General features: G+C 59.4%; 8 protein-coding genes across 13 annotated transcripts; 4 read left to right on the top strand and 4 right to left on the bottom strand.

Annotated features, from left to right (window-relative positions):
- Nucleotides 1-27021: 27021 nt before the first annotated feature.
- LOC118701289 (ferritin heavy chain A-like) lies at nucleotides 27022-29085 on the bottom strand. Its single transcript, XM_036405923.2, has 4 exons — nucleotides 28237-29085; nucleotides 27936-28082; nucleotides 27737-27862; nucleotides 27022-27312 (listed from the first exon to the last, which is right to left on the bottom strand). The coding sequence occupies exons 1-4, from the start codon at nucleotides 28336-28338 to the stop codon at nucleotides 27148-27150; spliced, it is 540 nt and encodes a 179-aa protein (XP_036261816.1). The 5' UTR covers nucleotides 28339-29085; the 3' UTR covers nucleotides 27022-27147.
- A 619-nt stretch (nucleotides 29086-29704) lies between these two features.
- On the bottom strand, nucleotides 29705-32929 carry BAX (BCL2 associated X, apoptosis regulator). The gene is made up of 6 exons (XM_036405924.2): nucleotides 32763-32929; nucleotides 32601-32649; nucleotides 31411-31572; nucleotides 31051-31186; nucleotides 30850-30954; nucleotides 29705-30567 (listed from the first exon to the last, which is right to left on the bottom strand). Exons 1-6 carry the CDS (start codon nucleotides 32887-32889, stop codon nucleotides 30466-30468), a joined length of 681 nt encoding a protein of 226 aa, XP_036261817.1. The 5' UTR covers nucleotides 32890-32929; the 3' UTR covers nucleotides 29705-30465.
- Nucleotides 32930-33138: 209 nt separating this feature from the next.
- Nucleotides 33139-35283, top strand: CD37 (CD37 molecule). The gene is made up of 8 exons (XM_036405925.2): nucleotides 33139-33484; nucleotides 33609-33681; nucleotides 33763-33887; nucleotides 34137-34211; nucleotides 34309-34413; nucleotides 34489-34674; nucleotides 34749-34832; nucleotides 35148-35283. Exons 1-8 carry the CDS (start codon nucleotides 33419-33421, stop codon nucleotides 35223-35225), a joined length of 792 nt encoding a protein of 263 aa, XP_036261818.1. The 5' UTR covers nucleotides 33139-33418; the 3' UTR covers nucleotides 35226-35283.
- Nucleotides 35284-35513: 230 nt separating this feature from the next.
- Nucleotides 35514-37966, top strand: KASH5 (KASH domain containing 5). Its single transcript, XM_036405921.2, has 13 exons — nucleotides 35514-35714; nucleotides 35794-35974; nucleotides 36059-36108; nucleotides 36256-36322; nucleotides 36405-36545; nucleotides 36626-36743; nucleotides 36827-36877; nucleotides 36952-37029; nucleotides 37109-37165; nucleotides 37264-37323; nucleotides 37459-37523; nucleotides 37602-37659; nucleotides 37729-37966. Exons 1-13 carry the CDS (start codon nucleotides 35519-35521, stop codon nucleotides 37963-37965), a joined length of 1359 nt encoding a protein of 452 aa, XP_036261814.1. The 5' UTR covers nucleotides 35514-35518; the 3' UTR covers nucleotide 37966.
- A 106-nt stretch (nucleotides 37967-38072) lies between these two features.
- Nucleotides 38073-40299, bottom strand: FLT3LG (fms related receptor tyrosine kinase 3 ligand). Of its 5 annotated transcripts, XM_036405917.1 has the most exons (6): nucleotides 39906-40299; nucleotides 39713-39817; nucleotides 39475-39528; nucleotides 39220-39363; nucleotides 38773-38905; nucleotides 38073-38700 (listed from the first exon to the last, which is right to left on the bottom strand). In XM_036405917.1, the coding sequence occupies exons 1-6, from the start codon at nucleotides 39933-39935 to the stop codon at nucleotides 38318-38320; spliced, it is 849 nt and encodes a 282-aa protein (XP_036261810.1). In that variant the 5' UTR covers nucleotides 39936-40299; the 3' UTR covers nucleotides 38073-38317. The 5 variants fall into 5 exon arrangements, with proteins under 5 accessions (XP_036261810.1, XP_036261809.1, XP_036261808.1 ...); XM_036405916.1 differs by having other exon boundaries at nucleotides 38073-38905; nucleotides 39220-39309; XM_036405915.1 differs by having other exon boundaries at nucleotides 38073-38905.
- An 88-nt stretch (nucleotides 40300-40387) lies between these two features.
- ALDH16A1 (aldehyde dehydrogenase 16 family member A1) lies at nucleotides 40388-47520 on the bottom strand. The gene is given in 18 exon segments (XM_036405912.2): nucleotides 40388-40646; nucleotides 40865-40987; nucleotides 41376-41552; nucleotides 41649-41823; nucleotides 41968-42045; nucleotides 42326-42387; nucleotides 42579-42654; nucleotides 42763-42821; nucleotides 42823-42900; nucleotides 42988-43092; nucleotides 43427-43618; nucleotides 44327-44461; nucleotides 44758-44948; nucleotides 45270-45347; nucleotides 45653-45813; nucleotides 45885-46011; nucleotides 46445-46547; nucleotides 47058-47520. Coding segments are annotated over 18 exon segments (2178 nt in total). The 5' UTR covers nucleotides 47154-47520; the 3' UTR covers nucleotides 40388-40484.
- A 2948-nt stretch (nucleotides 47521-50468) lies between these two features.
- PIH1D1 (PIH1 domain containing 1) lies at nucleotides 50469-55766 on the top strand. 2 transcript variants are annotated; one of them, XM_036405913.2, is made up of 10 exons: nucleotides 50469-52945; nucleotides 53070-53154; nucleotides 53243-53306; nucleotides 53545-53739; nucleotides 53819-53880; nucleotides 54242-54326; nucleotides 54410-54503; nucleotides 54774-54906; nucleotides 55134-55334; nucleotides 55444-55766. In XM_036405913.2, the coding sequence occupies exons 2-10, from the start codon at nucleotides 53074-53076 to the stop codon at nucleotides 55477-55479; spliced, it is 951 nt and encodes a 316-aa protein (XP_036261806.1). In that variant the 5' UTR covers nucleotides 50469-52945; nucleotides 53070-53073; the 3' UTR covers nucleotides 55480-55766. The 2 variants fall into 2 exon arrangements, with proteins under 2 accessions (XP_036261806.1, XP_036261807.1); XM_036405914.2 differs by having other exon boundaries at nucleotides 50469-52911.
- Nucleotides 55767-55837: 71 nt separating this feature from the next.
- SLC17A7 (solute carrier family 17 member 7) lies at nucleotides 55838-60695 on the top strand (the record flags this gene model as incomplete). Its single annotated transcript, XM_036405922.2, has 8 exons — nucleotides 55838-56094; nucleotides 56967-57198; nucleotides 57639-57757; nucleotides 57842-57956; nucleotides 58664-58751; nucleotides 59019-59105; nucleotides 59709-59848; nucleotides 60549-60695. Coding segments are annotated over exons 1-8 (990 nt in total), but the record flags the coding sequence as incomplete, so codon positions are not given.
- Nucleotides 60696-61207: the final 512 nt, after the last annotated feature.

Below are 61207 nucleotides of genomic sequence, written 5' to 3' on the forward strand. Positions count from 1 at the left end.
AAATCCGTAAAGTGCTGTAAAGTACCTTAAAAGTTCCATAAAAGGTAGTGTCGTAAAGCGCGACTGTTGAAAAACCGCACCTTTTACGACAGTCGCGCTTTACGGCACTTTTACGACAGTCGCGCTTTACGGCACCTTTTACGACAGTTTTACGACAGTCGCGCTTTACGGCACCTTTTACGACAGTCGCGCTTTACGGCACCTTTTACGACAGTCGCGCTTTACGGCACCTTTTACGACAGTTTTACGACAGTCGCGCTTTACGGCACCTTTTACGACAGTCGCGCTTTACGGCACCTTTTACGACAGTCGCGCTTTACGGCACCTTTTACGACAGTTTTACGACAGTCGCGCTTTACGGCACCTTTTACGACAGTTTTGCGACAGTCGCGCTTTACGGCACCTTTTACGCCAGTTTTACGACAGTCGCGCTTTACGGCACCTTTTACGACAGTTTTACGACAGTCGCGCTTTACGGCACCTTTTACGACAGTTTTACGACAGTCGCGCTTTACGGCACCTTTTACGACAGTCGCGCTTTACGGCACCTTTTACGACAGTTTTACGACAGTCGCGCTTTACGGCACCTTTTACGACAGTCGCGCTTTACGGCACCTTTTACGACAGTTTTACGACAGTCGCGCTTTACGGCACCTTTTACGACAGTCGCGCTTTACGGCACCTTTTACGACAGTTTTACGACAGTCGCGCTTTACGGCACCTTTTACGACAGTCGCGCTTTACGACAGTTTTACGACAGTCGCGCTTTACGGCACCTTTTACGACAGTCGCGCTTTACGGCACCTTTTACGACAGTTTTACGACAGTCGCGCTTTACGGCACCTTTTACGACAGTCGCGCTTTACGGCACCTTTTACGACAGTTTTACGACAGTCGCGCTTTACGGCACCTTTTACGACAGTCGCGCTTTACGGCACCTTTTACGACAGTTTTACGACAGTCGCGCTTTACGGCACCTTTTACGACAGTCGCGCTTTACGGCACCTTTTACGACAGTTTTACGACAGTCGCGCTTTACGGCACCTTTTACGACAGTCGCGCTTTACGGCACCTTTTACGACAGTTTTACGACAGTCGCGCTTTACGGCACCTTTTACGACAGTCGCGCTTTACGGCACCTTTTACGACAGTTTTACGACAGTCGCGCTTTACGGCACCTTTTACGACAGTCGCGCTTTACGGCACCTTTTACGACAGTTTTACGACAGTCGCGCTTTACGGCACCTTTTACGACAGTCGCGCTTTACGGCACCTTTTACGACAGTCGCGCTTTACGGCACCTTTTACGACAGTTTTACGACAGTCGCGCTTTACGGCACCTTTTACGACAGTCGCGCTTTACGGCACCTTTTACGACAGTTTTACGACAGTCGCGCTTTACGGCACCTTTTACGACAGTCGCGCTTTACGGCACCTTTTACGACAGTTTTACGACAGTCGCGCTTTACGGCACCTTTTACGACAGTCGCGCTTTACGGCACCTTTTACGACAGTTTTACGACAGTCGCGCTTTACGGCACCTTTTACGACAGTTTTACGACAGTCGCGCTTTACGGCACCTTTTACGACAGTCGCGCTTTACGGCACCTTTTACGACAGTCGCGCTTTACGGCACCTTTTACGACAGTTTTACGACAGTCGCGCTTTACGGCACCTTTTACGACAGTCGCGCTTTACGGCACCTTTTACGACAGTTTTACGACAGTCGCGCTTTACGGCACCTTTTACGACAGTCGCGCTTTACGGCACCTTTTACGACAGTTTTACGACAGTCGCGCTTTACGGCACCTTTTACGACAGTCGCGCTTTACGGCACCTTTTACGACAGTTTTACGACAGTCGCGCTTTACGACACCTTTTACGACAGTCGCGCTTTACGGCACCTTTTACGACAGTTTTACTACAGTCGCGCTTTACGGCACCTTTTACGACAGTCGCGCTTTACGGCACGTTTTACGACAGTCGCGCTTTACGGCACCTTTTACGACAGTCGCGCTTTACGGCACCTTTTACGACAGTTTTACGACAGTCGCGCTTTACGGCACCTTTTACGACAGTCGCGCTTTACGGCACCTTTTACGACAGTCGCGCTTTACGGCACCTTTTACGACAGTTTTACGACAGTCGCGCTTTACGGCACCTTTTACGACAGTCGCGCTTTACGGCACCTTTTACGACAGTTTTACGACAGTCGCGCTTTACGGCACCTTTTACGACAGTTTTACGACAGTCGCGCTTTACGGCACCTTTTACGACAGTCGCGCTTTACGGCACCTTTTACGACAGTTTTACGACAGTCGCGCTTTACGGCACCTTTTACGACAGTCACGCTTTACGGCACCTTTTACGACAGTTTTACGACAGTCGCGCTTTACGGCACCTTTTACGACAGTCGCGCTTTACGGCACCTTTTACGACAGTTTTACGACAGTCGCGCTTTACGGCACCTTTTACGACAGTCGCGCTTTACGGCACCTTTTACGACAGTCGCGCTTTACGGCACCTTTTACGACAGTTTTACGACAGTCGCGCTTTACGGCAGTTTTACGACGTTTTATGGAAATTTTACGGCACTTTACAGCACTTTAGAGGTTTTATTTTGTTTTTCATGTATTTTTAATTAATTTTATTTTATTAATTTTGGGGGTTTTTTTAATTTTTCTATTTTTAAAGCTTTTTATTTTATTTTTTAATTAATTTTATTTGTTTTTATTTTTAATTTTCCTATTTTTAAAGCTTTTTATTTTATTTTTTAAATATTTTTAAATTTAAGTTTTAAATTTATTTTTTCTTTTTTTAAAGCATTTATTTTTTTAATTTTGTTTTTTTTTTTTAATTTTTATTTTTCTATTTTTGAAACTTTGTATTTTTTTAATTTTTTTTTTTTTTTTTATTTTTAAACCTTTTTTTTTAAATTTTTTTTATTTTTTTATTTTTAAAGCATTTATTTTATTTTTTAAATATTTATGTTTATTTTTAATTTTTCTATTATTAAAGGTTTTTATTTTTTAAATTTTATTTTTAATTTTTTTAATTTTTCTCTTTTTAAACTATTTTTAAAATTTTTTTTATTTTTATATTTAATTTTTCTATTTTTAAAGCTTTTTATTTTTTTAATTTTTATTTAATTTTTCTATTTCATTTTTTTATTTTTAAAGCATTTATTATATTTTTAAATTTTGTTTTTTATTGTTTGTTTATTTTTCTATTTTTAAAGCATTTTTTTGATTTGTAAATTTTTTTTTTAATTTTTAATTTTTCTATTTTTAAAGCCTTTTTAAAATTTTTTAAATTCGTTTTTATTTTTAATTTTTCTATTTTCAAAGCTTTTTATTTTTTAATTTTTTTTTTAAATTTTTTTTTTAAGTTTTCTATTTTTAAAGCATTTATTTTTTTAATTTTGTTTTTTATTTTTCTATTATTAATTTTTGTATTATTAAAGCATTTATTTTTTAATTTTGTTTTTTTCTAATTTTTATATTTATTTTTCTATTTTTAAAGCTTTCTTTTTGTTTTTTATTTAATTTTTATTTTTTAAATTTTCTATTTTCAAAGTTTTTGAATTTTTAAATTTTATTTTTTATTTATTTTTATTCTTAATTTTTTTATTTTTCAGTTTTCTTCTTTTAAAGCATTTATTTTTTTAATTTTGTTTTTTATTTATTTTTCTATTTTTAATTTTTGTATTATTAAAGCATTTATTTTTTAATTTTGTTTTTTTCCTAATTTTTATATTTATTTTTTCTATTTTTAAAGCATTCATTTTTTAATTTTGTTTTTTATTTAATTTTTATTTTTTAAATTTTTTATTTTCAAAGTTTTTGAATTTTTAAATTTTATTTTTTATTTATTTTTATTCTTAATTTTTTTATTTTTAAAGCATTTATTTTTTTTAATTTTATTTTTTATTTAATTTTTATTTTTAATTTTTCTATTTTCAAAGCTTTTTTATTGGTTTTTTTTAATTTTTATTTTTAATTTTATATTTTGAAACCTTTTTTTAATTTTTTAATTTAATTTTTTATTTCTATTTTTAATTTTTCTATTTTTAAACCTTTTAATTTTATTAATTTTTAATTTAATTTTTATATTTTATTTTTCTATTTTTAAAGCATTTATTATATTTTTGTAATTTTGTTTTGTATTAAATTTTTATTTTTAATTTTTCTATTTTTAAAGCATTTATTTTATTTATTTAATTTTATTTTTATTTAATTGTTATTTTTAATTTTTCTATTTTTAAAGCATTTTTTAAGTTTTATTTTTTATTTAATTTTTATTTTTAATTTTTCTCTTTTTAAAGCATTTTATTTTTTTAATTTTCTTTTTATTTTTTAGTTCTCATTTTTCTATTTTTAAAGCATTTATTTTTTTAATTTTGTTTTTTATTTAATTTTTTTTTAATTTTTCTATTTTTAAAGCTATTTATTTTATTTTATTTGGTGCTGCTCAGACCAATTTAAGCTGGTGATTGTGCTGGTGTTTGAGGGTCTTGCATTACAGCACTACATTTTATGGAACTCTTACAGCACTTTACAGCACTTTACAGTTTGGGGTTTTTTTTATTATTTATTTTTAATTACTTTTGTTATTTTATTTATTTTTATTTTTAATTTTTCTATTTTTAAAGCATTTTATTACATTTTATTTGGTGCTGCCCAAACCTGCTGGAGTGCATTTTTATACTTTGTAATACTTTGAAGTAATTTTGTTTTGTATCCTCATATTTTTCCCAAATGGTTTATCCCAAACTGTACCCCCCTCCCTTTACCTGTGTTATCGCTCTCCTGGGATGAGATCATCCCCAAACCCCCACCCAGGCTCTCTGTCAATCACTCAGCCTCCCATTCCCTCCATCCAGAAGTTTCGGTCCAAGTCCTCGAGTGATTAGCCAGAGGCTCGGGGTCAGCCCCCAAGCCTTGCCCCATACGCTGTCCTATATGTCTATCCCCCAGCATCCATCCCTTAGGGTCACTTAATGGTTGGTAGGATGTTATCTACTTTTGGTTTCCACCTCCCTTAAAATGTAACCTTGGCACATCTCCCGGGGCTCTGGGCAGGAGCCCCCTGAGGTGCAGGAGCTCCTATGGGACTCCTAATAAAACCTTGCATTAACCCCTGCTAAGAGTCGGCCCTTTATCTTCTACCGCTGTCTCTGGTGTCTCTTCTGCTGCAAAGGCGACCAGGCCAGGTGCCCTCAGTACCCTCGGGGCACAGAGAGTGTCTCCCCGCTGTCGGCCGTGTCGGGGCTGCCCCCCCCCCGGTGTCTGCCAACTCGGGACCGGCCGAGGGTTCCTGAGAGGCTCGCACAAACCCGCTCGGCCGCTGATTGTGGTGGTGTTTGAGGGTCCTCCAGGACAAGGGAGGAGATGAGAATCTTGACTCCCCCTTTCAGAAGGCTGAAATATTATTTTATGATCTCTATTATATTAAAAGAAAATGAGATATTAGAACTACACTAAAAGAGCAAGGAGACATCAGAAAGCTGGAAAGGAATGAATAATAAAAACCTGGGACTGCTCACAGCCCCGACACCGCTGGACCATGATTGGTCATCAAGTAGAAACAATGCACAGGACACCAACCCAAGATGCCCCTGTTGCTAAACCATCTCCAGCCCACACTCCACAGCCAGCAGATTGTTATTGGTTCCATTTCTGTTCTGAGGCGTCTCGGGAGAAAAAACCCAGCAAAAGGATTTTCATCAAACACATCAGTGCCAGGTGATGGCACAGGCAGCATCAGCTGCCAGAGGTCACTGTGTCATCCCTGCCAGCCCAGGTGTCACAGCAAGGAGGAGAGAGTTCACCCTGTGCTCACCCTGCAATACAGAGCAATACAACACAACACACATATTAACACAAGATTATAACCTTTTTCTATTTTCATTACTTGTGGAGTTATTGTTACAGGACACCCAAAACAACAAAAGCACACAAAAAACAGTACTCATCTACCATTAACACCCCCTTCAAATGACACACAAACTCACCATCCCTCTCACCACAACTGCTAAATTACACCCCAGCAATCATTGGTCCTCAGGAACGTGGTTCCCTGGAGCCTCCAAAAATTCCTCCTGCCTGAAGAAATACCCGGTCCCTGGAGGGTCTGTGCCCAAACTTTGGTGATGAACGTCGCCTCGCTGACCGACCGGGACCGGGGAAAAAAAACCCAGCCGGGGGGAAAAAAAAAAGAAAAAAAAAACAGCCGGGGGGGTGGGGGGGTAAACCCGGCTGGGGATTTTTTACTCTAAATTTACAAATGAGTTGAAAAACCTGACAAGCAAAAGTCACACACACAAGGTTAAATCCCGTCAGCATGTGCTCACACACGCAGAGACGAGTAGACGCAGACAGACACAGGCACGTGCTCTCACACACGCTCACGCACTCCTCCCATTTAAACGTTCCCTGCGGCTCTTCCTCGAGACGCTGAAGAACGCGCTTCCACGCTTCTTCTGGCTGCCGCTCCTCGACATCAAATGGTAGATTCTGGGGAAATCAGTAGCCTCAGGGACCTGTGAGACGACAGGAAGCGGTCAACGAGTGGCTGACAGCTAGGACTTGTCCCCGCTCTGACCGATAAATTTTCTACCCTAAACCCCACTAAAGACAGATGACCAGTAAAGTTTTTATAACTCTGCTACCTAACTGTGACTACATGCCCGGGCAGGGCAGCTCCAACCATAAGTGGTACAACATGAGCACACACAATAAAAGCAGACGCATACAGACGCAGTGCAAGTGTACATGGAGTGTAAGTCCATACAATATAAGCCAGCATAGGTACACACAATGTAAGTACATACAGTGTAAGCCAACATAGGTAAACGCAATGTAAGTACATACAGTATAAGTACATACAGTATAAGCCAGCATAGGCACAAACAATGTAAGTACATACAGTATAAGCCAGGACTTGAGATAGCTCTCTGGAAGATTAATTCTTGAGCCCTATACCCCTTGGGAGGATGGAACCTATAGAACTCCTGCAGTCACGTGAGGAGGGTGTAAGACGCTTCCTCCAGAAGTCCAAGAGAATGGCGTGGAAAAAAAGGCACTACCAAAGCCGGTAGTGAAAAGGAAGACGGATGAGAACATCTTGTCCCTTTGAGACATTCCTGTCCCAAAGAGTAAAAATGTAAAGATGCCGGAATAAGGGATATCCGGAAAGGAACGTGAGTAGAATATGGCCTACGTGGCACGGAATAGTGCCGATAAAGCGTTGAGACGTAACAAAGGCCTGTGACACGTAAGACGATGGACACGGACTACATAACACAGACACGGACAACATAACACGGACACGGACGACATAACACAGACACGGACGACATAACACAGACACGGACGACATAACACAGAGACGAGTGGCAACTGCCTGGCACTGTCCCAATAGGGACCCGAGATTCCTAACGCAAGATGAGCCAGAGGCTGATGATGCCAAAGGAAAGGAAGCCCTATGACGATGGCACGTGATGATGAAATGTAACTCAACAAAAGAAGTTAGTGCCGAAGCAGTTAAGAGGATGCTCGAGAGGGGCGGCGAGCCTAGAGAAGGAAGCAGACTGCCGGGTGACCGTGGCCGGAGCTCCGGACGTGAAGGCGAGCTCCTCGGGGGAAAGATCCGTGACGACGTCGAGTCGAGGGAGGCGGACGACGCAAAGTTCCCGAAAATGTGGAGATGGGTCGGAACTGCCCTGCCCGGCAAAGGCTCTGGCGAGGCTGAGGGGAAACCCTCTCCCTTTACTTCCAGAGAGCCCACCCCGCTACAGACCTGTCCCCTAAGCTGACATCTGATTGCCTCCTGTGATAGTAAAGGCTATTCCCCTTCTCCCAACCGCTGGCCCCGACACTTAGCTTTTGGAAGATGAGAGGACAAAATCCATCCTCGGTCAGACGTGGACGTTGAGATGCTCTCCGTGTGTGCTTCGGTGCTGCCGTTTCCAAGCTTGGGCTACGAGCCTCCTCAGGGTACCTAAGACAAAACAGAAAACCTGACTATTGCCCTCAAAAACAGTAATCCCCGGGACTCCTCTGCACCACTGCCCCGGCTCACCTCAAATCTTGATTTGACTCCAGAGGGTGCCCGGAAGATACCTGCAAAGAGAAAAGGGACACGCTTAGCATGCTGCTGTGTAACGCTCACCTCGGAATCAGCCTGCCTGAACTCCAACTCACCTGCCCTCCTCTGATCCAGGGCGTGCCTAGGGCAGCGACAGCACCTGCAAAGAAACAAAGCAGAAAAGCATGGTGACATACTGTGAAAACACAACCTCCCAAATCTGACAAGGATGCCACACCGATACCTTAAGCTCTCACCCACCTGGCATAGGCGTGCTCGGCCAGGAGAGATGGCAAGTGGACCACCTAAAATAAAAAAACAAGAGGAGATGCTTAGAGCTGAACCAAAACTGAGACATCAGCAATAACAACTGCTTCTGTACGCTATTCAATGCTCACCTCGCCCACTCGGCCTTGACTGCTGCTCTCGGCCTTGACTTCCTAAAAAGAGAGACAATGAACAATGCTGTAACGGCCAGCATTTATGCTTCCTCTGCAGAAACAAACATGGACTCACATGCTCAGGGCAAACCCCACACCCGGGATGGGGGGCTCTGCCCTGGATTTTATCCTTCTGCATCTGAAAGAAAGTCAGGACAAAAGCCAAACTGTTGCAGGGTAACTTAATAGCTCCAGATATCTTGTGTACAACTACACCCCACATTACAAACTTCAAGTCCCCGGCACGTCTCCTATTGCACCAGGCTATGCGGCAGGGCAGAGCAGCTCCGGCACAAATGTGTGTGCAGACACCCGTGACACAGGACAGACGGGACGTGACAGACAACGGGGACACAACACGGACAGAAATCTCCTGGCAAGGAAAATGGCTGCGAGGACTGAGAGAATGCAAAAGGAGATGACCGAGGGGAGACCGATGGTGAGCTGATGAGGCTCAGAGAAACCTGGAGGAAGAAGATGCTAACCAAATGATGTATTCCAAGAACTGCAAAGATGGATGCCCGAGAATCCTACAGCCAGAAGCCTCTACCTGCCCTCACGTTCTTTCCAGTCCTAGTCCGCCATAATGGATCCTGGCGGGGCAGAGCTGTCCACACAGCTCAGAACAAGACCTGAGAAGACATCTGACCGGATGCTTCTAAAGAGACAAGAGAGTCTGATGCCTGTCTGAGCTCCTGAGGCGAAAGTTCTAGGGCCTGGGTGCCAGGCCGAGGAATGCAGAGATCACAGATGCTAACAATGATGCCAGGGTTTCTGACAGGCCCCTCCAAGGCCTAAGGTAAAGGACATGACATATCCAAACAACACATAATACACAAAAGACAAGTGACACGATACACACCGGGACTGCTCTGCCCTGCGCGCCTCAGCACTGTGATCCAAAGCCAGGCTTTGCTTTTATGGGGCCTAAGGGGCCGCTTCAGGGACAGCCCCATCTGCAAAGGAGACTCAAAAACCCCTCCCAGTAATTCCCAAACCAGCCCCCGGCTTTCATCCCCTCTGTGGGTCGTAGCCCTCTACTTATCTCTCGCACAGCTGGGGATGCCGGTCTCGGGTGCGAAGAAAGGCCGCCTCGTCAGCCGGGAAGGTCCTGCTGGCACCGGGCTGGTGTCTCTTAGACAGCTGTATTAAAGAAAACCAAACATCAGTGCCCGATCTTGGCAGCCCCTCGGCCAAAACCCCACAAGTCTGCTACTCACCGTGCTCCTAAGAACGCTCAGCTGCTCGGGCCGCACGCTTCGGGCACGCTCAGAGACCGAAGCCGTCGTCACAGGGGGTAAGCCTGGGCTAAGAGGAGATGAGGTGATTTGGCATGGCTGAAACCTGAGGGGACCCTCACTCCTCCTCCCTACTTCCCCGACTCACCACAACTCCTTGGCAGCTGCCCAAGGCCACCTGGATGGCACCTTTAAATAGAAAAGTTCTGGGCTTCATCACCAGGTCCTGTAACGCATCCACAGGGCTCACACGTGCAGGGAACCCGGTGCATCGGCTGGCTGGTGACGGGGGCTCGGCAGGCTCCGAGTGGATTGCCTAGACCACAAAAACGAGAATGGAGACTTAGACTTGCCCCAGGAATTCAGACCTCAGCAAAAAGAAATGCTACTGATCACCTTGCTCTCCTGAACTTGATTTCTGGGATCCAGCTATACTTCCTAAAAATAAAGACAAAAAAAAAAAGCTGTAACAGGGCCACACTTGACACTCCCCCTGCAGAAACAAATGGTGACTGACCTGCTTGCGGGAACCCCCTCACCCAGGATGGGGGGCTCTGCCATGGGTGCAATGCATCTGCACCTGAAAGAAAGTCAGAACATATGTCAAACACCTGCAGGATAACTCAAAAGCTGCAAACACCTTAGGTCCATCTAGGAATGGCATCTAGAGTCCAACTACACAACACATTACAAACTTCAAGTCCCCGGGACTTCTCCTACTGCACACCAGGCTATGCAGCAGGGCAGAGCAGCTCCGGCACAATTGTGTGCAGACACCCGTGACACGGGACAGGACGTGACAGACAACGGGGACACAACATGGACAGAAATCTCCTGGCAAGGAAAATGGCTGCGAGGACTGAGAGAATGCAAAAGGAAATGACTGAGGAGACACCAATGGTGAGCTGATGAGGCTCAGAGAAACCTGGAGGAAGAAGATGCTAACCGAATGATTTATTCCAAGAACTGCAAAGATGGATGCCCGAGAATCCTACGGCCAGAAGCCTCTACCTGCCCTCACGTTCTTTCCAGTCCTAGTCCGCCATAATGGATCCTGGCGGGGCAGAGCTGTCCATACAGCTCAGAACAAGACCTGAAAAGACATCTGACCGGATGCTTCTAAAGAGACAAGAGAGTCTGATGCCTGTCTGAGCTCCTGAGGCAAAAGTTCTATGGCATTGGTGCCAGGCCGAGGAATGCAGAGATCGCAGATGCTAACAATGATGCCAGGGTTTCTGACAGGCCCCTCCAAGGCCTAAGGTAAAGGACATGACATATGCAAACACACATAATACACAAAAGACAAGTGACACGATACACACCGGGACTGCTCTGCCCTGCGCACCTCAGCACTGTGATCCAAAGCCAGGCTTTGCTTTTATGGGGCCTAAGGGGCCACTTCATGGACACCCCCACCTCCAAAGGAGATTCAAAAATCCCTCCCGGTGGGTCCCTGCCCTGCGCCCCGCTTTCATCCCCTCTGTGGGTCGTAGCCCTCTACTTATCTCTCAGACATCTGGGGATGCAGGTCCGTGTCAGGTGCAACAGAAGGCAGCCTCAACATCTGGGAAGTTCCTGCTGGCACTGTTGTTCAACAACTCCCTGTTGTTTCTTAGTCAGCTACATGAAAGAAATGCAAATATCAATGCATGATCTCTGCAGCACACTGGCCAAAACCCAACAATTCTGCCACTCACGGTTCTCCTAAGAATGCCCGGCTCCTGGGGCCGCACCCTTCGGCCACGCTTCGAGGCTGATGTCATTGTCACGGGGTAAGCCTGGGGTAAGAGGAGACGAGGTGATGTGGAATTGCTGAAACCTGAGCAGACCCTCGCTCCTCCTCCCTACTTCCCCGACTCCCCGCAACTCCTTGGCACCTGCCCAAGACCACCTGGATGGCACCTTTAAATAGAAAAGTTCTGGGCTTCATCACCAGGTCCTGTAACGCATCCACAGGGCTCACACGTGCAGGGAACCCGGTGCATCGGCCGGCTGGTGATGGGGGCTTGGCAGGCTCCGAGTGGATTGCCTAAAGCACAAAAAAGAGAATGGAAGCTTAGAGCAGCACCGGAAACTGAGACCTGAGCAATAACAGCTACTTCTCTCCACTGCTCACCTTGACTGCTGGTATCCAGATTTACTTCCTAAAAAGAAAGACAAAGAACAGTGCTGTAACAGAGTCACCACATACACTTCTGCTGCAGAGACAAATGGTGCCTCACCTGCTCAGGGGAAACCACTCACCCGGGATGGGGCCTTCTGGCACACATTTAATCCATCTGAATCTGAAAAAAATGTCAGGACAAGAGTCAAACTGTTGCAGGATAACTTAAGAGCTCCAGATAGCCTGTGTCCATCTACAAATCCCACCTAGAGTCCAACTACACCCCACATTACAAACTTCAAGTCCCCGGGACTTCTCCTATTGCACCCGGCTATGCAGCAGGGCAGAGCAGCTCCGGCACAATTGTGTGTGCACACACCCGTGACACAGGACAGACAGGACGTGACAGACAACGGGGACACAACACGGACAGAAATCTCCTGGCAAGGAAAATGGCTGCGAGGACTGAGAGAATGCAAAAGGAGATGACTGAGGGGAGACCGATGGTGAGCTGATGAGGCTCAGAGAAACCTGGAGGAAGAAGATGCTAACCAAATGATGTATTCCAAGAACTGCAAAGATGGATGCCCGAGAATCCTACAGCCAGAAGCCTCTACCTGCCCTCACGTTCTTTCCAGTCCTAGTCCGCCATAATGGATCCTGGCGGGGCAGAGCTGTCCACACAGCTCAGAACAAGACCTGAGAAGACATCTGACCGGATGCTTCTAAAGAGACAAGAGAGTCTGATGCCTGTCTGAGCTCCTGAGGCAAAAGTTCTAGGGCCTGGGTGCCAGGCCGAGGAATGCAGAGATCACAGATGCTAACAATGATGCCAGGGTTTCTGACAGGCCCCTCCAAGGCCTAAGGTAAAGGACATGACATATCCAAACAACACATAATACACAAAAGACAAGTGACACGATACACACCGGGACTGCTCTGCCCTGCGCGCCTCAGCACTGTGATCCAAAGCCAGGCTTTGCTTTTATGGGGCCTAAGGGGCCGCTTCAGGGACAGCCCCATCTGCAAAGGAGACTCAAAAACCCCTCCCAGTAATTCCCAAACCAGCCCCCGGCTTTCATCCCCTCTGTGGGTCGTAGCCCTCTACTTATCTCTCGCACAGCTGGGGATGCCGGTCTCGGGTGCGAAGAAAGGCCGCCTCGTCAGCCGGGAAGGTCCTGCTGGCACCGGGCTGGTGTCTCTTAGACAGCTGTATTAAAGAAAACCAAACATCAGTGCCCGATCTTGGCAGCCCCTCGGCCAAAACCCCACAAGTCTGCTACTCACCGTGCTCCTAAGAACGCTCAGCTGCTCGGGCCGCACGCTTCGGGCACGCTCAGAGACCGAAGCCGTCGTCACAGGGGGTAAGCCTGGGCTAAGAGGAGATGAGGTGATTTGGCATGGCTGAAACCTGAGGGGACCCTCACTCCTCCTCCCTACTTCCCCGACTCACCACAACTCCTTGGCAGCTGCCCAAGGCCACCTGGATGGCACCTTTAAATAGAAAAGTTCTGGGCTTCATCACCAGGTCCTGTAACGCATCCACAGGGCTCACACGTGCAGGGAACCCGGTGCATCGGCTGGCTGGTGACGGGGGCTCGGCAGGCTCCGAGTGGATTGCCTAGACCACAAAAACGAGAATGGAGACTTAGACTTGCCCCAGGAATTCAGACCTCAGCAAAAAGAAATGCTACTGATCACCTTGCTCTCCTGAACTTGATTTCTGGGATCCAGCTATACTTCCTAAAAATAAAGACAAAAAAAAAAAGCTGTAACAGGGCCACACTTGACACTCCCCCTGCAGAAACAAATGGTGACTGACCTGCTTGCGGGAACCCCCTCACCCAGGATGGGGGGCTCTGCCATGGGTGCAATGCATCTGCACCTGAAAGAAAGTCAGAACATATGTCAAACACCTGCAGGATAACTCAAAAGCTGCAAACACCTTAGGTCCATCTAGGAATGGCATCTAGAGTCCAACTACACAACACATTACAAACTTCAAGTCCCCGGGACTTCTCCTACTGCACACCAGGCTATGCAGCAGGGCAGAGCAGCTCCGGCACAATTGTGTGCAGACACCCGTGACACGGGACAGGACGTGACAGACAACGGGGACACAACATGGACAGAAATCTCCTGGCAAGGAAAATGGCTGCGAGGACTGAGAGAATGCAAAAGGAAATGACTGAGGAGACACCAATGGTGAGCTGATGAGGCTCAGAGAAACCTGGAGGAAGAAGATGCTAACCGAATGATTTATTCCAAGAACTGCAAAGATGGATGCCCGAGAATCCTACGGCCAGAAGCCTCTACCTGCCCTCACGTTCTTTCCAGTCCTAGTCCGCCATAATGGATCCTGGCGGGGCAGAGCTGTCCATACAGCTCAGAACAAGACCTGAAAAGACATCTGACCGGATGCTTCTAAAGAGACAAGAGAGTCTGATGCCTGTCTGAGCTCCTGAGGCAAAAGTTCTATGGCATTGGTGCCAGGCCGAGGAATGCAGAGATCGCAGATGCTAACAATGATGCCAGGGTTTCTGACAGGCCCCTCCAAGGCCTAAGGTAAAGGACATGACATATGCAAACACACATAATACACAAAAGACAAGTGACACGATACACACCGGGACTGCTCTGCCCTGCGCACCTCAGCACTGTGATCCAAAGCCAGGCTTTGCTTTTATGGGGCCTAAGGGGCCACTTCATGGACACCCCCACCTCCAAAGGAGATTCAAAAATCCCTCCCGGTGGGTCCCTGCCCTGCGCCCCGCTTTCATCCCCTCTGTGGGTCGTAGCCCTCTACTTATCTCTCAGACATCTGGGGATGCAGGTCCGTGTCAGGTGCAACAGAAGGCAGCCTCAACATCTGGGAAGTTCCTGCTGGCACTGTTGTTCAACAACTCCCTGTTGTTTCTTAGTCAGCTACATGAAAGAAATGCAAATATCAATGCATGATCTCTGCAGCACACTGGCCAAAACCCAACAATTCTGCCACTCACGGTTCTCCTAAGAATGCCCGGCTCCTGGGGCCGCACCCTTCGGCCACGCTTCGAGGCTGATGTCATTGTCACGGGGTAAGCCTGGGGTAAGAGGAGACGAGGTGATGTGGAATTGCTGAAACCTGAGCAGACCCTCGCTCCTCCTCCCTGCTTCCCCGACTCCCCGCAACTCCTTGGCACCTGCCCAAGACCACCTGGATGGCACCTTTAAATAGAAAAGTTCTGGGCTTCATCACCAGGTCCTGTAACGCATCCACAGGGCTCACACGTGCAGGGAACCCGGTGCATCGGCCGGCTGGTGATGGGGGCTTGGCAGGCTCCGAGTGGATTGCCTAAAGCACAAAAAAGAGAATGGAAGCTTAGAGCAGCACCGGAAACTGAGACCTGAGCAATAACAGCTACTTCTCTCCACTGCTCACCTTGACTGCTGGTATCCAGATTTACTTCCTAAAAAGAAAGACAAAGAACAGTGCTGTAACAGAGTCACCACATACACTTCTGCTGCAGAGACAAATGGTGCCTCACCTGCTCAGGGGAAACCACTCACCCGGGATGGGGCCTTCTGGCACACATTTAATCCATCTGAATCTGAAAAAAATGTCAGGACAAGAGTCAAACTGTTGCAGGATAACTTAAGAGCTCCAGATAGCCTGTGTCCATCTACAAATCCCACCTAGAGTCCAACTACACCCCACATTACAAACTTCAAGTCCCCGGGACTTCTCCTATTGCACCCGGCTATGCAGCAGGGCAGAGCAGCTCCGGCACAATTGTGTGTGCACACACCCGTGACACAGGACAGACAGGACGTGACAGACAACGGGGACACAACACGGACAGAAATCTCCTGGCAAGGAAAATGGCTGCGAGGACTGAGAGAATGCAAAAGGAGATGACTGAGGGGAGACCGATGGTGAGCTGATGAGGCTCAGAGAAACCTGGAGGAAGAAGATGCTAACCAAATGATGTATTCCAAGAACTGCAAAGATGGATGCCCGAGAATCCTACAGCCAGAAGCCTCTACCTGCCCTCACGTTCTTTCCAGTCCTAGTCCGCCATAATGGATCCTGGCGGGGCAGAGCTGTCCACACAGCTCAGAACAAGACCTGAGAAGACATCTGACCGGATGCTTCTAAAGAGACAAGAGAGTCTGATGCCTGTCTGAGCTCCTGAGGCGAAAGTTCTAGGGCCTGGGTGCCAGGCCGAGGAATGCAGAGATCACAGATGCTAACAATGATGCCAGGGTTTCTGACAGGCCCCTCCAAGGCCTAAGGTAAAGGACATGACATATCCAAACAACACATAATACACAAAAGACAAGTGACACGATACACACCGGGACTGCTCTGCCCTGCGCGCCTCAGCACTGTGATCCAAAGCCAGGCTTTGCTTTTATGGGGCCTAAGGGGCCGCTTCAGGGACAGCCCCATCTGCAAAGGAGACTCAAAAACCCCTCCCAGTAATTCCCAAACCAGCCCCCGGCTTTCATCCCCTCTGTGGGTCGTAGCCCTCTACTTATCTCTCGCACAGCTGGGGATGCCGGTCTCGGGTGCGAAGAAAGGCCGCCTCGTCAGCCGGGAAGGTCCTGCTGGCACCGGGCTGGTGTCTCTTAGACAGCTGTATTAAAGAAAACCAAACATCAGTGCCCGATCTTGGCAGCCCCTCGGCCAAAACCCCACAAGTCTGCTACTCACCGTGCTCCTAAGAACGCTCAGCTGCTCGGGCCGCACGCTTCGGGCACGCTCAGAGACCGAAGCCGTCGTCACAGGGGGTAAGCCTGGGCTAAGAGGAGATGAGGTGATTTGGCATGGCTGAAACCTGAGGGGACCCTCACTCCTCCTCCCTACTTCCCCGACTCACCACAACTCCTTGGCACCTGCCCAAGGCCACCTGGATGGCACCTTTAAATAGAAAAGTTCTGGGCTTCATCACCAGGTCCTGTAACGCATCCACAGGGCTCACACGTGCAGGGAACCCGGTGCATCGGCTGGCTGGTGACGGGGGCTCGGCAGGCTCCGAGTGGATTGCCTAGACCACAAAAACGAGAATGGAGACTTAGACTTGCCCCAGGAATTCAGACCTCAGCAAAAAGAAATGCTACTGATCACCTTGCTCTCCTGAACTTGATTTCTGGGATCCAGCTATACTTCCTAAAAATAAAGACAAAAAAAAAAAGCTGTAACAGGGCCACACTTGACACTCCCCCTGCAGAAACAAATGGTGACTGACCTGCTTGCGGGAACCCCCTCACCCAGGATGGGGGGCTCTGCCATGGGTGCAATGCATCTGCACCTGAAAGAAAGTCAGAACATATGTCAAACACCTGCAGGATAACTCAAAAGCTGCAAACACCTTAGGTCCATCTAGGAATGGCATCTAGAGTCCAACTACACAACACATTACAAACTTCAAGTCCCCGGGACTTCTCCTACTGCACACCAGGCTATGCAGCAGGGCAGAGCAGCTCCGGCACAATTGTGTGCAGACACCCGTGACACGGGACAGGACGTGACAGACAACGGGGACACAACATGGACAGAAATCTCCTGGCAAGGAAAATGGCTGCGAGGACTGAGAGAATGCAAAAGGAAATGACTGAGGAGACACCAATGGTGAGCTGATGAGGCTCAGAGAAACCTGGAGGAAGAAGATGCTAACCGAATGATTTATTCCAAGAACTGCAAAGATGGATGCCCGAGAATCCTACGGCCAGAAGCCTCTACCTGCCCTCACGTTCTTTCCAGTCCTAGTCCGCCATAATGGATCCTGGCGGGGCAGAGCTGTCCATACAGCTCAGAACAAGACCTGAAAAGACATCTGACCGGATGCTTCTAAAGAGACAAGAGAGTCTGATGCCTGTCTGAGCTCCTGAGGCAAAAGTTCTATGGCATTGGTGCCAGGCCGAGGAATGCAGAGATCGCAGATGCTAACAATGATGCCAGGGTTTCTGACAGGCCCCTCCAAGGCCTAAGGTAAAGGACATGACATATGCAAACACACATAATACACAAAAGACAAGTGACACGATACACACCGGGACTGCTCTGCCCTGCGCACCTCAGCACTGTGATCCAAAGCCAGGCTTTGCTTTTATGGGGCCTAAGGGGCCACTTCATGGACACCCCCACCTCCAAAGGAGATTCAAAAATCCCTCCCGGTGGGTCCCTGCCCTGCGCCCCGCTTTCATCCCCTCTGTGGGTCGTAGCCCTCTACTTATCTCTCAGACATCTGGGGATGCAGGTCCGTGTCAGGTGCAACAGAAGGCAGCCTCAACATCTGGGAAGTTCCTGCTGGCACTGTTGTTCAACAACTCCCTGTTGTTTCTTAGTCAGCTACATGAAAGAAATGCAAATATCAATGCATGATCTCTGCAGCACACTGGCCAAAACCCAACAATTCTGCCACTCACGGTTCTCCTAAGAATGCCCGGCTCCTGGGGCCGCACCCTTCGGCCACGCTTCGAGGCTGATGTCATTGTCACGGGGTAAGCCTGGGGTAAGAGGAGACGAGGTGATGTGGAATTGCTGAAACCTGAGCAGACCCTCGCTCCTCCTCCCTGCTTCCCCGACTCCCCGCAACTCCTTGGCACCTGCCCAAGACCACCTGGATGGCACCTTTAAATAGAAAAGTTCTGGGCTTCATCACCAGGTCCTGTAACGCATCCACAGGGCTCACACGTGCAGGGAACCCGGTGCATCGGCCGGCTGGTGATGGGGGCTTGGCAGGCTCCGAGTGGATTGCCTAAAGCACAAAAAAGAGAATGGAAGCTTAGAGCAGCACCGGAAACTGAGACCTGAGCAATAACAGCTACTTCTCTCCACTGCTCACCTTGACTGCTGGTATCCAGATTTACTTCCTAAAAAGAAAGACAAAGAACAGTGCTGTAACAGAGTCACCACATACACTTCTGCTGCAGAGACAAATGGTGCCTCACCTGCTCAGGGGAAACCACTCACCCGGGATGGGGCCTTCTGGCACACATTTAATCCATCTGAATCTGAAAAAAATGTCAGGACAAGAGTCAAACTGTTGCAGGATAACTTAAGAGCTCCAGATAGCCTGTGTCCATCTACAAATCCCACCTAGAGTCCAACTACACCCCACATTACAAACTTCAAGTCCCCGGGACTTCTCCTATTGCACCAGGCTATGCAGCAGGGCAGAGCAGCTCCGGCACAATTGTGTGTGCACACACCCGTGACACAGGACAGACAGGACGTGACAGACAACGGGGACACAACACGGACAGAAATCTCCTGGCAAGGAAAATGGCTGCGAGGACTGAGAGAATGCAAAAGGAGATGACTGAGGGGAGACCGATGGTGAGCTGATGAGGCTCAGAGAAACCTGGAGGAAGAAGATGCTAACCAAATGATGTATTCCAAGAACTGCAAAGATGGATGCCCGAGAATCCTACAGCCAGAAGCCTCTACCTGCCCTCACGTTCTTTCCAGTCCTAGTCCGCCATAATGGATCCTGGCGGGGCAGAGCTGTCCACACAGCTCAGAACAAGACCTGAGAAGACAGCTGACCGGATGCTTCTAAAGAGACAAGAGAGTCTGATGCCTGTCTGAGCTCCTGAGGCGAAAGTTCTAGGGCCTGGGTGCCAGGCCGAGGAATGCAGAGATCACAGATGCTAACAATGATGCCAGGGTTTCTGACAGGCCCCTCCAAGGCCTAAGGTAAAGGACATGACATATGCAAACACACATAATATACAAAAGACAAGTGACACGATACACACCGGGACTGCTCTGCCCTGCTCACCTCAGCACTGTGATCCAAAGCCAGGCTTTGCTTTTATGGGGCCTAAGGGGCCGCTCCATGGACACCCCTATCTCCAAAGGAGACTCAAAAATCCCTCCCGGTGGGTCCCTACACTGCGCCCCGCTTTCATCCCCTCTGTGGGTTGTAGCCCTCTACTTATCTCTCAGACATCTGGGGATGCAGGTCCGTGTCAGGTGCAACAGAAGGCGGCCTCAACATCTGGGAAGTTCCTGCTGGCACTGTTGTTCAACAACTCCCTGTTGTCTCTTAGTCAGCTACATGAAAGAAATCCAAATATCAACGCATGATCTCTGCAGCACACTGGCCAAAACCCCACAATTCTGCGACTCACCGTTCTCCTAAGAATGCCCGGCTCCTGGGGCCGCACCCTTCGGGCACGCTCAGAGACCGAAGCCGTCGTCACAGGGGGTAAGCCTGGGCTAAGAGGAGATGAGGTGATTTGGCATGGCTGAAACCTGAGGGGACCCTCACTCCTCCTCCCTACTTCCCCGACTCACCACAACTCCTTGGCACCTGCCCAAGGCCACCTGGATGGCACCTTTAAATAGAAAAGTTCTGGGCTTCATCACCAGGTCCTGTAACGCATCCACAGGGCTCACACGTGCAGGGAACCCGGTGCATCGGCTGGCTGGTGACGGGGGCTCGGCAGGCTCCGAGTGGATTGCCTAGACCACAAAAACGAGAATGGAGACTTAGACTTGCCCCAGGAATTCAGACCTCAGCAAAAAGAAATGCTACTGATCACCTTGCTCTCCTGAACTTGATTTCTGGGATCCAGCTATACTTCCTAAAAATAAAGACAAAAAAAAAAAGCTGTAACAGGGCCACACTTGACACTCCCCCTGCAGAAACAAATGGTGACTGACCTGCTTGCGGGAACCCCCTCACCCAGGATGGGGGGCTCTGCCATGGGTGCAATGCATCTGCACCTGAAAGAAAGTCAGAACATATGTCAAACACCTGCAGGATAACTCAAAAGCTGCAAACACCTTAGGTCCATCTAGGAATGGCATCTAGAGTCCAACTACACAACACATTACAAACTTCAAGTCCCCGGGACTTCTCCTACTGCACACCAGGCTATGCAGCAGGGCAGAGCAGCTCCGGCACAATTGTGTGCAGACACCCGTGACACGGGACAGACAGGACGTGACAGACAACGGGGACACAACATGGACAGAAATCTCCTGGCAAGGAAAATGGCTGCGAGGACTGAGAGAATGCAAAAGGAAATGACTGAGGAGACACCAATGGTGAGCTGATGAGGCTCAGAGAAACCTGGAGGAAGAAGATGCTAACCGAATGATTTATTCCAAGAACTGCAAAGATGGATGCCCGAGAATCCTACGGCCAGAAGCCTCTACCTGCCCTCACGTTCTTCCAGTCCTAGTCCGCCATAATGGATCCTGGCGGGGCAGAGCTGTCCATACAGCTCAGAACAAGACCTGAAAAGACATCTGACCGGATGCTTCTAAAGAGACAAGAGAGTCTGATGCCTGTCTGAGCTCCTGAGGCAAAAGTTCTATGGCATTGGTGCCAGGCCGAGGAATGCAGAGATCGCAGATGCTAACAATGATGCCAGGGTTCTGACAGGCCCCTCCAAGGCCTAAGGTAAAGGACATGACATATGCAAACACACATAATATACAAAAGACAAGTGACACGATACACACCGGGACTGCTCTGCCCTGCTCACCTCAGCACTGTGATGCCAAAGCCAGGCTTTGCTTTTATGGGGCCTAAGGGGCCGCTCCATGGACAGCCCCTATCTCCAAAGGAGACTCAAAAATCCCTCCCGGTGGGTCCCTACACTGCGCCCCGCTTTCATCCCCTCTGTGGGTTGTAGCCCTCTACTTATCTCTCAGACATCTGGGGATGCAGGTCCGTGTCAGGTGCAACAGAAGGCGGCCTCAACATCTGGGAAGTTCCTGCTGGCACTGTTGTTCAACAACTCCCTGTTGTTTCTTAGTCAGCTACATGAAAGAAATCCAAATATCAATGCATGATCTCTGCAGCACACTGGCCAAAACCCCACAATTCTGCGACTCACCGTTCTCCTAAGAATGCCTGGCTCCTGGGGCCGCACCCTTCGGCCGCGCTCCGAGGCTGATGAAAACACAGGAACGGATGCTTAGAGTTACACCGGAAAGTGAGACTGGAGCAATAACAACTGCTTCTGTACCCTACTCAATGCTCACCTTGCCCACCTCACCTTGACTGCTGATATCCAGCTTTACTTCCTAAAAAGAAAAAGAACAGAGCTGGAACAAAGTCACACTTTACACTCTCCCTGCAGAGACAAACGGTGACTGACCTGCTTGGGGGAACCTCCTCACCCGCGATGGGTGGATGGATTTTGCCCTGGATTTTATCCTTCTGCGTCTGAAAGAAAGCGAGGACAAAAGTCAAAGGCCTGCAGGATAACTTCACAGCTCCAAACATCTTCTGTCTACCTAGGAATATCATCTAGAGTCTGGCAGCACCCCACAAACTGCAACTCCCTGGGACTTGTCCTGTTGCAGCAGGCTATGCGGCAGGGCAGGGCAGAGCGGCTCCGGCACAAATATGTGCGGACACCCGTGACACAGAACGTGACAAACAGGGGGACAACAAACACAACACAGCATGCTTGTGGTGAGGGTCTCGAGGGGAAAAGGCAAAAGGGACCCCAAAGACGCACTAGGTAACACGGTACGCCGGACAACACGACGGGGACCGGAACTGTTCTGCGCTGCCCGCCTGAAAGCTGCCGTCAAAATTAGAGCCTCTCCCTTCAGCTGTCCTAAGAGGCCCCTTGGAGGAGATTGCTTTTCCCTCTGCTAATCTTTAAATCTGTCCCAGGAACTCCCGACCCGCTGCTCTCCCATTGTCCCATCTCCAGGCCGTGGCCCTGACTTATCTTTTGGATGATCGGTGACGTGGATCCACGTTGCACCTGAAATGAGTCTGCCTCGGAGGGCCCCGTGATCGCCTGTTAGCCTCTCGGTCAGCTACAATAAAGAAAAACAAAACCAATGTATGAGTACAGAGTTATGTGGGCCAAATCCCAGTGAGTCAGCTACTTGCCCTCTCCTGAGTGTGCCTGGCTCCTTCAGGCTCCAGCTTCATCCTGATTCCAAGGCTGCGGCCGTTATTGTGAGTGGCACCTGGGTTAGAGAAAGGCAAAGTTAAATGGCATTCCTGTGAGTGCAGTGGATGACCTTGTGTGCTGTAAGACGTGTGAATGCCTCCGCTAGGCTTCTAAAAGGCCTGGGGTGGGGGGCTCAAATAAACACCCTTTCTCACCCTGCTGCCTTCAAAACCACCCCCCCAACAATAACTCCTAACCGGATACCCGCTCACCCTCCCTCTCCTAGTCACAATCCTCAACTCACCTGAAGCCTCAATCTCAAACATCATCTTGGACACTGGGCAGATCCCTCTTGGGACACGATGAATCTGCTGAAAAGCGTTGTAGTTGACACAACCTGGAGCATCTGGAAGCTGTGCCCCTCCTAAAAAAAAAAAAAAAAAAAAAAAAAAAATCAGAACAAAACCAGAAAAACCAGAAATTACAAATGCACTTCACTACCCCTAAACACAAAACCCAAAATCATTAACTTAAATACTCCCTGTATTCTATGCTGTTTTCTTCACAGTATCTTCAAAGCCTCTGTTGCTTTAGATGCCCAGAAACACCTGCTGAAAACAAGCTGAAATAAGCTGAAAGAGCCTCTTACCTGAAATGAGAGGAGAGCTCTGATCCCAGCACATCCCAGAGGGGGAATGAAGGCTCTGAGCAAAGGCTGGGGTTAATATACCCCTGATGGTGCCCGCCTCTCGTTCCCGTGGCACCTGGGAAAAGGGAGGGGGCAAATCCCACCGGGCATAAAAGCCCTCAGAGCAGTTGCAGCTGTTTGGCTCCTCTGACTCGAGTTCAAGGGGAGTATAGGGCTTGTTATAGAAGGAAATTCTTCAGAAAAATAACAGCACTTTCTTTTTTACAACAACTACTTGGAGTAAAAGGGCAGAAAACTGCTAAGACATAAAACTTTGTGTTTAGGTATTATAGCTAGATAAATTGGGTAATTTGCTGTTAACTTATATAATTATTCTTTAGTGATCACTAAGTAGCATATCACATGTGACCTAGTAGGGTGGAGAAGAATACTAATGATGTAAATAGTGTAAGTCTCCTTGGGACTCCTAATTCGGCCTATCTACGTTGTAAACAAAAATAAGAAAACAAGAAACCTCCTGGGCAGCATAATGGTTAAGTACATGCCAGGCTCACCCTTCTCTGAGATAGCTGGTCCAAAGGCACAGAAGGAGTGCCCAGAAATTAATATTAAAATCCTTAAAATGCTGAAAAAGAGCTTCCTTCAAGTGAACCCGTAAAAATGAGAAACTGGGGCAGTTAGCTCCACTGAAACTGATAAAATGGCAAATAAACCAATTCTGCCCTTTAATTTATTCTCCAAAAATATTGTGAAAAGAAGGGTTCTCCTCAATTTAAATCCCTCCAGCAACGAAAAAAGAGAAATTGTTCCCTCAATCAAAACCCTTAACAATGAGGAACAGCTGGGGAAGGTTTTCAGGAGGCACTTAAGACTAACAAAGCAGCCTGACTTTACGGTGGTGGCAGCTTGGGTCTGGGAGACATCCGGCACAATGACCAATTTTCAGCGTGCAGCCGGCCACTCTGGGCCACAGGCCCCTGAACACCAGCGCTGGCCCTTTTCCCTGGCCAACAAAACTAGCCCAGGTTACTGATGGTAGATTGCAGGAGACACTTAGCACTGTCAAAGCAGCCCAAGTTGGCACTGGTGCCAGCTTGGGTCGGGGAAGCATCCTGTGTATTGCGGAATTTCAGGAGGCAGCTGGCCACTCTAGGCCACAGGCCCCCAAACACCAACCTGAGCCCTTTTCCTTTTGCCAAGCAGCCCTCAGGCTCTGTCTGTCACCCTCAAGCCCCCCCTATGCCCCCCAAGGCCCCTTCAGCTGCCCCTCAGCCCCTGTGTGTCACCCTTGACCCCTCTCCTTTGCCCCTCAGCCCCCAGCTTCTCTGTGTCACCCTACAGCTGCCCCTGCCACCCTCAGCATCCCTGTGTGTCACCCGCTGTCCCCTCTTCCTCACTCAGCTCCCAGCCTCTGTCACCCTCAAGCCCCCACAGTGCCCCTCAAGCTGCCCCTCAGCCTCTGTCATGCCCTGAAAGGACCCTAAAAAATCCTATCAATTACCTTAAAAGCCCTAGTTTTCAAAGTGTCCTAAACACCCCACAGAAACCTAAAAATAGCCTCAAAATACACTAAAAATACCCTACTTTTAAAAAGCCCCTAAAACACCCCTGAAAATCCTCAACGAACCTTTAAAAAATCCTTAAATAATCCTAAAAGAGCTCTAAGAATACCCCTTAAATCTTTAAAATGCCCTGATAAGACTCTAAAAAAAACCCTAAAAAATTCCCCTCAAAACCTTAGAAATACCAAAGTCCTAAAAAAGTTCTCCATATACCCTCCACACTCCTCTAAAAGGCCGAGAAACTTATAAGTCGTCCTAAAAAAGTCCCAAGAATACCCAAAACCACCCCTAACAATTCCAAGTAGTAGTAAGACAGCCCTTAAAATACCATAAAATAATTCTGTTATAACTCTGAAAAAGCTCTAAAGGTATCCTAAACATTCCCAGACAATTCCTAAAAAACTCCTGCAAAGAAAAAATCCCTAAAATAGCCATTAAAAGCCCTGAAAAAAAACTAAAAAAAATCCCTAAAAACTGTTCAACCCTTACCTGTAACTCTGTAGCCTCCAAACATCATCTCTACCTATTAATTGGGGTAATTGCCTGCACCTGCTGGGAGAGTTCTGGGGCTGTCCCACCATGAGGGCTGCACCAGTACCCCAACACTACCTGGTACCCTGTGTCCTTTGCCCCCCTAACCCTCAGTGTCAGCTCTGTGCTGGTCCAGCCCCCCCCCCCCTTTGCCCCTCAGCCCACAATGTCTGTGTGCCACCCCAAGCCCCCCCAATGTCTGTGTGCCACCCCAAGCCCCCCCCACAACGTCTGTGTGCCACCCCAAGCCCCCCCCACAATGTCTGTGTGTCACCCCAAGCCCCCCACAACGTCTGTGTGCCACCCCAAGCCCCCCCAATATCTGTGTGCCACCCCAAGCCCCCCACAACGTCTGTGCGCCACCCCAAACCCCCCCCACAACGTCTGTGTGCCACCCCAAGCCCCCCACAACGTCTGTGTGCCACCCCAAACCCCCCCCACAATGTCTGTGTGTCACCCCAAGCCCCCCACAACGTCTGTGTGCCACCCCAAGCCCCCCACAACGTCTGTGCGCCACCCCAAACCCCCCCCACAATGTCTGTGTGTCACCCCAAGCCCCCCACAACGTCTGTGTGCCACCCCAAACCCCCCCACACTGTCCCTTGGCCCCCTGACCTCCACCGTGCACTCTCCACCTGGTTAGGGGTATTTTAGGGTGAGGTGAGGGGTGGTGTGAGGGGTGGCTCACCTGTCCCCCTCAGGCACCCCCCACTTTGCCCCTCAAGGCACTCCCAAGTTCCCCACTGCAGCCCCTCAGTGTCTCTGTGCCACCCCGGAGCCCCCCCTCTTCTCCTAAATGCCTCTTCTGCCTCTCAGCTGCCCCTGGTGTCACCCTGCAGCCCCCTCCCCTCAGCCTCCGGTGTCACCCTGCAGCCCCCTCCCCTCAGCCCCTGGTGTCACCCTGCAGCCCCCTCCCCTCCTGCAGGGAGTCACGGGTGGGCGGTGGGGGCACTGAGGGATGGGGCAGGGGTGGGATGGGCTGGAAGTTTGAGTAGGGGTGAGGGGTGAAGGAGGGGACACGGCAGAAGAGGCCTGAGGGGAGGAGGCAAGGCTTAGCATGGGGCACTCCATTTCTTCCAGACCAAAGCTGCAGCAAAATAAAACTCTGTTTGCCCTGGCAGTGCCAAACGCCTCCTGCAAACTGGCACCAGGAACCTGAGTTTTGTTTCCCAGGGAAAAAAAAACCCTAAAATATCCTTATCCAGCGTTGGTGTCCAGGGGTCCGTGGCCCCGAATCACCTTCTGCCTCCTTAATTTGCAAACGGGGCAAAGCTGCAAGGAACTGTGGCTTTGGCTGGCCTAGCATGGCCAGATCCATTCTCTAAACCTTGGTCCCAAGACACTCAAGTCCAAGGCTCACCTTCCTGTGGTCAGGAGCCCCTTCTGGTTTTCCTCAGACCTCCCTACTCAGCAACGCCCCAAACTCCTACAAATTTGTCCCATCCCTGAAGGGGCCCTGCCACCCCCCCACCCCATGCCAGCCCCCACTAACCCCACCACCCCAATTCCCCTGTGTGGAGGGGAGAAAATGTCGGAGGAGACAAGAACAGAGGAGGCAGAGACAGACCCTTTATGGGCATCATGCTGGGAGAGCCCAGCAGGCAGGGCCCCCTTGGCTGGGGCAGGGGTTACGAGGGTCTGGGGGCTCGGGGGGACGGTGGTGGCACGGGGAGGCTCAGCTGCGCTCCTCCAGGCTCAGGTGGTCGAACAGGTACTCGCCCAGGCCGCTCGAGGCCCCCCCGCCGTTGTTGAGGCGGCGCAGGTTGGTGGCGTGGTCACCCAGAGCCTTGATGGCCTTCACCTGCTCGTCCAGGTAGTGCGACTCCAGGAAGTCACAGAGCTGCGGGACACGGGAGGGTCAGGCAGGGCCGAGGGTCTGGGGGAGGTGAGGGACCCCGGAGCAACGGGAGATCTCAAACACTTCCCTTGGAGAGGGAGGGTGGACAGAGCCTCTGCACCAGGAGGGGGGTATTGCACCTGGGGGGGCCCTTTCTGGGGGGTGAGGACCCCCAGGAAATACTCACCGTACGGCCATGGCTGTAACCGTGCCCCCCACCCCCCCAGGTGATTCTAGGGGGGTCACAGCGACCCCCCCAGCCCCACATCAGAGGGTGGAACCGCAGGATCCCCCCTCCGTCTGGATCCCCAGGGCGATCCCGTGGGAAAAGGGAGGAACTGGGAGCACTGGGAGCTGGGGAGGGGGCGTCAGACCCTTGAGGAGGAGGAGGAGGAGGGCGGCCGAAGCCGGGGGGGGTCTCACTCACGTGGGGGTCTCCCTTCTCGGCAGCCAGGGCGTGCAGCTCCAGCAGCGCCTGGTTCACCGACTTCTCCAGCTGCAGCGCCGCCTCCACCGCCTCCAGCGCCGAGCCCCAGGTGTCCCGCTCCGGCTTCTGCGGGGCACCGCGGTCACCGGGAGGGGCCCAGGTGGGCCACGTAGCCCACCTCGATCCCCCGGACACGCACCTTGATGTCCTGCAGCAGGACGCGGCCGCCGCGGTTGGTCTGGAAGCGCAGCAGCCCCTCGGCGTGCTCCCGCTCCTCCCGCGACTGCTCCAGGAAGAACCGCGACAGTCGCGACAAAGCCACGTCGTCCCTATCGAAGTAGAAGCCCTAGGGGAGGGAGGAGAGGTCAGGGGGAGCCTCCCAGGACCTCTCCCCACCCCCCAAATTCCTGGGATTCCGCCCTGCCATCAGCGGGGCGGGGCGGGACTTTGGGGCGCACCAAGGGGGTCCCCCAAGCCCCGGGGGTCCCGAGCCCCCCTACCATGGACAGGTAGACGTAGGAGGCGTAGAGCTCCATGTTGGCCATGCGGTTGACGGCGGCCTCGCAGTCGCGGTGGTAATTCTGGCGGACCTGGGACTCCATGGCGGCGCGGCCGGACGGACGGACGGACGGAGCGGCTCGGGAGCGGCGGGACGGACGGATGGACGGACGGAGCCGCGAGCAGCCGGTTCCGTTCAAGCACTGTTGAAGCGAGAACGCGGCTGTGGCCGCTCAACGTCCGCCGGGGGGAGTTTATGTCCCTTCCCCGCCGCGGGGGCGGAGAGAAGGGGGCGCCCCCCCCGCCCGCCCCCTTTTCACCCGGGAAGACCCGGGTGGCCTTGGCCCTTGTCCCCGTTTGTCACACGGCCCCGCAGTCAGCATGACTGGGCAGGATTTTGGGGGGGTCGGGGGATGGGGGGGTTCCACCCCACCCTTGTGCGCCCCCCATGAGTGGGGTGACCAGGAGAGGGGGGGCTGGGGGAGACCGCGGTTCACCGGTGGGGGGGGGGGCACGGGGGGGGCTGGGGAGGAGTTGGGGGGCACAGGGGGACTGGGGAGGGGCTGGGGGGGCACAGGAGGGCACAGGAGAGGAGCCGAGGGGCGGTTTTGGGGTGTGCTGGGGCGCAGGTTGCCCGTTAATCGGAGTTGGGGGCTGGGGCAGAGCCGCTGTTCACCGGTGCGGTGGGTCGGGGGACACAGGGGAAGCCGGGGGGCGGTTTTGGGGTGTCCCGGCGGGTCGGGGGGTGCCGGGTGACTCCCACTAATCGGAGTTTAGCGGGCTGTAGGGTGCGGAAGGAGCTGACTCAGCGCCGGGACCATAAAAGAGGAACTTGGCAGCGCTGACTCCGCGTTTCCGCCGCCCCGGGACTGCGGGGAACTGGGAGCCTCCCCCTCAAAGCCACCCCCATACTCGGGGGGGGACCACCCCCCCAAAGCCCCCCGAAGTCACCCCCACACCCGGGGGAAATCACCCCCAAAATCCCCCGAATTCACCCCAAAATCCTTTTGTCCCCGAGATCCAGAGGCTGCGCTGCAGGAGGGAGGCGGCCCCGTGGGGAAGGGTCCAGATGTGGGACCCCCACCCCAAACCCCCCCTCCCATGGCCGCTCAGTGAACCCCGGGACGCCCCTCCCCCACACACGGACCCCAAATGGCCCTGCGGGGAAAGGGGGGGGGGGGAAGGTGGGGGGGAAGGACCCTTCCCCACCCCTCCCCCATCAGGCGGGACCCCCAACCCCGAGATGTTGTTGGACAAAAGGGGGAGGGGCCCCTGACCCCCCCTGACCCCACCCCCCAAAACGGCCCCGCAGGCGCCCCCCCCCCCCCCCCAAGCCAGGTGGGAAAAGCGAAAGTGAAAGCGGCGCTGCCCCCCCCCCAAAATTCCTGTCCCCCCCTCCCCTACCGCACCCCGAGACCCCCGAGGTTTTGTTTGCGGGGGGGGGGGGGGGCACGCCCAGGAAGCTCCGCGTTCCCCTTTTTTTTTTTTAATTTCCATGGAAATTCCCGAGATACAAAAACCAAGGTACAAAAAAAGAGAAGAAAAATCCACGACGGAGAAAAGCGATTTTGGGGGCGGGGGGGGCAGAGAGGGGGGGCCCCCCTATTTTGGGGAGGGGCGGTTCCCTGTGACGTCACCGCCGAGAGCACCGTGGGAGGGGGTGGGGGACACGGGGGGACCTCCAAAAACCGGGAGGGGGGGAGGGGGTGTAAACAGGGGGTGTGGCCCCCCCCCACCCTGAGAGCCCCCGCCCCGGGAGGGGGGTATTGCACCTGGGGGGGCCCTTTTTGGGGGGCGGGGACCCCCAATAAATACTCACCCTACAGCCATGGCTGTAACCCAACCCCCCCCCCCCCACCCCCCAGGTCATCCTGGGGGGGTCACAGAGACACCCCACCCCCCCCAGCCACCCCCACATCGGGGGTGGAACCGCAGGATTCCCCCCCCTTCCCCCCCCCCACTCGAAGCACCACAAACCAAGGGCAGGGCAGGGCTGGGGGGGTCCCCGACCCCCCAAAACCCCCCCAAATCCCAGCTGTGGCCTCTGGGGGGGTCTGGGGGATGGAGGGGAGGGTCCCCCCCAGCTCGACCACCGCCCCAAAATCCAGGTGAGCAAGCGGTGTTGGTTAAAAACCCCCCGGGCCCGGGGTCAGCACCATCCCTGCCGGCAGGGCCAGTCCGGGGGGGGGTCCCAGGAGGGGGGGGGACAGAAATTGGCCCCCCCCGAGAGTCTAGGACATCTTCCAGATGGTCAGCGAGGCCGTGAGCACACCGGCGGCGAAGATGGTGATGGTCTGCCAGGTGGGGGTCCCGAAGTGGGACAGGAGCCCTTCCTGGGGGGGCACGGGGGGGACGAGGTCAGCACCCTGTGCTGGGGGGTCCCAAACCTCCCCCCACCCCCCTAGAACAACCAGCCCAGGGCAGCTGGGAAAGGGGGGATGGAGGATTTGGGGTAATTTGGGGGTAAATTTGGGGCAAATTTGGGGTAAAAGGGAACATTGGGGAAGGGAGATTGCCAAACAGGGGCACGGCCCCCCGAGGAATGGGGGGGTTGGGGTACAAGGGAGGGGTCAGGGGCACAGACCCCCAAGGAATGGGGGGCTTTGGGGTCTCACCCATCCACCCTGGGCCTGGATCCAGGCCAGCACGTGCTCCTGCAGATACTCCATGGTCCAGCGCAGGATGGTCTGGACCAGCTCCGGGACCTTGGTGCACAGAGCCTGCCGGGGCAGAGCAGGGGGCTCAGAGGGGCCGGGAAGGCCCTTCGGGGGGCTCAGAGGGCCCCGGGGAGGCCTTTGGGGGGGCTCCACACCCACCTTGAGCACCAGCTTGCAGGCAAAGTAGAAGAGGGCGACCACGCGGCCCCAGTTGAAGGTGCCATCGGCAAACATCTCCCTGGCCACGCGGAAGAAAAGCTTCTTGGGGGCGTCACAGCCCACCTGCTCGATCATCCTGGGGCAGGGCACGGTGGGCAGGGGGGACAACAAGGGCCGGGAGTAAATTCTGGTCAGCTCATTCTGGGGGGGTCACCGAGACACCCCACCCCCCCCAGCCACCCCCACATCGGGGGTGGAACCGCAGGATCCCCCCCCCCCCCCCCCCCCGCCAAATCCCCCCCCCCCCCCCCCCCCCGCCAAATCCCAGCTTTGCCCCCGGGGAGCAGCCGAGCTGCCCACCTCTGTAGCTCCATGTTGCTGTCCAGCTCGTCGCCGATGCGGCGCAGGCACTCGCTGAGGCGTTTGGTGTCGGGGCTGCTGGGCTGGGGCTGGCCCAGCTCGGCCTCGCTCAGCGCCACGGCCTGGGGGTCCCCGCAGCGCTGCACGCGGTCCCGCACGAACCTGGGACCCCCCGGTGCTCTGGGTGACCCCCCGGCTCCAGGGGACCCCGGCCCTCCGTCCCTCGGTCCCACCTTCCCCCCAGGGTCACAGCTCACCCCCGTGTCCAGGGCCTTCTCAAGGCCCCTGGGATCCTCTCGTGTCCCCCTAACTCCCCCCTCACTCCCTGTGTCCCCACAGCTCTGCATCCTCTCAAGCCCCGCCCCAAGCTTTGAGTTCCCCCCCACACTCTGTGTCCCCCCAGAATCCCCACAAGACCCCCAAGGTTCCCTCCCAGTCCCAAGTGCCCCTCCCTCCCTCCCTCCCTATGTCCCCAAAATCCCCCCTCACCCTGTGACCTCCCCAGTCCCCTCCCAGTCCCAAGCTCCCATCATGTCCCCCCAGTCCCTTCCCAGTCCCAAGTCCCCACTACTCCCCAAGTCCCATCGTGTCCCCCCTCACCCTGTGTCCCCCCCAGTCCCCTCCCAATCCTAAGTCCCCCCCTTATCCCCCAGTCCCTTCCCAGTCCCAAGTTCTCCCCAAGTCCCCTCCCAGTCCCAAGTCCCGCCCACACCCTGTGTCCCCCAAGTCCCCCCTGTGTCCCCCAAGTCCCCCCGCACCCCGTGTCCCCAAAGCTCCCCCCATGTCCCCCCCAGTCCCCTCCCAGTCCCAAGTCCCCCCACACCCTGTCCCCCCCAAGTCCCTTCCCAGTCCCAAGTCCTTCCTGTTGCCCCAAGTCCCCCCCCTTGTCCCCCCAGTCCCCTCCGGGTCCCAAGTCCTCCCCGCTTCCCGTGTCCCCCCCAAGTCCCTTCCCAGTCCCATGTCCTTCCTGTGTCCCCCAACTTCCCCCGGTGTCCCCCCGAGTCCCCTCCCTGTCCCAAGTCCCCAAGTCCGCCCCCGTGTCCTCTCCAGTCCCCTCCCTGTCCCAAGTCCCCAAGTCCGCCCCCGTGTCCCCCCCAGTCCCCTCCCGGTCCCAAGTCCCCCCGCGGTGTCCCCAAGCCGCCCCTTGTCCCCCCCGGCCCCGCCCGTTCTCCCGCCGCTCCCCTACTCACGCCCGCAGCAGGATCGCCCCAGTCTGCATGATCTGGTCCGAGGAGGCCCCTGCGGACAGCGGGGTGCTCACCGGGCCGCCCACCGACGCCGGCTGCCGCCGCCGCCTCCCCGGGCCGCGCAGGCCGCGCCCCGCCGCCGGTCCTGCCGCTCCCCCCACTCACCGCCGCCCCCTGGTGGCGGGGCGGGCTCGCCGCCGCCGGCCCCGGCTCCGGGATCGGCTCCGGGATCGCTGCCGCCTCCTCCGCCTCCGCCGCCGCCCCGCTGGGCCGAAGCCGCCGCCGCCGCCATCGCGCCCGGAACACGTGGGCCCCGCCGCCGTCACGTGACACCGGCGGGGCCGGGACGCTGCCTCACGTGAGCGGATCGGGAGCGGGGCTGATGTGAGGCCATGCCCCCCCGGGGAGGCTCCGCCCCCTGACCCGTCACTCATTGCTCGGTCACGCCCCTTGTGCAGGCCCCTCCCTTTTGCCCGTCACTCATTGTCCGGCCCCGCCCCCTACCGGATTCGGCCCCGCCCCCGCAGCCCCCCGGGACCCCCGGGGTCACCGCCCGGTCCCAGGGGTCACACCGGGGGTCACGACCCCGCTCCCGGGAGTCACACCGGGGGTCACACCGGGGGTCACACCGGGGTCACGGCCCCCGCCGTCCGTGGGGGTCCCGGGGCGACGCCCCCGCGGCGCTTCCGCCGTCCCCGGCGCTTCCCGCCGTTCCCGAGGTGGCGGCACCGGGCGGGGCGGGAGGGGAACCGGGGCCCGGGGACGGTTCGGGCTCGGCGTGGGCTCGGGGTCCGTGCGGGTGCGACCCCCGAAGTGCGGCCATGAGCCCCAAAAGCTGCCTGGGCTGCACCAAGTGCTTCCTCTTCCTCCTCAACCTCTTCTTCTTCGTGAGTGGGGCTTGGGGGAGGGGGGGCAGGGGGGATATGGGGGGACCTGAGGGGACCCGGGGGGGCCTCCCGGTGCTGGGGGGCACTGGGGGTCCCCCATGTCCTGACCTGGGCTCCCCCCCAGTTCCTGGGCGTCCTCCTCCTCGCCTTCAGCTTCTGGGTCCTGTTCGACCGGCAGAGCTTCGCCGCCGTGCTGGGTAAGGCACCCCCAAATCGGGGGGCACCCCGAGAGCTGCGGCACCCCCAGAGGGTGCCTGACCCCCCCTCGGTGTCCCCAGGGTCGCCGCTGCTCAGCCTGAGGCACTGCTCCTATGGCTTCTCGGGGGTCGGCATGGCCACCATGCTCCTGGGCTTCCTGGGCTGCCTGGGGGCCCTCAAGGAGGTCAAGGCCATGCTGGGGATGGTGAGTCGGGGGGCTCGGGGGGGTCCGGGGGGATTCGGGGAACCGGGAGGGTGCGGGGTGGCTGTGCTGCAACTTCCTGGGGTGACCGCAGGGACACGTGGTGCCACCACATCCTGCACCGGGGGGGACAGCAGCGGGGAGGGGGCGACCCTGTGGGCTGGGGAGGGGCTGGGGGGCAGGTCCGGCTGACCCCGGAGGGGCTGGGGGGCAGGTCCGGCTGACCCCCATCCCCCCCGTTTGTCCCCAAAGTATTTCGGGCTGCTGCTGCTGCTCCTCGCTGCCCAGATCACCATGGCCATCATCGTCTACACGCAGCGCGCCACTGTGAGTGCGGGGGCCCCGTCCCAGCTGGGGGGGACCCTGGCATCAGGGTGGGACGCTGGGGGTCGGGGGGCGAGGCTGTGCTGACCCCTGTCCCCAGCTGGCTGCCAAGGTGGCCACCTACGCCGAGGAGCTGATCCGGGGGTACCCAGCCCAGGGACCACCTGGGGACCCTCATGAGAGCTGGGACGCTGTCCAGCAGCAGGTGAGATGCCCTCCCCCCAAAAGGAGCCCAGGACCACCCCTCGGCCACCACACTGACCCTCTGCCCCCTCCCCAGCTTGGCTGCTGTGGGTGGAAGGGACCTCAGGACTGGGAGCAGTACGATGAGGCCACCAGGGATGGGGACAGGGACAGAGCCATCGCCTGCTCCTGCCTCAGGGCACCCAACGGCACCCACGGGAGCCCGTGGGTGCTCCCCCACGGCCGCTGCCCCACGGCCGCCCCCCAGGACACCTTCCCCACGGTGAGGCACGGGGCAATCGGGGGGTCCCGGAGCTCCGGGGGGGGCTCCAAGTGACCCCCCAGCTGTCACCCCAGGGCTGCAAGGAGAGAGTCCAGAGCTGGCTGGCCGGAAACCTGGTCACCATCGTGGGGGCTTGCGTCGGCATTGGCCTGGGGGAGGTAGGGGGATGCCCTGGGGCGGGGGGTGCTCGGAGGGCTGTGGGGGGATGCCCTGGTGGGGGGGGGCTGAGCTGGGGGTGCTCGGAAGGCTGTGGGGGGATGCCCTGGGGCGGGGGGCTGAGCTCAGGGGGCCTGGGGGTGGCTGGAAGGCTGTGGGACCACAGGTGGGGTGGGCTGGGGGGGCCAGGGAGGGTTCAGGGGAGGGTCCTAGGGGATTCAGGGTGTCTAGAAGGGTCGGAGGGGGCTCAGGGTGGCCGGGAGGGGAGTAAGGGGTCCGAGGGATTGGGAGGAGCTGATCCTGCTCTCTGCTGCCAGCTCTCCCTGCTGATGCTGTCGATGTTCCTGCTCCGGAACTTGGACTCCCGCAACGAGAAGCTGCTGCGAGGGCTCTGAGGGGGCCGGGGTGGTGTCGGGGGGAAGCGCGGAGGGTTTTGTGCTTCAATAAAAGCCGTTGGGAAGCAGCGGAACCGGGACGGGACCGGGAGCGCGCGGAGCAGCAGGGCCACGCCCCTTCCCTCTGACCACGCCCCTTTCTCTCTGAGCGGGAAGGGCTCGCGCCAAGCCCCGCCCCTCTCCTCGCCGTGAGGCGATTCCCGCCCCCCTCACCGGCTCCCCCTCAACCCCTCAACGGCGCTCCCGGGACCCCCCGAGACCCTCGACACCGCCCCGGAGCACCCCTGAACACCATGGCTGCAGAGCTTCCCTGCGCCCCGGGCGCCGCCATCCCCCTGCCAGGTGCGGGCACCATGAGGGAGAGGGGTGGGGGGCGAGGCGCCGACCCCTCCATAACGCGTGTCCCCCCCTCAGCCCCTGCCGAGAGCGGCTGCTCGGACGAGTTCGCCCTGGACTGCACCTTCTCTGCCTGCGACCCCGAGCGTACAGGTAGCCGAAGCCGCTGGGGCCTCGGTGGCTGCAACCAAACTGAGGTGGTGGTCCCTGAGCCCTCGGTCCATCCGCACAGGGCTGGTGCAGCCGCAGCGCGTGGTGGAGTACGTGGCGGCCATGACCGGGCACAGTGGGCACGACGGGCGGCTGCGGGCGCTGCAGAGGGCACTGGACCCCGCAGCCGCGGGCACGGCGCTGGACTGGAGCCGGTTCCGCAGCGCCATGGGCGCCTGGATCGCAGCGTGCCGGCAGGATGGGTCAGTGCCCAGAAATAGATGGGCACGGTGCCTGGTGCCAGCCACACCGGTCAGTGGTGCTGACCCGCGGCTCCGTCCCTGCAGGGCCGAGGAGCAGGACATGGCCACTGGTGACACTGGAGCAGTGCCAGCAGGTGGGCGTTGGCACAGGAAAAGGGAGTCGGGGTGGCCCTAATGAGGACACAAACACAGCTCCGATGGGGACACAAACCCAGCCCGATGGGGACACAAACACAGCCCAATGGGGTCACAAATACAGCCCACTGTGCCCCATCCCGCAGAGGACGAAGGACACGCATCCCCAGCAGCTGCCCAGCTCCAGGGTGACAACACGGATGCCACCAGCCCGTAAGTGCCCGCTGTGGGGACACCCTGCCATCCCTGGCCGTGCTCCCAGGAGCACGCCAGGATCTATGGGACTCCCCAGCAGCGCCGAGGCCGCGGGGCTGCGGAGCCGTACCCGGCAGCTGGCGGCCCAGAACGCCAAACTGCAGCGGGACGCCGAGCTGGCTGAGGAGCTCAACACCCGCCTGGCCGAGGAGATTGCACAGCTCCAGGCGCAGCTGCGAAGGTGCTCCCGAGGGTCTCCCGAGGGGCGCGGGGTCTGGGTCTGCATCCTGGCAAGGCTGAAGCGCCATTTGCCCCTGGCAGCAGCCGGCAGGCACTGGAGCAGGCCAGGGCAGCCGTGGAGGAGCTGGACGACATGAAGGCCGTGGTGAAGCGGCTGGAGGAGGAGAACACCGAGCTGCGGCGGCAGGCACGGCACACGGTGAGAGACTGAGCTGAGGTGCCACATGGTGCCACGCTGTCACACGGTGTCCCCTCATGGCCGTGCCCTCCCTCCCTCCCCAGGAGAAGGAGCAGCGCAGCCTGTGCTCGCGGGCCGAGGGCCTGCAGGAGGAGGTCAGCCTGGTGCTGGGGGCTGCCCCAGTGGGGCAGTGCCACAGGGAACCCCAGCCCTGTTTCACCCCTGGCAGAACCAGCGGCTCCTTGCCGAGGGCGAGGGACTGCGGGAGCAGCTCCAGGCGCAGGCGGCTCGGGTGGCCAGCCTGGAGGTGAGCACGGTGGCCATGGTGCTGGGGGCTGTGTTGGACAGTGACAGTGCTGAGTCCCTGTCCCTGTCCCTCTGCCCAGGCCCAGCTCTGCCGTGGCACTGCCCTGCTCTCTGCCCGGGACGCAGCCCTTGCCCAGGTGAGCGCTGCCCAGTGACACTGCCACCACCTCAGCTGTCACCAGGGCCACCCCCGGCCCTGTCCCACGGCCCCTCACGTCCAGGCCCTGTCCCACAGGCAGGGCAGAGGGCGCAGGAGCTGACAGCAGCACTGGAGGAGTACGAGCGGATGGTGCAGGTACAGCACACCTGCCCTCCGTGTGGGCCCAGACAGTGGCCACAGAGCCCCTGGGTGGGCACAGCAGAGCCCCACGGCGGCCACTCTCTGTGTGGGGGTCAAGGACCGAGGGTGACATCCCCTTCTCCCCGGCAGGAACTGCGCCTGGAGACGACGCGGCTGCGGCAGCAGCTGGGCCAGATGCGGGACGCCTGGGCCATGTAGGGGGGGACACGTGGGTGGGGAATGTCCTCGGGAGCCTTCACCTCTGCGTCCTCACCCTCCTCCTCCTCCCACAGGCGCCCGTGGTGCCCACGCGGCCAGCTGGAGCTCCAGGCCACGGCCACGGCGAGCCCGGTAAGGGTGGGCTCAGGGGGGACCCTGCAGGGCCACCCCAGCACTGACTGACCCCGAGGCTCTGCCCAGGGCACGGGGGACAAGGAGGAGGACAAGGAGGAGGACGCAGGGACAGGAGGAGGAGGCCTGGAGGGCAGCCCCGAGAAGGTGGCCAAGGCGGTGGCCCCCCAGGCGCCGCTGTCACCGTGGACGCCGCTGCTGTCACCGTGGGCTCTGGCGCTGCTGGCCCTGCTGGCCCTGCTGTACCTCTTGCCCCGCCAGCTGCCCCAGCCCCAGCTGCGCCACCGGAGCCCCCCACCCCTGTGAGACCCCCAGTAAAGGCCGTTTGGGCAGTGCTGTGTCCGCCCCAGTCTGTACCAGTTCCCCCAAACCCTCGTCCCAGTCCTCCCAGTGCACTCAAGCAGGATCAGAGCCGGGGTGTCAGGATCAGCTTTATGAGCGCTGCACGGGGCCAGGCCGGGCCCCCTCCGTGGGTCTCTCCACGGCTCTGGAGATCCCGGTGTAGCCCCCAGGGGCTTCCAGCAGGGAGCTGGGGGGGCCCCGACTCTCACCAGTGGCACAGGGTGAGGGCCTGATGGTCCTCAGGGCATTCCCAGTGATCCCAGTATGCAGGAGCCCTCCCAGTACCTGTGTCTGTCCCCAGGTACCGCTCGGCCACTCAGGTCCCGTCCTGCTCCAGTCTCGGGGGTCCCTGTGAGGGCTGGGGGGTGCTGAGGGGAATGACCTCCCAGTGCCTCCCAGCGCTCCCAGTGACCCCAAGACAGCCCCCAGTGCTCCCAGCAGGACAGCCAGCATCCCCCATGTCCCAAACACACACAGCGCCCCCCACACCCTCGCCACCCTCTCCAGTGCCCCCCAGTATCCCCACCTGGGCACAGGGTTTCCTCCACAGTGCCCAGGCCGCCGCCACCAGGCCCAGGGCCCCCCCAAGTGCCCCCAGCAGCAGCAGCCCGTGTCCAGCAGGGCTGGGGGGGCCCTGCCTGGCCCCCAGGGTCCCCTCGTGCCGCTCATGCCGCTCGGCGGGGCTGCTCAGCGCCGGGTCTGGGGGGAGACGGGGGTCAGCAGCTGCCCGGGGGGGGGTTACGGGGGTCTCCCGGGGGTCCCGGGGGGTACCTGGGCGGCAGCGCAAGTGGGCACAGCCAGGGAAGTGGAGGGGTCTCCCTTGCAGCCCCCCCAGGTGCTGCGCCAGGGTCTCCAGTAGCTGCGACACGTTCACCCTCTCCAGCTGGACACAGCCCTGGGGGTCCTGGGGAGATGGCACAGGAGCCCCCCCAGGGGACCCCAGACCCCTTCTGAACCACCCTGGGATATGCCAGAAATGCCCCAGAGCTCCTGCACCCCCCCCAAGACACCTTAGGGAACCCCCAGACCCCCCAAGACCCTCAGAGTAACCCTGGACACCTCAGTGAACCCCCAGACCCCTGTGGGGACCCCAGAGCCCCCCAAGACCACCAGAGTTACCCTGGACACCTCAGGGGACCCCCAGAGCCCCCCAAGACCCCCAGACTCACCTTGGCCTCCCCAGGACCACCCGGAGCCCCCCCGGGGACCCCCACCCACCTGGATGTGACACTCGGCGACGAAGTGGAGCTGGGCGAGGAGGGTCCTGAGCAGGGGAGCCAAATCCTTGCCAGCCACCCCCAGCATCCGCTGCAGAGCCAGCGCCCCGAAGTGAAGCCCCCAGAGATCAGAGCAGGCGCTGTCCTGGGGCGGCCAGGGCAGGTCGGGATTTGGGGGGTCAGGGGTCTCGGGGGGCAGGAACAGGGAGGGATTTGGGGGTGGGGGCACATGTGGGATTGGGGGGGTATCGCTCACCAGCTCCAGGTTGCTGGGCATCGCCACGGGGTAGTCGAGGAGCAGCCAGGGGATCTGTGGGAGGGGTCAGGGGGTCCCCAAAAGCAGCCCGGAGGGCTGAGGGGGGGCGCTCAGGGGGTCCCCAGCGACCCTTTGGGGGTGAAGGGGCGCAGTCAGGGGGTTTTTGGGACCCTTCCCTGGGGAATGAGGGAGTTTGGGGGGGTCCCGGGGGGATCGGTTCTGGGGGCGGGGGTCTCACCAGGTTGTTCAGGTGGGCGCTGAAGGTGCTGCTGATGGGGTTAAAGCCGAAGGAGCAGCAGCTGCCGAGGGCGGGCAGGGCCAGGAGCAGCAGGAGCGGCGGCACCTGGGGGGGGGCACCGGGGGGGCTCTCGCGGGGGTCCCGGAGGGGCTCTCGGAGGGGGGGAGGGGGGGTGCGGGGGTTCCCCACTTACCAGAGCAGAGCAAGGGGGGGACACGTCCATGGCGGTGCCGAGCTGGAGACGGCGCACGGGGACCCGCGAGCGCTCCCGGAGCCCCCCCGGGACCCCCTCGGGCCGCGGCGGAGCCGCCGCCGAAAGCGAAAGTGGGAGCGGGCCGGGAGGGGGCCCAGGAAACCCGAGAGGGCAGCGGGACGCGCCGAGCCGCCCCCTCGCACCCAGCGCACGGAGCCCCGAGCGCCCCCTCCTCACCCCGGGGACCCCTCCCCAACCCCGCGGGGGCTCCGGCGCTCGGGACCCCCGCCCGGCCCAGCAGAGCTTTGGGTGCGGCTGCCCCGAGCGAGGGAGGGAGGCCGGGGCGTCCGGGCACGTGCAGGGGCGGGGCGCCCCCAAAATGTCCCCCCCAAATTGTTCCCCCCAAATTGTCCCCCCGCAAAATGTTCCCCCCGCACTGCAGCCCGAGACCCCCCGGTCCCCCCCAAGGACAGGACAGCGGCTGCGGCTCGGAGCGCTTTATTGGGGCGGGGGTCCCGAGGGGCGGGGCTGGGGGGGCACAGGGCGAGGTCCGAATTCCCCGCAGATTTGGGGGGGGTCTCAGGGGGCGCCCCCCGGCAGCCAAAGGCAGCGGGGGCGGGTGCAGCGCAGCTCCAGCTCCCGCTCGGCGCCGGGGGGGAGATCCTGCCCCGGAGCCCCCAGGAGTCCCGCCGGGACCCCCCAGACGCAGGGGACGCTCACGGCAGAGGCCCAGTCGCAGTCCTGGGCGGGGGGGGACATGAGAGATGACAGCTGGGGACAGCCGGGGGCTGTGCCCCCCCACCCCAAACCCCCCCACAGCAGCCGCCCCACGACTCGGAACCCCCAAACGTCACAGCCCAGTGCCCACGCCCCTTCCCCCGCGTCCCCTCCGCTGTTCCCTTCCCCGTGTCCCCACATTGTCCCCCCCCGAAAATGTCCCGCACCGCCCCCGCACTCACCGCGTCCCCCCCGCACAGCCACAGCCCGTCCGGGCGCTGCCGCGCCAGGCGAGATCCGCTGCACCGGGAAGCCCCGGGCAGCACCGTCAGGGCCCCCGCCGGCAGCCCCGCGGCCACCAGAGCCTGGGGACACAGGGGAGGGGGCGCAGCGTCACCGGGGGGGGGTCCCGGGTGATGGAAGGGGACGGGGGGGGGGGGGGTCCCGGAAGGGTTCGGGGGGGAATGCGATGGGGAGCGGGGGGCACAGGGGAGGTCCTGGGGAGGCAAATGCGAGGTCCGGAGAGGGACATGGGCGGGTCACCCGGGGGTCAGGGGGCATCATGGGTGTCCCCGGGGAAGCACGAGAGGGTCTCGGAGGGGTTCGGGGAGGCACGCGATGGGGCACAGGAGAGGAGCATGGGGGACACAGGGGAGCTCCCGGGGGTCGCAGGGGGGACGTGGGGGTCACCCGAGGGTCAGGGGGCATCACAGGTGTCCCCCGGGGGGGCACGGGGGTGTCCCGGTTCCGCACCTTCCGCAGTCGCTGTGCGGCACCGGCGCCGCCAGAGGGCGCCACCACCACGACCGCGTTCCCGAGCGCCAGCGCCGGGAGGAGGAGCTCCAGCGCCAAGGAGCGTGGCCAGCCCCAGGCCACGCCCAGCACTCCCAGCGGCCGCCTTGTTAGCAGGGCCCGCCCCCCGGGCATCTCCTGCAGCAGGATTGGTCACGCCCGATCAGAGGCCGCGCCCACGCACCGAACAGACACACGCCTCCTTTCTGCCCCACCCCCTTTAACCACGCCCACCTGCACGGTCCCGCCCGCGCGCTCCGCTCGCTCCGCCCAGCGCAGCAGCGCCCCCCGCAGGCTCCCGCCGGTGTCGCTGCGGTCGCCGTCCTCGGGGGTCCCGGGACCCCCCGGCAGCGCCGCCGCCGCCCCCCGCAGCACCCGGGCCCGCGACGCCCCCGGCAGCCGCCCCCACCTGCGGGAAGGGAGGGCATCGGGGACCGAGCCCCCCTCCCCGAGGGGTCCCGAGGTCGGGGACACCCCTGGGAGGGTCGGGGACAGCCCTGGGGGGGTCGGGGACACCCCTAGGGGGGGGTCACCCACCCACCCCCGCACTCACCCTGGGGCGGCCCCGCGGGCGGCGGCCACGGCCTGGGCCAGCTCAGGATCACCGGGGTCATCCAGGGTCACCGAGGGGCTGGGAGGGGACAAAGAGGACAAAGGACACAGGGGTCAAAGGGCATGCCCGTGGGAGGGGCATCGGGGGCACCAGGACCCCCGCGAGAGGAACAATCGGGGGGGTCCTGAGGGGCACACGGGACCCTCTGGGGGGGCAGGATGGGGCTGGGACCACCCCGGGGGGGAGGAAGGGGATCCTGGGGTGCTAAACCAGTCCCAGTCTTGCTGTTCTTGTCCTGGGACCCCCCCAGTTTGGGGTCTCCATCCTGGAGAGGGGTCCCTGTCCCATCAGGAGGTACCTGAGCGGCTCCTCCACCTCGGGGGGCTGTTCCCAGGGGGGGCACCCAAATTCTCGCAGTGCCTAGAGGGAGTGCGGGGGGGGCAGAGCCCATCTGCAACGGCACAGGACCCCTCCCCCACCCTGGGGACCCCCAAAACCCATCCCAGTCCCCCCAGGACACCTCCACGTCCCTCCGGCTTCTCCAGGACCCCCCAAACCCCCCTGGACCCCTCCCAAACCCCCCCCAGAGCCCCCCCCTTGGTTCCCCCCACCTCATCCAGGTCGGTGCCCCCGGTGCTGGGGTCCAGCAGGTCCAGGGAGTTGAGGGACACCAGCCCCTGGGGCAGCCTGCGGAGGGGTCGGCGCTCAGTGACCAGGGGTCACTCCTGGCCTGGCCTCAGGGTCATGGGGTGGCGGTCACTCCTGCCCTCAGGGTCAGGGGGTGGCGGTGGTCACCTGTCTGCCGTGTCCAAGGCCACGGTGATGTCCTGGGCCCAGAGGGCAGCAGCAGCGGCCGTGGGGCAGCGCCGAGGCCACGGCCACGGCCTCGGAGGGGCCACGCACGGGCAGCAGCACCAGCACCGGCCCCGGGACCTGGGGGGGCAGGGGGCGCTCAGAGGGTCCCCAAAGGCACCCGCGACCCCCCCAGGGGCACCCAGGGGCCCCCCCAGGGGCACCCACCGGCTCCCGCAGGCACCGCGAGGTCGGGGCCACCCCCGAGATCAGCGTGGGGGGGTAGAAACGCTGCCCCCGCCCTGGCAGCGGCGGCAGAGGAACCTGGAAAACCTGGGGGAAAAAAAAAGGGTCCCAATGAGGGAGGGACGCTGGGAGTGACACCCAGGGCAGCCCTGAAGGGACCCACAATGTCCAGGAATCCCTGGACCTCCCCAAACCTCGGGAACCTCCAAATTTCTTCCCAGAAAACACCTCAAACTCCCTGCCACCCAACAGGAACCCTGGTGTCCAAAACCTCCAAATTTTCCCCACAAAACACCCCAAACTCCCCTCGCCAGCCCACCCCAATATCCAGGAACCCCCAAACCCCCCTACACCCCAAACCCCGCATCCCCCTCCCCACCTCGCAGCCCCTCAGTGCCACCCCCGTGTCCCCCTGTGTCACCTGCGCCCCCTCCTCCCGCGCCTCCCACAGCAGCTCCTCGGGCAGGGGGGTCTCTGGGGCCAGCGGCCCCACCTCGGTCCTGGGGTCCGTGGGGTCCCCCAGGCGCAGCCGCCCGAGCCGGGCCCGGAGCCGCCGCTCCAGCGGCGCTGCCACCGAGTCCTGGGCCAGGAGCACGCAGCCCCCCCTGGGCAGCTGGGGACAGCAGGGGACAGCATCAGGGACAGGCCAGGGAAACGCCAAACCGACCCCAAAAAAAACCAAATGCCTCCCGAAAATCCCCCACAAAAACCCCCCGAAAAACCCCCAAACCCTCAAAAAAACCCCAAAAGAAACCCAAACACCTCCTGAAAATCCCGCACAAAAACCTCCCAAAAATCCCCCACAAAAACCCCAAAAGAAACCAAAATGCCTCCTGAAAAATACCCCAAAACCTGTCAAAAAAAAAAAAAAAAAACTCAAAAGCTCCCTGAAACCTCCCCGAAAATGCCCCTGAAATCACCAAACCCCCACAAAATCCCAACAAAAAAAAAACATAAAAACCACAAAAACCCTCTGAAACGTCCCCAAAAGGCGTCCCCAAAAGAAATCCTGAAAAACCTGAGAAACCACCAGAACCCCCACAAACCCTCCCAAAAAATCCAAAAACCTCCTGAAACCTCCCCCAAGAAAAGCCAAAAAAATTCCTAAGAAACCACCAAATCCCAAAAAAAACCCCCAAAATCCCCTAAAACCTTCCAAAAAAAAAAACCAAAAAAAACCTGAAGAACCCCAAAATCCCCCAAAAAACCCCCTAAAATCTCCCCCCCAAAAAATCCCCCCAAATCCCCCACAAAAGCCCTCCCAAAAAAACCCCAAACCCCCCCAAACCCCTCCCCGAGGCCCCCAGGCCCCCAGCCCCACCGTGGCCGCAGCGGCGGCAGCGCTGTCCAGGTCGGCCGAGTCCAGGACGATGACAACGACACGGCCCCCCCGGGGACCCCCCCCCAGGCGCGGCCCCCGCAGCGGGGACCCCCAGAGGTGGCACCGGAGATCGTCCTGGGGATGGGGGACACAGGGACACGGGGACAGCTCATGGGGACAGGAACAGGAGACAGGGGACAGGGGACAGGGACAGGGCACGGGGACCCCCAGAGGTGGCACCGGAGATCGTCCTGGGGACAGGGACACGGATGTGGGGACAGGGAGAGGGGACAGGGTGTGGGGACAGGGACGTGGGGACCCCCAAAGGTGGCACCGCGGATCCTCCTGGGGACAGGGACAGAGACAGGGACCCCGCATTGGGGGGGTTGTCCCATTGTTGTTGTCCCCTCCTCTGGGCGTGTCCCCCGTACCTGCTCCGCCGCCCCGATCCAGGTGACCGCTCGGATCCCGGGGTGGTCGCGCAGGGCCTGGGGCAGCCCCGGGGGTCCCGCCAGGACGTTCAGGACCCCCGGGGGCAGCGCCGCCCCCTCCCCGCCCAGCTCCGCCAGCAGCAGCAGCGGCAGCACCGCCGCCGGGGGGGCCACGAGCACGGCCGCGTTCCCTGGGGGGGGCACCGGAACCGTGGGACCCCAACAGGGGCTGGGACCGCCCCCCCAGGGCTGGGACCCCAACAGGGACTGGGACCCCCCCCCAGGGCTGGGACCCGAACAGGGGCTGGGACCCCAAAAAAGGACACTGGGGCCCCCCCAGGGGCACCCTGAAAGGGATGAGGCCCCAAAAAGAAGGGACATTGGGACACCCCAAAACTGCAGGGACACCCCAGAAACTATGGGACCCCAAAAGAGACACGCCCCCAAGGACACTCCAAAACAGCTGTCCCTAGGGTCCCCATTTGTCCCCATTTGTTCCCCCCTGCACTCACCCATGGCCAGGAGTGGCCCCAGTTTCCAGAGCAGCTCAGGCAGCGAGCAGGGACCCACCAGGACCAGGGCCACCACCCCTGAGGGGACAGACATGGACACCATGGGGACACCATGGGGACACCCAGGGGACAGTGACACCATGGGGACAGGAAGCAGGGACTGGCCAGAACCAGGGCCACCACCCCTGGGGACACACAGGGGTCAGGGGACACCCAGAGGGGACAGGGAACACCGTGGGGACAGTGACACTCACCCACGGGATACCTTGGGGACCCTTTGGTGACAGTGGTACTCACTCAGGGGACACCCTTGGGGACAATGACACTCACCCAGGGGGTGTCAGAGGACACCTTGGGGACCTTTTGGGGACAATGGCACTCACCCAGGGGGCGCCACCCCCCCTCGGGCAGCTCCAGCCCCCGCAGTGGCCGCAGCCCCAGCGCCAGCTCAGCCCCGAGGGTCCAGCACAGGGGGCGCCCCCCGCCCAGGGCCAGCAGCGCCCCCAGGGCCACCCCGGGGTCACCCTCGAGTGTGGCGGCCAGCCTGGGGAGATAGAGGGGACAATGGGGTCACCTGGGGTCACCCAGGGTGACCCGGGGTCAGAGGTCACTCACCTGGCCAGGTGCTGCCCCCGCCGGGGCCCCCCCAGCCCCGCCCAGGCTTCAGCCGCTGCTGCCGCCGCTGCCACGGCCACGGCCACGTCCGAGCTGTCCCCGGCCGGCACCGCGGCCACCGTCCGGCCTGGGGACACAACAGAGGATGGACACTGACCACTGAGCTCTGACCCCAAAGCCCAACCCCAAACCCCAACTCCAGCTCCACGACCTTGCCCCAGTCCCTGACCCCTGACCCTGGTCTGCACCAGTGACCCCAAATCTTTGACCTCGACACTTTACCCCAATCCCTGTCCCTGTCCCCTCGGTGTCCCCTCAGTGTCCCTGTCCCCCCCCATACCCGTGGTGGCCTCGTGGCACTCAAGTCTCTCCCTGTCCCTGTCCCTCAGTGTCCCCATCCCTGTCCCCTGTGTGACCTCTCAGTTTCCCCTGTGTGTCCCGTACCTGTGGTAGCCTTGTGGCACTCGATGATCTCCCTGTCCCTGTCCCTGTCCCCTGTGTGTCCCCTCGGTGATCCCTGTCCTTCAGTGTCCCCTCAATGTCCCCTGTATGTCCCGTACCCGTGGTGGCCTCGTGGCACTCGAGGCTCTCCCTCCCCTCCGGTCTCAGCCAAGTCCCGTTCACGAAGTGTCCGAGGCTGCGCCCGTGGGACTCCAGCCACGCCTGGGGGGCAGGGGGGGACACAATGGGACCCCCGGGACCCCCAGGATCCCCCAGGGACCCCTCTGGGACCCCCAGCCCCAGCCCAGCCCTCCCCCATCCCCCAAACGACCTTGGGCCCATGGGGAGACTTTGACCCCGACGCACCCCACAGAACCCCGGGTTCCCCATGGGCTCCACCCATGGGACGCCCCCAGGACCCTCCAGGACGCCCCCAGGACCCATCTGGGACCCTCCAGGACCCACCAGAACCCCCCCATCCTCACGGGACCCCAAAAACCCACCCCAATTCCCCCCTGGTGCCTCCCCCTGCCCCATTATTTCCCTCGGGACCCCCCGCCCCAGACCCCTCCCAGTTCCTGAGGAGGCTCCCAAGAGCCCCCCAAGAGCCCCCCAAGACCCCCCTAAGATTCGGAGGGATGTCCCAGGACCCCCCGAGCACATCCGGACCCCCAGAACCCCCCCAGAGCCAACCCAGAGCCCACCCAGGGGGACCCCCAGGGACCCCCTCACCTCGCCCTGGTTGGACCTGCCGGGGATCGACCCCTCCTCCATGGTGGCGAAGATTTCGGGGACCGGGGGAGCCCCGAGGGCCGCCAGAGCCGCCATCACCGCCAGGACACCACCGAGACAGGCGGGGCGGGCCAGAGCGGCCCGGAAAACCACCGAGACGGGCGGGACGGGCCAGAGCGGCACCGGAACAACCGAGATTGACCGGAAATGGCCAGAGGGGCACAGGAACCACCGAGATTGACCGGATGTGGCTAGAGCGGGCCGGAACCACCGAGTATGACCGGATATGGCCAGAGCGGGACCGAAACCACCGAGATTGACTGGATATGGCCAGAGCGGTACATGAACAACCGAGATTGAGCGGAAATGGCTAGAGCGGCGGCGGAACCACCGAGATTGACCGGATATGGCCAGAGCGGCGCAGGAACCACCGAGATTTACCGGAAATGGCTAGAGCAGCGCCGAAACCACCGAGATTGACCGGAAGTGGCTAGAGCGGCGCCGGAACCACAGAGATTGACCGGATATGGCCAGAGCGGCGCCGCAACAACAGAGATTAACAGGATATGGCCAGAGCGGTACCTGAATAACCGAGATTGAGCGGAAATGGCTAGAGCGGCGGCGGAACCACCGAGACTGACCGGATGTGGCCAGAGCGGCACCGGAACAACCGAGATTGACCGGAAGTGGCTAGAGCGGCGCCGGAACAACCGAGATTGACCGGATACGGCCAGAGCGGCGCCGGAACCACCGAGATTAACAGGATATGGCCAGAGCGGTACCTGAATAACCGAGATTGAGCGGAAATGGCTAGAGCGGCGGCGGAACCACCGAGATTGACCGGATAAGGCCAGAGTGGCACCGGAACAACCGAGATTGACCGGAAGTGGCTAGAGCGGCGCCGGAACCACCGAGATTGACCGGATATGGCCAGAGCGGCACCGGAACCACAGAGGTTGACCGGAAATGGCCAGAGCGGCACCGGAACCACCGAGATTAACCGGAAATGGCCAGAGCGGCGCTGGAACAACCGAGATCAAGCGGAGGCGGCCAGAGCGGCGCCGGAACCACAGAGATCAAGCGGAATTGGACAAAGAGGCGCCGGAACCACAGAGATTGACCGGAAACGGCCAGGGCGGCACCGGAACCACCGAGAATGACTTCAAACGGCCAGAGCGGCGTCGGAACCACCGAGACTGAGCGGAAATGGCCAGAGCGGCGCAGGAACCACAGAGACTGACCGGATGTGGCCAGAGCGGCACCGGAACCACAGAGATTGACCAAAACGGCCAGAGCGGCGCCGAAACCAACGAGACGGAGCGGAAGTGGCTAGAGCGGCGGCGGAACCACTAAGATTTACCGGATGTGTCCAGAGCGGCACCGGAACCACGGAGATTGAGCGGAAATGGCTAGAGCGGCGCCGGAACCACGGAGATTGAGCGGAAGTGGCTAGAGCGGCGCCGGAACCACCGAGATTAACAGGATATGGCCAGAGCGGCGCCGGAACCACCGAGATGGAGCGGAAGTGGCTAGAGCGGCGCCGGAACCACCGAGATTGACCGGATATGGCCAGAGCGGCACCGGGACAACCGAGAATGACCGGAAATGGCCAGAGCGGAACCGGAACCACTGAGATTTACCGGAAATGGCCAGAGCGGCGCCGGAAAAACGGAGTCGGGGCAGCAGTGGCCAGAGCAGCCTCGGTAACCACCAAGTCGGAGCAGAAGTGTCTAGAGCGGCGCTGGAACAACCGAGATCAAGCGGAAGTGGCTAGAGCGGCGCCGGAACCACGGAGAATTTCCGGATATGGCCAGAGCGGCGCTGGAACCACCGAGATTGACCCGAAATGGCCAGAGCGGCACCGGAACTACCGAGATTTAGCGGAAGTGGCTAGAGCGGCGCCGGAACCACCGAGATTTGACGGAAATGGCTAGAGCGGCGCCGGAACCACCGAGATTTACCGGATGTGGCCAGAGCGGCGCCGGAACAACCGAGATTGACCGGAAATGGCCAGAGCGGCGCGGGAACCACCGAGATTTGACCGGAAGTGGCTAGAGCGGCCCGGGAACCACCGAGATTTACCGGATGTGGCCAGAGCGGCGCCGGAACCACCGAGATTTACCGGAAATGGCCAGAGCGGCACCGGAAAAAAACCGAGATTTACCGGAAATGGCCAGAGTGACGCCGGAACCACCGCGATTTACCGGAAATGGCCAGAGCGGCGTCGGAACCACCGAGACTGAGCGGAAATGGCCAGAGCGGCGCCGGAACCACCGAGACTGAGCGAAAGTGGCTAGAGCGGCGCCGGAACAACTGAGATTTAGCGGATGTGGCCAGAGCGGTACCGGAACCACCGAGATTGAGCGGAAGTGGCTAGAGCGGCGCCGGAACCACCGAGATTGACCGGAAATGGCCAGAGCGGCACCGGAACCACTGAGATTTACCGGAAATGGCCAGAGCGGCGCCGGAACAACCGAGACTGTGCGGACGTGGCTAGAGCAGCCTCGGTAACCACCGAGTCGGGGCAGAACTGGCCAGAGCGGCGCTGGAACAACCGAGATCAAGCGGATGCGGCCAGAGCGGCGCCGGAACCACCGAGATAAAGCGGAAGTGGCCAGAGAGGCGCCGGAACCACAGAGATTTACCGGATGTGGCCAGAGCGGCACCGGAACCAGCGAGATTAACCGGAAATGGCCAGAGCGGCGCCGGAACAACCGAGATAAAGCGGAAGTGGCCAGAGAGGCGCAGGAACCACAGAGATTTACCGGATGTGGCCAGAGCGGCACCGGAACCAGCGAGATTGACCGGAAATGGCCAGAGCGGCGCCGGAACCACCGAGATAAAGCGGATGTGGCCAGAGCGGCGCCGAATCCACAGAGATTGACCGGATATGGCCAGAGCGGCGCAGGAACCACCGAGATTTACCGGAAACGGCCAGAGCGGCGCCGGAACCACCGAGACTGAGCGAAAGTGGCTAGAGCGGCGCCGGAACAACTGAGATTTACCGGATGTGGCCAGAGCGGCACCGGAACCACCGAGATTGAGCGGAAGTGGCTAGAGCGGCGCCGGAACCACCGAGATTTACCGGAAATGGCCGGAGCGGCACCGGAACCACTGAGATTTACCGGAAATGGCCAGAGCGGCGCCGGAACAACCGAGACTGTGCGGACGTGGCTAGAGCAGCCTCGGTAACCACTGAGTCGGGGCCGAACTGGCCAGAGCGGCGCTGGAACAACCGAGATCAAGCGGATGCGGCCAGAGCGGCGCCGGAACCACCGAGATAAAGCGGAAGTGGCCGGAGAGGCGCCGGAACCACAGAGATTTACCGGATGTGGGCAGAGCGGCACCGGAACCAGCGAGATTAACCGGAAATGGCCAGAGCGGCGCCGGAACCACCGAGACTGAGCGGAAGTGGCTAGAGCGGCGCCGGAACGACCGAGATTGACCGGATGTGGCCAGAGCGGCACCGGAACCAGCGAGATTGACCGGAAATGGCCAGAGCGGCGCCGGAACAACCGAGATAAAGCGGAAGTGGCCAGAGAGGCGCCGGAACCACAGAGATTTACCGGATGTGGCCAGAGAGGCGCCGGAACCACAGAGATTTACCGGATGTGGCCAGAGCGGCACCGGAACCAGCGAGATTGACCGGAAATGGCCAGAGCGGCGCCGGAACCACCGAGATTTACCGGAAGTGGCCAGAGCGGCGCCGGAACCAACGAGATTTACCGGATGTGTCCAGAGCGGCGCCGGAACAACCGAGACTGTGCGGACGTGGCTAGAGCAGCCTCGGTAACCACCGAGTCGGGGCCGAACTGGCCAGAGCGGCGCTGGAACAACCGAGATCAAGCGGAGGCGGCCAGAGCGGCGCCGGGACCACCGAGATCAAGCGGAAGTGGCCAAAGAGGCGCCGGAACCACAGAGATTGACCGGAAACGGCCAGGGCGGCACCGGAAAAAAACCGAGATTGACCGGAAACGGCCAGAGCGGCGTCGGAACCACCGAGACTGAGCGGAAACGGCCAGAGCGGCGCCGGAACCACCGAGATTGACCGGATGTGGCCAGAGCGGCGCCGGAACCACCGAGATTGACCGGATGTGGCCAGAGCGGCGCCGAAACCACAGAGATTGACCGGATATGGCCAGAGCGGCGCAGGAACCACCGAGATTTACCGGAACCGGCCAGAGCGGCGCCGGAACCACCGAGACTGAGCGAAAGTGGCTAGAGCGGCGCCGGAACCACTGAGATTTACCGGATGTGGCCAGAGCGGCACCGGAACCACCGAGATTGACCGGAAGTGGCTAGAGCGGCGCCGGAACCACCGAGATTGACCGGAAATGGCCAGAGCGGCACCGGAACCACTGTGATTTACCGGAAATGGCCAGAGCGGCGCCGGAACAACCGAGACTGTGCGGACGTGGCTAGAGCAGCCTCGGTAACCACCGAGTCGGGGCCGAACTGGCCAGAGCGGCGCTAGAACAACCGAGATCAAGCGGATGCGGCCAGAGCGGCGCCGGAACCACCGAGATAAAGCGGAAGTGGCCAGAGAGGCGCCGGAACCACAGAGATTTACCGGATGTGGCCAGAGCGGCACCGGAACCAGCGAGATTAACCGGAAATGGCCAGAGCAGCGCCGGAACAACCGAGATAAAGCGGAAGTGGCCAGAGCGGCGCCGGAACCACCGAGATTGGACGGAAGTGTCTAGAGCGGCGCCGGAACCACCGAGATTTACCGGAAATGGCCAGAGCAGCGCCGGAACCACCGAGATCGGGCGGAGATGTCTAGAGCGGCGCCGGAACAATCGAGATTGACCGGAATTGGTCAGAGCGACATAGGAACCACAGAGATTGACCGGAAAGGCCAGAGCAGCGCCGGAACCACCGAGATCAAGCGGAGGTGGCTAGAGCGGCGCCGGAACCATCGAGATTTTCCGGATATGGCCAGAGCGGCGCCGGAACCACCGAGATTTACCCGAAATGGCCAGAGCGGCACCGGAACTACAGAGATTTAGCGGAAGTGGCTAGAGCGGCGCCGGAACCACCGAGATTGAGCGGAAGTGGCTAGAGCGGCGCCGGAACCACCGAGATTTGACGGAAATGGCTAGAGCGGCCCCGGAACCACCGAGATTTACCGGAAATGGCCAGAGCGGCGCCGGAACCACCGAGATTTACCGGAAATGGCCAGAGTGGCGCTGGTACCACCGAGATTTACCGGAACTGGGCAGAGCGCCACCGGAACCACCGAGATTGACCGGAAATGCCCAGAGTAGCGCCGGAACCACCGAGATTGGGCGGAAGTGTCTAGAGCGGCGCCGGAACAATCGAGATTGGCCGGAATTGGCCAGAGCGACATAGGAACCAGCGAGATTGACCGGAAATGGCCAGAGCAGCGCCGGAACCACCGAGATCAAGCGGAAGTGGCTAGAGCGGCGCCGGAACCATCGAGATTTTCCGGATATGGCCAGAGCGGCACCGGAACCACCGAGATTGACCCGAAATGGCCAGAGCGGCACCGGAACCACCGAAATTTGACGGAAATGGCTAGAGCGGCCCCGGAACCACCGAGATTTACCGGAAATTGCCAGATCGGCGCCGGAACCACCGAGATTGACCGGAAATGGCCAGAGCGGCGCCGGAACCACCGAGATTGACCGGAAATGGCCAGAGCGGCGCCGGTACCACCGAGATTTACCGGAACTGGGCAGAGCGGCACCGGAACCACTGAGAATGACCGGAAATGGTCAGAGCAGCGCCGGAACCACTGAGATTGAGCGGAAGTGGCTAGAGCGGCGCCGGAACCGTCAAAATTGACCGGAAATGGTTAGAGCGGCGCCGGAACCACCGAGACTGGGCGGAAGTGAGTAGAGCAGCCTCGGTAACCATGGAGACGGGTGCGTGCCGGAAGCGGAAGTGGCGGGTGGTGAAGGCGCGGTGAGGGCGGCCCGCGGGGGCCCGGAGCGGTTTCGGGGCTCTCAGGGGCTTCCCGGGGGCTCCCGGAGCTCTCGGTTCCCTCAGGGCCATGGCGGACCCGTCGCTGCTCTCGGCCGAGCTGGAGGCGGACGAGGAGGAGGAGGCGGCTCTGCGGCGGCTGCTGCTGCAGGTGGGCCCCGGAGCCGGCGCCGGTTCTGTTCCCGGTTCCGATCTCGATCCCGATCCCGGTTCTCACCCCCTCCCCCCGGTTCCCGCAGGTGGCCTCGGACCCTGAGGAGGCGCCGAGCCCCGTCCCCGCCCGGGCCGTGACCCCGCAGCCGGGTAGGGGGGCTCGGGTGGATTTTGGGGGGGCTCTGTTGGATTTTGGGGGGGCTCTGCTGGATTTTGGGGGGGGCTCTTTTGGATTTTGGGGGTTTGTGTTGGATTTCTATCCCCCCGGGTCTCTGTGTCAAGACCCGCGTGGCGGGCGGGGGGCTCTGGTGGATTTTGGCGCGTTTTGTTGGCTTTTGGTGCCTTTTGGGGGGTTCTCGGGGTTCCCCTGACCCCTGTTCCCCCCCAGGTCTCTGCGTCAAGACCCGCGTGGCGGGCGGGGGTCCCAAGGTGTTCCTCAACGTTTGCCACTCGCCCGAGGTGCCCCCCCCGCCCCCCGTGCCCCCCCCGGGGCTGCAGCAGCTCCTGCGGGACCCCCCCGGTCCCGGGGGCTCCTTCCGCATCCCCATGAGCCTGGGGGAGCCCCACGCCGAGCTCGACCGAGGTCAGAGACCCCTCCCCAAAAACCCCCGGACCCCCTGATCCCCCCGGGACCCTCCCCCAAACCTGCTCTGACCCCGCAGGGGGAAGGGGCTGCACGGCCTACGACGTGGTGGTGAACTCGGGCTTCTTCAGGACCCTCCAGGTGGGTCTGGGGGGTTAAATGGGGGTCTGGGGGCGTTAAATGGGGGTCAGGGGGTGAACTCTGGGTTCTTCAGGACCGTCCAGGTGGGGCTGGAGGGGAAATTGGGGGGGTTAAATAGGGGTCTGGGGGCTGCTGGGGGGCTTCTTCCGGACCCTACAGGTGGGGCTGGGGGTTTCTGGGACGCAAAATGGGGCTCTGGGGGGTGGTCTCAAGTACCTCCAGGTGGGTCAGGAGGGGGAATTGGGTCTGGGGTCTCCCTGCGGGGGGTCTTGGGGTTCTCTAGGTGGGTCACGGTGTAGAATTGGGTCTGGGATTTCCCTGGGGAGAGCTCAGGGTGTGAATTGGGTCTGGGGTCTCCCAGGCCGACCCCCTGTACCTTGAGTTCTTCCTGACCGTGGCCCTGGAGGGGCTGTCAGACAAGTACGGGGTGGAGCTGGAGCTTACAGGTGAGTCTGGGGGCTCTGGGGGGGGGCAAGACCCCTCCCCAAAATCCCCCCGACCCCCCGGGACCCCTCCCCAATCCCCCCAGGCTGGCGGGTGCTGCGGAACCGGCGCTGCCTCGGCTCCATCGCGGCCCAGAACATCCGGGCCCGACCCCAGCCCCGCATCCAGGAGCTGCCGGGGTGAGTGAGACCCTTCCCCAAAACACCCCCGAGACTCCTGGGACCCCTCCCCAAATATCCCTGGGACCCCTCCCCAAATAGCTTGGGACTCCCCCAGCCTGACCCCAGCCCCAGCCCCACATCCAGGAGCTGCCGAGGTGAGGGGGACCCCTCCCCAGATTAAACCAAATACTCTGGGACCCCTCCCCAAATATCCCTGGGACCCCCCAAAATACCCCCAAACACACCCAGAATCCCCCAGGCTGACCCTGGCCCTGGCCCCGCATCCAGGAGCTGCCGAGGTGAGGGGGACCCCCGGGACCCCTCCCCAAAAACCCCCGGGCCCCCCCCGTTTGTGGTCGTGGCCTCGCCCTCGGCTCAGGAGCCACAGGAGCTGCAGGCCCGGGTACACCTGGAACAGGTGGTGAGTGGGGAACTGGGGATACTGGGGAGAACTGGGGGGGACTGGGGGGAAACTGGGATGGAATGGGAGGGGCTGGGGGGGAGTGGGAGGGACTGGGGGCACTGGGGTGGACTGGGGGACATTGGGGGGCTGTGCTGGGAGGGGTCTCCACCATCCTTGGGGGGTAGAGGGACAATGGGGAGGGGTCGGGGGCGCAGTGGGCGTGTCCTAACGTTATCCCCGCCCAGGAGGGGGCGGGCTCTCTGTGGCTGGGGCTGAGCGAGGAGCGGCTGCTGCTGCTGCGCCCTGCGCCGCCGCCGGGGGGCGCTGCCGGTGCCGCTCCCGAGGGTCCGCCGGGCCGCCAGGGGGCGCTGCTGGAGCTGGGGCTGCCACCGCGCATGCGCGCCGACCCCGCGCGGTGCCGCGCGCGCTTCCACCGCCGCTCCAAGGTAACCATGGCAACCTACGGGGAGAGACACGCCCCTTCTCCACCGGGGACACGCCCCCTTTCTACCGGGGACACGCCCCCCCGCTGACCCATGGCCACGCCCTCTGCAGGTTCTCACCGTGACGATGCCGCTGCTGCGAGCATGAGGGACCCTCCGTAAAAACCCACCCGGGACCCTCAAAATCCCACCCGGGACCTCCCAGGACCCTCCTGGACCCCCCCAGGACCCCCAAGACTCCCACAGGACCCCTAGACCTCTTTGGGGCCGTTCTCAGGATGCTCCTGAGCCCCCCCAACCACTCAGGGACCCCCTTCAGAACACCCCTGATCTCCCCAGGATTATCCAGGACCCCCCCAGATCCCTCATGATCTCTCAGTCCCCTCCCCTTCCCCTTTTTTTGGTACAAAAGCCCCCAATAAAGCCAAACTCGCAGCTTGTGCTCTGATTGGTCAGTGTCCCCCGCCTCCCCCCCCCCCCGGTGGCCCCCCCCCGGCGCAGGGGGGGATTTGGGGGGGGCTGGGGGGGATTTGGGGGGATTTAGGGCTGATCCGGACCGGGGGGGCCGGGGGGGCGCCCAGAGCTGCCCTGGAGAGGCCCCGAGAGCGGCGCCGGGCCCGGGGGGCTGCGGGCAGGGGGGCGGGGGGGATTCTGGGGGGGTCCCGGGGGTCCCGCGGTGACGATGGAGCCCTGAGGCAGCGATGGAGTTCAACAAGGAGGAGTTCAGGAGGCAGCTGGGGGCCGGGCTGGGCCGGCTGCACCGGTGAGACCCCGGGATGGGGACCCTGGGATGGGGACCCTGGGGATGGGGCTGGGCAGGGGTCCTGGCGGGGGCTGGGGGGTCTTTATGAGGGGCTGAGGGCCAGGCTGGGCCGGCTGCACCAGTGAGACCCCCGGGATGGGGCTGGGGGCCTGGGGGGACATTGGGGTCTGCGGGGGTCACTGGGGGCCAGGCTGGGGCAGCTGCACTGGTGAGACCCCCGGGATGGGGACCCCGGGATGGGGACCCCGGGATGGGGCTGGGGAGGGGGGCTGAGGGTTCTGGGTGAGCCCTGGGGAGGCTTGGGGGGGCCAGGTTTTCTGGAAAGATTTGGGGGTGGTCAAGTTTGGGGGCATTTTGGGCGTCTTGGGTTTGCCAGGAGTTTTGGGGGGTCAGGTTTTGAGGGGGGGGTCACGTTTGCCGAGGGGGATTTGGGGTCAGGTTTTGAGGGGGGGTCAGGTTTGCCGGGGGGGATTTGGGGTTGGGTTTTGTGGGGGTTTTTGGGGTCTTAGGTTTGCCGGGGGGGAATTGGGGTCGGGTTTTGTGGGGGTTTTCGGGGCTCTCGGGTGCCCCCCCCGTGTCACCTCCCACGCTCGTGTCCGTGCCACGCGTGTCCCCAGCCCGGCCCCTCCCCTGTCCCCGTGTCCCCCCTGCATTTCCCCTCCCGGCTGTCGCCGCCACCGCGGGGATTAGAGAGGGATTTAATCGGCGGCGGGGGGGACACGGGGGGGACACGGGGGGGACAGGGGGACATGGCAGAGGAGAAAGGGACATAGTGACACAGGGAGGGGCACATGGGGGACACGAGGGGGGGGAAGGGACAGTGGGGGAACACTGGGGACACAGGGGTGACGCTGCGGGCCACGGCCGCGCAGGTTCCTGGAGCGGCGCCAGGATGACCCCGAGAGCCTGGAGCTGAGCTCGGGGGGGCTCTCGGGCGGGACCCCCACGGCGCCGCGGCCCCCAGTGCTGGACTGCACCTTCTGCGGGCTGCCCCGGCGCTACGGCATCGCCATCCTCTGCGGCATCGGCTTCTGCATCAGCTTCGGCATCCGCTGCAACCTGGGCGTGGCCGTGGTCAGCATGGTCAACCCCGCCCACGGGCAGGTGAGGGGTCAGCCCCGCCCACGGGCAGGTGAGGGGGCGCCTGTGGGCTCAGCAGGGTCATCTGTGGGCTCAGCAGGGTCAACCCCGCCCACAGGCAGGTCTGGGGGCACTTGTGCAGGTGTGGGGTCAGCCCCGCCCACAGACGGGTGAGGGGGCACCTGTGGGGTCAGCTCTGGGCCACCTCTGGGGTCAGGTGTGGGGTCACCTCCGGGGTCAGGTGTGGGGTCAGCTTTGGGGTCAGTTGGGATAGATGTGGGGATACTGTGGAGACACAGACAGGGGGATACACACCTGCCCAGGGCGTGTCCAGGGCGCGTCTGGGGCATGTCCAGGGCATGTCCAGGGCGTGTCCAGGGTGTGCCTGGGGCGTGTCCAGGGCGTGTCCAGGGTGTGTCCAGGGCGTGTCCCCCGCCCCACCGACCCCTCCCCGCCGTCCCCAGCGCGCCCAGTTCAACTGGGACCCCGAGACCGTGGGGATGATCCACGGCTCCTTCTTCTGGGGCTACATCGTCACCCAGATCCCCGGCGGCTTCATCGCCCAGAAATTCGCCGCCAACAGGTGAGCTCCGCCCGGGGGCGGGGCCGGGGGCGGGGCCCGCGCCAGGTGTGTCCCCAGGTGTCACCGGGGCGTCCCCTGCCGCAGGGTGTTCGGCCTGGCCATCGTGTCCACCTCGGTGCTGAACATGCTGATCCCGTCGGCCGCGCGCGCCCACGTGGGCTGCGTCATCGCCGTGCGCGTCATGCAGGGCCTGGTGGAGGTAAATAGGGGATTTTGGGGTGAATTTGGGGCATTTTGGGTGCGTTGGGGGCTGCGTCATTGCCCTGCACGTCATGCAGGGCCTGGTGGAGGTAAAGAGAGGATTTTGGGGTGAATTTGGGGCATTTTGGGTGCGTTGGGGGATGCGTCATTGCCCTGCGCGTCATGCAGGGCCTGGTAGAGGCAAAGAGGGGATTTTGGGGTGAATTTGGGGGGTTTTGGGTGCGGTGGAGGCTGCGTCATCACCCTGCGCGTCATGCAGGGCCTGGTGGAGGCAAAGAGGGGATTTTGGGGTGAATTTGGAGGGTTTTGGGTCTGTTTGGGGCTGCGTTATCACTGTGCACATCATGCAGGGCCTGGTCGAGGAGGAGAGGAGGGGATTTTGGGGCAATTTTGGGGCTTTTTGGGTGCGTTTGGTGTGTTTTTACGGTGGTTTTGGGGTATTCTGGCGTGGTTTAGGATAGGTTTTGCTGTTCAGGAGCTGAGGTTGGGGCGTGGCCATGGTTGGGTGTGTCCTTGTCCATCAAGGCACAGCTGTGTAGGTGTGGCCAGGGTTGGGTGTGTCCCTGCCCATCAAGGTGTGGCCGGGTGGGCGTGGCCAGGGTTGGGTGTGTCCCTGCCCATCAAGATGTGGCCGGGTGGGCGTGGCGCTGTCGGATGTGTCCCGTGGGCGTGTCCCGCGCTGACCCCGCCCCTTTTCCCGGGCAGGGCGTGACCTACCCCGCCTGTCACGGCATCTGGAGCAAGTGGGCGCCGCCCCTGGAGCGGAGCCGGCTGGCAACCACGGCCTTCTGCGGTAATGGGGGGTCCGGGGGGTCACCGAGGGGTCCGGGGGGTCACCGAGGGGTCTGGGGGCTTCGGGGGCTCTGGGGGCTCTCAGGGGGTGTCCCGGGGGGTTGGGGTCCCACTGACCCCTCCTCACCCCCCAGGTTCATGCATGGGGGCCGTGGTGGCCCCGCCCCTGCCGGGGTCCCAGGGGCTGGGGGCGGCACGGGGGGGGTCCCAGGGACATGGGGGGGTTTGGGGGGTCCCTGGGGGTCCCCAGTGACCCCTGCCCCCCCAGGGTCGTATGCAGGAGCCGTGGTGGCCATGCCCCTGGCCGGGGTCCTGGTGCAGTACACGGGCTGGAGCTCCGTGTTCTACGTCTACGGTGAGACCCCCGCCCACCTTGGGACCCCCCCTGGGACCCCCCCTGGGACCCCCTGAGAGCCCCCCCGGGCCCCCCACCCACCCTGGGACCCCCGCCCACGCCGGGACCCCGTGAGAGCCCCCCCGGGACCCCCCGGGACCCCCCACCCACCCTGGGACCCCCTGGGACCCCCCCTGAAACCCCTCAGAAACCCTGAGACCCCCTGGGAGCCCCTCGAGACCCCCAGAACCCTCCCAAACCGGGGACCCCCGCCCATCCCGGGACCCCCTGAGACCCCCTGACCCCTCCTAAATCTCACCTGGGAGCCCATCCCAGTTCCCCCAGTAACCCCAGTTCCGCCAGGCAGTTTCGGGGTGCTCTGGTACCATTCCCGCTGCCTCCATTGACCATTCCCAGTATCCCCAGTATCCCCAGTATAACCATTACCCCCAGGCAGTTTCGGGGCGCTCTGGTATCTCTCCCACTGCCCCCATTGACCGTTCCCAGTGCTCCCAGTGCTCCCAGTATAACCATTACCCCCAGGCAGTTTCGGGGTGCTCTGGTGCCACTCCCACTGCCCCCACTGACCATTCCCAGTGCTCCCAGTATAACCATTACCCCCAGGCAGTTTCGGGGTGCTCTGGTACATGTTCTGGGTGCTGGTGTCCTACGAGAGCCCGGCCCAGCACCCGACGATCTCCCCCGAGGAGAGGAAATACATCGAGGAGAGCATCGGGGAGAGCGTGGGCAGCAACCCCTTACTGGTCAGACTGGGATGGAATGGGAGGCACTGGGAGAACTGGGATCGCACTGGGGGTGGTCAGGGATGGCCTGGGGGTGTCCTGGAGATGGTCAGAGGTGGACAGGGGTGGCCTGGGAATGGTCAAGGGTGGTCAGGGGTGGCCGGGGTCACTCTGGGGGTGTCCTGGGGGTGACCAGGGGTGGCCAGCGGTGTCCTGGGGGTGACCAGGGGTGGTCAGGGGTGGCCTGGGGGTGACCGCGGGTGCTCAGGGGTGGTCAGGGGGTGTCCTGGAGATGACCAGGGGTGACCAGGGGTGGCCGGGGTCACTCTGGGGGTGTCCTGGGGGTGGCCTGGGGTGGTCAGGCATGGTCAGGGGTGGCCGGGGGTGGCCAGGGTCACTCTGGGGGTGTCCTGGGGGTGGTCAGGGGTGGCCAGGGGTGGCCGGGGTCACTCTGGGGGTGTCCTGGAGATGACCAGAGGTGGCCTGGGGTGGTCAGGGGTGGCCGGGGTCACTCTGGGGGTGTCCTGGGGGTGGTCAGGGGTGGCCAGGGGTGGCTGGGGTCACTCTGGGGGTGTCCTGGAGATGACCAGGGGTGGCCTGGGGTGGTCAGGGGTGGCCGGGGTCACTCTGGGGGTGTCCTGGGGGTGGTCAGGGGTGGCCAGGGGTGGCCGGGGTCACTCTGGGGGTGTCCTGGGGGTCAGCTGTCCCCCCCTGCCCGCAGCTGGCCACGCCCTGGCGCCAGTTCTTCACCTCCATGCCCGTCTACGCCATCATCGTGGCCAACTTCTGCCGCAGCTGGACCTTCTACCTGCTGCTCATCAGCCAGCCCGCCTACTTCGAGGAGGTCTTCGGGTTTGAGATCAGCAAGGTGGGCCCAAAATAACCCCCAAAAATCTAAAACCAGCCCAAAAAATACACACTTAATAAATCCCTCAAAAGATCCCAAAAAACACCCTAAAAAACCACCCAAAAATACCCCCAAAACACCCAAAAGCCACAGAAAACAGCCCAAAAACCATCCAAAAAAAACCACCCCAAAAACCATGTGAAACACCCCAAAAACTAATAATTAAATTTAATAATAACAATCAAGTTTAAATAACTTATTTAAAGATAATTTATTTATTCAGTCATTTACCATGTTTACATTTAATGTTAAATTCTCTAGGGGGGTTTGTTGTTGGATGTCCCCCACCTGGTGATGACCATCGTGGGGCCCATCAATGATAGCTGATTTATTCCGTTATTTTATTTTATTTTATTTTATTTTATTTTATTTTATTTTATTTATATAGTTTATTTATTTCTCTCTCTCAGGTGGGATTGCTCTCAGCTCTCCCCCACCTGCTGATGACCATCGTGGTGCCCATTGGGGATAAT

The sequence above is a fragment of the Molothrus ater genome, unplaced genomic scaffold (genome assembly GCF_012460135.2).
Source record: "Molothrus ater isolate BHLD 08-10-18 breed brown headed cowbird unplaced genomic scaffold, BPBGC_Mater_1.1 matUn_MA560, whole genome shotgun sequence".
Taxonomy (NCBI): domain Eukaryota; kingdom Metazoa; phylum Chordata; class Aves; order Passeriformes; family Icteridae; genus Molothrus; species Molothrus ater.

Coding starts and splice junctions, on each gene's coding strand:
- LOC118701289 (XM_036405923.2), bottom strand. CDS start 28,338: ATGGAGTCCCAGGTCCGCCAGAATTACCACCGCGACTGCGAGGCCGCC. Junction 28,083..28,236: donor CCTACGTCTACCTGTCCATG/GTAGGGGGGCTC, acceptor TCCCTCCCCTAG/GGCTTCTACTTCGATAGGGA. Junction 27,313..27,736: donor CCGAGAAGGGAGACCCCCAC/GTGAGTGAGACC, acceptor CGTGTCCCGCAG/CTCTGTGACTTCCTGGAGTC.
- BAX (XM_036405924.2), bottom strand. CDS start 32,889: ATGGCGGCGGCGGCGGCTTCGGCCCAGCGGGGCGGCGGCGGAGGCGGA. Junction 32,650..32,762: donor CCCGCCACCAGGGGGCGGCG/GTGAGTGGGGGG, acceptor CGCTGTCCGCAG/GGGCCTCCTCGGACCAGATC. Junction 31,187..31,410: donor AGCAACATGGAGCTACAGAG/GTGGGCAGCTCG, acceptor GCCCTGCCCCAG/GATGATCGAGCAGGTGGGCT.
- CD37 (XM_036405925.2), top strand. CDS start 33,419: ATGAGCCCCAAAAGCTGCCTGGGCTGCACCAAGTGCTTCCTCTTCCTC. Junction 33,485..33,608: donor TCCTCAACCTCTTCTTCTTC/GTGAGTGGGGCT, acceptor GCTCCCCCCCAG/TTCCTGGGCGTCCTCCTCCT. Junction 34,675..34,748: donor CCCAGGACACCTTCCCCACG/GTGAGGCACGGG, acceptor CTGTCACCCCAG/GGCTGCAAGGAGAGAGTCCA.
- KASH5 (XM_036405921.2), top strand. CDS start 35,519: ATGGCTGCAGAGCTTCCCTGCGCCCCGGGCGCCGCCATCCCCCTGCCA. Junction 36,744..36,826: donor GGCGGCAGGCACGGCACACG/GTGAGAGACTGA, acceptor CTCCCTCCCCAG/GAGAAGGAGCAGCGCAGCCT. Junction 37,324..37,458: donor AGTACGAGCGGATGGTGCAG/GTACAGCACACC, acceptor TCTCCCCGGCAG/GAACTGCGCCTGGAGACGAC.
- FLT3LG (XM_036405915.1), bottom strand. CDS start 39,935: ATGGACGTGTCCCCCCCTTGCTCTGCTCTG. Junction 39,529..39,712: donor GCGCCCACCTGAACAACCTG/GTGAGACCCCCG, acceptor CCCCTCCCACAG/ATCCCCTGGCTGCTCCTCGA. Junction 39,364..39,474: donor TGCCCAGCAACCTGGAGCTG/GTGAGCGATACC, acceptor TGGCCGCCCCAG/GACAGCGCCTGCTCTGATCT.
- PIH1D1 (XM_036405913.2), top strand. CDS start 53,074: ATGGCGGACCCGTCGCTGCTCTCGGCCGAGCTGGAGGCGGACGAGGAG. Junction 53,740..53,818: donor CCACGCCGAGCTCGACCGAG/GTCAGAGACCCC, acceptor CTGACCCCGCAG/GGGGAAGGGGCTGCACGGCC. Junction 53,881..54,241: donor GCTTCTTCAGGACCCTCCAG/GTGGGTCTGGGG, acceptor GGGGTCTCCCAG/GCCGACCCCCTGTACCTTGA.